The following is a 72,089-nucleotide window of genomic DNA, read 5'->3' on the forward strand; positions in this document are numbered from 1 at the left end:
TCTTTAAAGAAATTGTGAATGGGAGTTCAATCATGATTTGGCTCTCTGTTTGTCTGTTATTGGTGTATAAGAATGCTTGTGATTTTTGTACATTGATTTTGTATCCTGAGACTTTGCTGAAGTTGCTTATCAGCTTAAGGAGATTTTGGGCTGAGATGATGGGGTTTTCTAAATATACAATCATGTCATCTGCAAACAGGGACAATTTCACTTCCTCTTTTCCTAATTGAATACCCTTTATTTCTTTCTCCTGCCTGATTGCCCTGGGCAGAACTTCCAACACTATGTTGAATAGGAGTGGTGAGAGAGGGCATCCCTGTCTTGTGCCAGTTTTCAAAGGGAATACTTCCAGTTTTTGCCCATTCAGTATGATATTGGCTGTGGGTTTGTCATAATTAGCTCTTATCATTTGCAGATACATCCCATCAATACCTAATTTATTGAGAGTTTTTAGCATGAAGGACTGTTGAATTTTGTCAAAGGCCTTTTCTGCATCTATTGAGATAATCACGTGGTTTTTGTCATTGGTTCTGTTTATATGCTGGATTGCATTTATTGATTTGCATATGTTGAACCAGCCTTGCATCCAAGGGATGAAGCCCCCTTGATGATGGTGGATGAGTTTTTGATGTGCTGCTGGATTTGGTTTGCCAGTATTTTATTGAGGATTTTTGCATCGATGTTCATCAGGGATATTGGTCTAAAATTCTCTGTTTTTGTTGTGTCTCTGCCAGGCTTTGGTATCAGGATGATGCTAGCCTCATAAAATGAGTTAGGGAGGGTACCCTCTTTTTCTATTGATTGGAATAGTTTCAGAAGGAATGGTACGAGCTCCTCCTTGTAACTCTGGTAGAATTTGGCTGTGAATCCGTCTTGTCCTGGACTTTTTTTGGTTTGTAAGCTATTAATTATTGCCAGAATTTCAGAGCCTGTTATTGGTCTATTCAGGGATTCAACTTCTTCCTGGTTTAGTCTTGGGAGGGTGTATGTGTCAAGGAATTTATCCATTTCTTTCTGGATTTTCTAGTTTATTTGCGTAGAGGTGTTTTTAGTATTCTCTGATGGTAGTTTGCATTTCTGTGGGATCACTGGTGATATTCCCTTTATCATTTTTTATTGCATCTATTTGATTCTTCTCTCCTTTCTTCTTTATTAGCCTTGCTAGTGATCTATCAATTTTGTTGATCTTTTCAAAAAACCAGGTCCTGGATTCATTAATTTTTTGAAGGGTTTTTTGTGTCTCTATTTCCTTCAGTTCTGCTCTGATTTTAGTTATTTCTTGCCTTCTGCTAGCTTTTGAATGTGATTGCTCTTGCTTCTCTAGTTCTTTTAATTGTGATGTTAGGGTGTCAATTTTAGGTCTTCCCTGCTTTCTTTTATGGGCATTTAGTGTTATAAATTTCCCTCTACAGACTGCTTTAAATGTGCCCCAGAGATTCTGGTATGTTGTGTCTTTGTTCTCATTGGTTTCAAAGAACATCTTTATTTCTGCCTTCATTTCATCATGTACCCAGTAGTCCTTCAGGAGCAGGTTGTTCAGTTTCCATGTAGTTGAGCAGCCTTGAGTGAGTTTCTTAATCTTGAGATCTAGTTTGATTGCACTGTGGCCTGAGAGACAGTTTGTTATAATTTCTATTCTTTTGCATTTGCTGAGGAGTGCTTTACTTCCAACTGTGGTCAATTTTGGAATAGGTGTGGTGTGGTGCTGAGAAGAATTTATATTCTGTTGATTTGTGGTGGAGAGTTCTGTAGATGTCTATTAGGTCTGCTTGGTGCAGAGCTGATTTGAATTCCTGGATATCCTTTTTAACTTTCTGTCTCATTGATCTGTCTAATGTTGACAGTGGGGTGTTAAAGTCTCCCATTACTATTGTGTGGCAGTCCAAGTCTCTTTGTAGGTCTCTCAGGACTTGCTTTATGAATCTGGGTGCTCCTGCATTGGGTGCATATATATTTAGGATAGTTAGCTCTTCTTGTTGAATTGATCCCTTTACCATTATGTAATGGCCTTCTTTGTCTCTTTTGATCTTTGTTGGTTTAATGTTTGTTTTGTCAGAGACTAGGATTGCAACTCCTGCTTTTTTTTTTTTTGCTTTCCATTTGCTGGGTAGACCTTCCTCCATCCCTTTATTTTGAGCCTATTTCTGTCTCTGCACGTGAGATGGGTCTCCTGAATACAGTACACTGATGAGTCTTGACTCTTTATCCAATTTGCCAGTCTGTGTCTTTTAATTGGAGCTAAATGTAATTTAGCCCATTTACATTTAAGGTTAATATTGTTATGTATGAATTTGATTCTGTTATTATAATATTAGCTGCTTATTTTGCTCATTGGTTGATGCAGTGTCTTCCTGGTATCGATGGTCTTTACAATTTGGCATGTTTTTGTAGTGGCTGGTACTGGTTGTTCCTTTCCATGGTTAGAGCTTCCTTCAGGAGCTCTTGTAAGGCAGGCCTGGTGGTGATAAAATCTCTCAGCATTTGTTTGTCTGTAAAGTATTTTATTTCTCCATCATTTATGAAGTTTAGTTTGGCTGGATATGAAATTCTAGGTTGAAAATTATCTTCTTTAAGAATGTTGAATATTGGCCCCACTCTCTTCTGGCTTGTAGAGTTTCTGCTGAGAGATCCACTGTTAGTCCGAAGGGCTTCCCTTTGTGGATAACTCGATCTTTCTCTCTGGCTGCCCTTAACGGTTTTTCCCTCATTTCAACTTTGGTGGATCTGACAATTATGTGTCTTGGAGTTGCTCTTCTCGAGGAGTATATTTGTGGCTTTCTCTGTATTTCCTGAATTTGAATGTTGTCCTGCCTTGCTCGGTTGGGGAAGTTCTCCTGGATGATATCCTGAAGAGTGTTTTCCAACTTGGTTCCATTCTCCCTGTCACTTGCAGGTACACCAATCAGACATAGATTTGGTCTTTTCACATAGTCCCATATTTCTTGGAGGCTTTGTTCATTTCTTTTTACTCTTTTTTCTCTAAACTTCTCTTCTTGCTTCATTTCATTCATTTGATCTTCCATCACTGATACCCTTTCTTCCATTTGATCAAATCAGCTACTGAAGCTTGTGCATTCATCACGTAGTTCTTGTGCCATGGTTTTCAGCTCCATCAGGTCATTTAAGGACTTCTCTACACTGTTTTTTCTAGTTAGCCATTCTTCTACTCTTTTTTCAAGGTTTTTAGCTACTTTGCATTGGGTTGTAACATCCTCCTTTAGCTTGGAGAAGTTTGTTATTACTGATCATCTGAAGTCTTCTTCTCTCAACTCGTCAAAGTCATTCTCCATCCAGCTTTGCTCCATTGCTGGCGAGGAGCTGCGTTCCTTTGGAGGAGAAGAGGCGCTCTGATTTTTAGAATTTTCAGTTTTTCTTCTCTGGTTTCTCCCCGTGTTTGTCATTTTATCTACCTTTGGTCTTTGGTGATGGTGACGTACAGATGGGGTTTTGGTGTGGATGTCCTTTCTGTTAGTTTTCCTTCTAACAGTCAGGACCCTCAGCTGCAGGTCTGTTGGAGTTTGCTGGAGGTCCATTCCAGAACCTACTTGCCTGGGTATAACCAGCAGAGGCTGCATAACAACAAATGTTGCTGCCTAACCCTTCCTCCAGAAGCTTCATCTCAGAGCGCACCCAGCCTTATGAGGTGTCAGTCAGCCCCCTACTGGGGGGTGCCTCCCAGTTAGGCTACCCAGGGGTCAGGGACCCATTTGAGGAAGCAGTCTGTCCATTCTCAGATCTCAAACTCTGTGCTGGGAGAAGTTGTCAGACAGGGATGTTTAAGACTGAAGTTTCTGCTGCCTTTTGTTCAGCTATGCCCTGCTCCTAGTGGTGGAGTCTACAGAAGCAGGCAGACCTCCTTGAGCTGCGGTGGGCTCCACCCAGTTCGAGCTTCCTGGTGGCTTTGTTTACCTACTCAAGCCTCAGCAATGGCGGATGCCCCTCCCCCAGCCTCGCTGCTGTCTTGCAGTTCCATCTCAGACTGCTGTGCTAGCAGTGAGGGAGGCTCCGTGGGCATGGGACCCTCCGAGCTAGGCGTGGGATATGATCTCCTGGTGTGCCGTTTGCTAAGGCTGTTGGAAAAGCACAGTATTAGGGTGGGAGTGTCCCGATTTTCCAGGTGCCATCTGTCATGGCTTCCCTTTGCTAGGAAAGAGAATTCCCCGACCCCTTGTGCTTCCTGGGTGAGGCGATGTGCCGCCCTACTCCGTGGGCTGCACCCACTTGTCTGGCAAGCCCTAGTTAGATGAACCCAGTACCTCAGTTGGAAATGCAGAAATCACCAGTCTTCTGCATCATTCATGCTGGGAGCTGCAGACTGGATCTGTTCCTATTTGGCTATCTTGGCACCACCCCCCGCCAGGTTGGTCTTGATCTCCTGACCTGTGATCTGCCTGCCTCAGCCTCCCAAAGTGCTGGTATTACAGGCATGAGCCACCGCACCTGGCCTGATGTGCTAATTTTTTTTCTTCATCATCCCAGAGCTGGCAAATAATTGACACTCAATAAATATTCATTAAATAAATTAATTGGGCTGTCACAATTACTTGCTTTGTTTTTGTAGGAGATGCTAGAACAGCTTTTTCCTGCCATTTCTATGAATGTCTAAACATATAAATACATCAGTGGTTAGGGAGACTGTAGTGATGTATTGGTCATTCTATTAATTCAGGTCTACACATATTTCTTCATCAAAACAAGGCATTAAAAACAACTAAACTTTAGAGTTAGATCACTTGAGGAATTGCAGTTTACCACTTTCTTATAAATCCCTGTTCATAGTCCCTCAGTGCCTAATGTGCTACCAATAGGCATGCAAATAAGTCGGATGACCTTGCACCCCCAGGGTACTGCTTATCAAGAGTTCAAAAAGTTGGCCGGGGACAGTGGCTTACGCCTATAATCTCAGCACTTCGGGAGGCTGAGGCGGGTGAATCACCTGAGGTCGGGAGTTTGAGACCAACCCGACCAACGTGGAGAAATCCTGTCTCTACTAAAAATACAAAATTAGCTGGGCATGGTGGCAGGTGCCTGTAACTCCAGCTACTTGGGAGGCTGAGGCAGGAGAATCACTTGAACCTGGGAGGCAGAGGCTGCGGTGAGCTGAGATCACACCATTGCACTCCAGCCTGGGCAACAAGGTCAAAACTCAGTCTCGAAAAAAAAAGAGTTCCAAAAGTTTTGGTGAGATCACTTCCCTGCTATTGGCTGCAAATATTATAGTATAAATTTGTTTTTGAAAACTTGTTAACAATTGTTGAGAATTTCAAAGATAAAACTGCCATGGAGGTTAGGCAGTCTCCTGAAAAACCACTGAAGAGCCACAGCGTGCCTGCATCAGTTCTGCCCCAGACTTCCTTCATCATCTTAGGTACCTCCCTCACCCTGTAAAATTGGGGAGTGGCTTGAGCTCCATAAAGGACACCATCTACCAACCACGGTGCCACTTCTTTTTTTTTTTTTCTAGAAATGGAGTTTCACTATTGTTGCCCAGGCACCCAGGCTGGAGTGAAATGGCATGATCTTGGCTCACTGCAACCTCTGCCTCTTGGGTTCAAACAATTCTCCTGCCTCAGCCTCCAGAGTAGCTGGGATTACAGGTGCCTGCCACCACGCCCAGCTAATTTTTGAATTTTTGGTAGTGATGGGGTTTCACCATGTTGGCCAGGCTAGTCTCTAACTTCTGACCTCAGGTGATCCACCTACCTCAGCCTCCCAAAGTGTTGGGATTACAAGCATGAGCCACTGCACCCAGCCCACTTCTTTAAGCTCCAGTATTCATTCACATCAAATCAATAATTCCACAATAAGATGATATGAGGCCGTCTCTTTTAAAGTCTCTAGCAGAATTTTTTGAAGTAAATTGTGGTGGGATCCTTTAATGTTTTTCTGTGTGAAATATTTATCCCAGCTTCTAGGAATACATGCGATATTATTCCACAGAGTACATCTTTCAGAATATTATTTCTGATTCTTGTTACTTAAGTGTTCAATTTCCTTTAAACAGCCCCTTCCAGTGAGAGATATTCAACACTCAGAATCTTTACTCTCATAATGCATTTCATGATCTAAAAAACAACTTACATGGTATAAATACAGACATATAGATCAAAGAAGATATACAATAGCCAATAAGCATATGAAAAGATGCTGAACATCATTAGTTAACCAGTAAATGAAATTAAACCACAATGAGATTCCATTACACAACCCACTAAAATGGCTGATAATACGAAGCCCTGATGAGGATGTGAAGGAACTAGAACTCTCATATGTTGTCAGTGGAAATGAAAAATGATACAGCCACTTTAGAAAACAGGAGGGCAGCATACTGTTAAAAGTTAAACATAGACTTAGTATATAACACAGCAATCCCACTCCTGTGTATGTCCTAATGTCAAAAAATAAAACATGTATCTACACAGAGACTTCCAATAAAATGGTTATAGCAGCTATATTCATAATAATCCCAAACTGGAAAAAACCCACGTGCCTATCACTAGGTGAACTGAAAACAAATTGCCATTCTAAGTGATGGCACTCTGCTCTATTACAACCATGGGGTGCTTACATGATTGACAAAACCCACTGAATTGCACACTCGAAACTGGTGGATTTTATTACATGTAGAGTAGACCTCCATTTAGCTGATTTTAAAAACTTTCTTACAAACAAAAAAAATGACTTTTGTTTCTTTGTTACCTCAGGATTGACTGGGGCTCAAGGAAGCAGGGGCAGCTTTTGAGGTGTGGCATGAACAACTAAAAGTCTGTATGCTTGGTACCAGACTGGGGATCCAGCCCAAGCACCATTAGCTTGGGTTCCTAAATTCTTTAAGTATCTCCCAAAGGCCTTACTTAAAATAACTCTTCCTACAGTCCCTGGTTCATCAATTACTCCTAGCTGTCATCTGCTCTTTGACCTCCAAGGCTCAGTGACCTTGCCTCAGCGCAGTTCCAGCTGAGGGCCTTGGACGGCTGTCTGCCCTCTCTGGCCCCAGTGATGTCTCTCCATAGTGTGCGTGTCAGTGTCTATACAGTGTGTGTTAATGGCTTTCTTGACACGAGGTTTCCCCTTCCAGCATTTCCCAGAGGGAAAGTGTTCTGCAGGTGAACACTCCAACATCTACTGGTCAGCACGGCCCAGGGACATCTGATTTATTACAAAAAGCTGATGAAAGAAACTCAGTGAGCTAAAGATGATAATTTTTAATTTTTTTTTGAGAAAAGGAAAAAATAAGTGATGCCAGCACACACTTCCCATTCCCCCCCACCCCACCTTTTTTTTTTTTTTTTTTTTTTTTTTTTTTTTTTTTTTTTGAGATGGAGTCTCACTCTGTCACCCAGGCTGGAGTGCAGTGGTGTGATCTCAGCTCACTGCAACCTCCGCCTCCCGGGTTCAAGTGATTCTCCTACTTATACCCTCCTGAGTAGCTGGGATTACAGGCACCTGCCACCACACAGGGCTAATTTTTGTATTTTTAGTAGAGATGGGGACACTTCCCATTCTTAAAGCCTCCTTTCAGTGGACTCAGGCCCATCTCTACTCCTGTTTATCACTGCCAGGAAACTCCCATTCAGTCTTCCTTCCTGGCAGCTGTTTCTCACCCTCAGCCACAGCCACCTTCCTCCTGTGTCATTCCCGAAGGCAATCCATTTGCCGTGCTGATGTCCTCCCAGCCACTCTACTTCCCCATCACGAAACCAAAGGTCCCTAGGAAAGACCCCAGGAATTCAATCAGGTGAGCTCCCTCGTTGCTCCGTTCACCTCCTCCAAAGGGTCAGTGAGTCCCAGGATGGAGGAAAGGGAAAATCAGATGAGGTCATGCATTCCAAAGTCCAAAATGCATGTTATCCCTATTCATTAAACATATGAAACCCACTTGATGGACGTTAGGGATAGCTGTTCTGCTTCGAGATTCTCAATTTTTCCACATGTTTGTGCCCAGACCCACACAACAAGCCAGCCAGCCTCAGCCAGATTCCCGAGGTCTGGGCACCCATGGGGAGGACAGGTTCCCTACGGCTGTCACAGGTGAGCACTGAGCCAGATGGAGCCCAGAAGGTGGGGAGGAGCAGGACTGAAGTTGAGCGCCACCTCGGCCTCGTGGCCTCAGTCCCCTTCTCTGTAAATCCAGTGAATGGAGGGAAAGCCACAAGGCCCACCTCTGCTCCCAGAATGAACTCCTGATGTGACAATGAACACTCTGGCCCTGTTCCTCCTTCCCAACTCTCCTTCACAATCCCTTTATCAGCCGTCTACACTCCATTCATATCCTCTTATTCCCTGAAGAAACCATGGGCTTCCACACACAGTGCATTTTCTCACTTCTAATCTGTCTCCAACTGAAACTCTACAGATCCTTCAAGATCCATCCAAATGCTACCTCCTTGGTGAGCCCACTCACTCTTGGCTCCCATCATGTCTCCATAAGAAATACAACTTTCACCTTGCCCTTTTTATAGTTTACTGTTTTAAGTTCCCTGAGGGTAAGGCCTGTGTCTTCTCTATTTCTGTATTTCCACTCTGCTGGACCCAGCACTGCTCACACCTGGCCCATGGTGGCTGTGCTGAATTTCATCTCTTTGACCCTTTTCTGCTCCAGTAATTATATTTTAATTCTATCAGGCAGATTAACAAAAATTTGCAATATCTCAGAGATGGAGACACCTCCACTGCATCCTGGTTCTGATTGAGTTCCTGAGCTCCGCAGCCCTTTCCTTGTTCCTTTCTGGGTGCTTTCTGCTTTCTGCTTCCAACCTCATCTGATAGTTATTTGTGGCCTTGGTTTGAATGAAAGACCACCATGCTGCATTCTCCCTGGGGGCCACGCAATGTGCCCTGCATCTTTTTGTAGCCCCTGAGGAATGAGAAAGCATGCTATATCTTCCAGGCCTTCGTAAATGAAGGCCCCATTAAAAGATCCAGGGCCCCATTCCCCGCCCAAGGGTCCTGTGTCTGGCATCCTTAATCCCCCATTCCCATCTTAAAATAAAATATCTAAACCTGAAATTCTAGTAGTCTAAGATTCTATGTTTTGTGGGGTAGGGGGAGATTATGCAAGTTAAAAGACAGCATTATTTTACACAAATTACACCCACACCAGTCTAGCCCCAAATAACATTATTTACCTTATCCGGGCCAGGACCCTCAAAGTGCCCTAGTGGTTCCCTCTTCCTGGACACTGTTACCATCCTTTAAAGTCACCTCTTCCATGAAAGATGAGGCCCACTTCTTCTGCTTGATTATTCTATCCTTTGAATTTCCGTGAGCACTTTTATCCTGTGTAGGGTCTGTGAGATAAGGAGGAGGATCAATATATATGGTATATGTGGCCACTGGATGGAACCAGTTCCCGGGGGAAGTCCAACGTCCTGGGTCCCAGATGAAACTTCTGTATGTAGTCAGACTACAACTGGGACATGTGAAGGAAGTATAGCTTTTATTTGGTCTAATCTGAACTAATGGGGTCTTCCTCTTCCATCATGCTTTTGCAGGAAAATCTGTTTCAACTTGTCATGCTTTGACAGCTTGAGTGAAGAATTTTCCTAGGTATATCTCATCTTTGCCAAATGGAAGGAGCTTTGTCTACTTCTAGAAGAGCTTAGGAAGGTACAATTATCATAATAGGTGGAGAGTTTGGTGATGCTGTATAACTCCTCCAAGGAACTGCAGCATTATTCAAAGTTTCTTCCACCCATTCATTCATTCAAGCACACACTCAAAATGATTCCCATTTTGTCATTTTCTGTGGCGCATGGATGGCGCCTGCTGGTTCACAACTTCTAGGGGCAGGATTGAGGATGCCGTCTTCAAACAGCTCCTCAGATTCTGTTGCATGGCCAAGTTTGGAAACCACTATCTGAGTATTGTTTCCAAAGACCATTTATGGTGATATTGGTGATCTGCGGAGAGGGGCAGCTGGTGGTATGCTGGTAAATGTTTATCAATAGTTCTCCCAGGAACCAGCCCTGCTGTGAAGCATTTTCCATTGCTGTGGCACAAATGCTCCCACCACGACTGATTTCAGGCTACCCACCCATTGAACATATAGTGGGGAGAGAGGCACACCACTGGCTCTGGCAAGTGGCTGCATCCTGGCTCCCGCATACCCTGGGGAGTGTTCAAGGAGTCCCTCTGAGATTCCCCTACTTGTGACATATAAGGGAAGAAGTCATCCTGGAAGCTAACCTGAAGCCAAAAGAGTCAATGGAAGAGCCAGTTACAGATGATGGCTCCAAGATTGAGGAACAACATCTGTGGTTTGTAATCTCCCTTTTTTCTATTTAATATGCTATTATCATCTTGATGTCTCCTTAATGTAATGTTGTTTATATATACAGATAATATAAATAACAGTAGCTTAAAGAAGACTGGGATGTATGTTTACCTTAGGCAAAAGAAGTCCAGTAAAGGGCAGTCCATAATGGGTTTGGCAGCTGGTCAGAGACCCATTCTCCCTCTGTCCTTCCTTACAGCCATCCCTAGCATGGGTGTTTTTTTGCCCTTTGTAGTCACAGGATGGCTGCTGGAGCTCCAGCCATCCTACCCCTGTTCCAGGAAGAAAGAAAGGAAACATTAAAGGGCAGAAGGAGATTTCCTAGAAGTTTCACCCAAGATCTTCCATTTAATTTTCTTTTAAAAACTGTCACAGGACCACACAGCATTGTGGCTGGAAAACGTAGCTCTTTAGTAGGACACATTGCTTTCTTGAATTAAATCTGGGTTTGATTGATAAGGAAGAAAGGGAAAATGATTATTAAGTTGCTCTTTCTCAATCCCAGTCATAAGATACTAGTTCAGAAGAGAAGACAATGACCACCAATAGCCAGAAGAAGAAAAGGACTCAATACCCAGGACTCAGTTTACTCCTCAGCATGTACCAGCATGCCCTGGTGATGAGTTAGTGGCCAAGCACCTGGGAGAAACTACCGGTGCCTTATGAGCTCCTGCAGGCGCCATGCCTGCTGAGCAATTTCCATCCAGTTACTCTGTCCCGCATCTCATCCATCAGGTTTGAAAATCCAAATATCTCCACCTCACCCCCTTTAGAACAACAAGGCATTGTACAATTGGAGGCTATTTGAATGAAATAGTTTTATTTTTTATTTTTAAAGCATTTGATTTGTCGATTTTTTTAAATGACCTACAAAAGGAGCATGACTTAAAGTGAAAGGGATCTCTCCCCTTTGGCTCTAGATAGATTTATTTCACACTGGCTCCAAACAGGTCAGAGGCTATCAGGTAGAGACAGAAGCAGCACAGAGCACTGGCAAGGGATGCTGCCCCTGGAAGAAGCCAGCAGCTCTCATGCCTGCAGGATCTGGCAGGGCTGCTTTCCTGAAGAGAGTGAGGACAGCACAGACCTGGGGCAGAGAAACCTTTGGTCTGACCCCCTGTCCAATTGGAGAAGGGTATTCATCCCTGAAGCCCTCTTCTGTAAATGGAGATGACAATTCCACCTGGTAGAATTAAATTACACAATATATAAAAATTGCTTCTGCAGAACAGAGTGCATAGGGAATTTGTGAAAGGTCTTCTTATAATGATTGAATGATGGAGACTGAGTTGACAAAGGAAATGCAGGGGTCAGTCATGTCCGCGAGGTCTTTTGTGCACGCTATTTTCCGCCCCTGTAGAGAAGCAACATTTATATTGACTTGTTTGGGGTCCAGATGATGCCATGAAGAAAGACATCCTTATGTTGGTCAAGAAAAGATCACTAAAAGGATGTTTTCTTTGACTAACCTTGTTTCCCTAATCTAATTAAAGCAATTGAGTTATTTAGTCATTATACTCCCTCTGTATTCTGATTAGGCCTTGGGGACAATGAATGGATAGAGGGAGATCCTTTCCTTTTTTTTTCCTCTTCCCATGCTTGTGGAGCTGGAGCTGTCAGGAGGTAGGAGGGTGTCTCTGGAGGAGGTAGAGCACTCTACCAGGGCCATCTAGGGCTGGGAGCACTACCCTAGACTCACCCTGGCCAGCCCATGCCTGTGAGTGTCCTCACACAGGCCCTCTGTTTCCTGCCTCGTGTTCTCATCTGGGCTCTCCTCTCATAGCTGGACAAACACTTCCTCTGGGGAAAGCAATCCCCACTCCCCAAGCTTTACTCAGATGGAAAACCCTACTGTACCCCCAACCGATTCCATCCATCTTCAGACTGAAGAGTTGCTATTTGTGAACCAGCCAGAACAGGGGATTGGGACGGGTAATTGGGGCCATTTCCTTCACTAATTGCAGCACTCAAATACATAGTCCTTGTTTCCTCATGAGTGTAATACATTGAAATGGGCAAGTAGGCAGAGAAGGAGGTAAAACAAGGCTCTGGGGTGTGTGTTGTGGGTGTATGTACAGTGGGAGCACTGAGCATTTGTCTCTGTGGGTTCTGAGCAGCTTCCTGGATCCATCCATCATCGATTAGTTGATGGTGAGTCCCAGGTGGAGTGAGGGGCAAGGCATCATCAATCTGTCCTGTTCCCCATACTTTCATAATCCCTTGTCTAGAGGGAAAGTTCAATCTTTTTCCTCTTTAAATTATATCTGCATATTTACTAATAGATTATATGTTCACTTGGTTCAACATTTCAAAGGCGCCAGAGTATACAGTGAAAAACTTCTTCCTCACCTTAATTCCCAATGACCTTAATTATTCCCAGTTCCCTCCGAAGAAACACGCAGTATTACAAGTTTCCTTTTTTTTTTTTTTTGAGACAGAGTCTTGCTCTGTCACCCAGGCTAGAGTGCAGTGGCACAATCTCGGCTAACTACAACCTCCACCTCCCAGGCTCATGCAATTCTCTGGCCTCAGCCTCCCAAGTAGCTGGGATTACCACCTAATCCATGCCTGGCTAATTTTTGTATTTTTAGTTGAGACAGGGTTTCACCATGTTGGCCAGGCTGGTCTCACACTCCTGACCTCAGGCGATCCTCCTATCTCTGCCTCCCAAAGTCCTGGGATTACAGGTGTGATCTCGCATACCCGGCCTCCTGGGCATTCTTTCAGGTATATTTACATATTTTTTCTCACTTGTTAGTCACTATGGCATTGTAGTTTTAGGGTAATTGCAAGCAGGTGCTTGCTGGAGCCAGGGTGAGTCCCTGACGCCTCCCTGTCCCTCGCTCTTGGTGCCACCTTAAGGGCTGCATGGGGACTGTCATTTCCAGGTCAGTAACATGATGGGCTTAGCCAAGCCCTCCAGCTCAGGATCTCTCACTGGCCACAATCAGGGGGAAGCCAGAGAAGCATCCACTGCATGCTAACTCAAGTAGCAGTCTGTAGGTTGCAGGTTGCCAAGGGCTGCTGGCCATAGACATCAGTTTCTTGCCACTTGGGCCTCTTCACAGGGCCACCCTCAGAGTGAGCAGGGACACAGTCAAGAGAGAGCAAGACGGAAGTCACAGTTTGTATCCTGGTCTTAGAAGTGACATCCCTCACCTTTACATGAGGGTGTCAACTCCAAAAGGCCAGGGTCATTGGAGGCCACTCTAGAGTGTCCCACAGTAGTTCTTAAAGAATGTATTTTAATGCTTGTGTAGTGTTCCATGCAACCATCATTATTTAACCACATCTTCATTGATTGGCATTTAGTTTTTATTATAAAAATTCTTTAATAAACATCATTTCACAAATATCTATGATATCTGTGGGAAAAATTCCAGGTATTAAAATAATTTTTTTTTGAGACAGAATCTTGTTTTGTTTCCAAGACCGGTCTTGAACTATTAAGTTTAAGTACTCCTTCTGCCTCTGCCTCTCGAGTAGCTGGAATGACAGGTGTGTGCATCGCCGGCCCTCGTATATAGGTGAAGTTTTTGATTCCCTCTTTTCCCTCATGTCCACCCAATCCATCAGGACATCCCATGCTTCTAGCCCCAGAGTGAGTCTCCAGGGCCTGCTCCTCAGTAAGACTCAGGAAGGTGTGGAGCCCGGTCCGCCTCCACCTCGCTTTCCACACCCCGTCACCAACTCTCTGAGATACACACCTGTCTGCAGCGTCCTCACACAGGCCCTCTGTTTCCTGCCTCGTGTTCTCATCTGGGCTCTCCTTTCATAGCTGGACAAACACTAACTTATGCATCACCACCTCCAGGAAGCCTGCGTGGATTTGCTGGGCTACATTTCCCCATCAGGGTCCCATGATATCCCGTGCAGGGCTATATCCTCAACACGGATGCTGTTTCAGAATGACTGCTGGCCTGTCTGTCCCTGTCTCCCCGTAGCCCGAGAGCTCCCTGCGGACAGAGGTCTCCCCTGTTTCTCTGAAGCTCTAGTGCCTCAAGTGGGTGCCTCGTGCAAGGTCACTGCACTCTGATGGTCAATACCTGAAGAATGGATTAAATATACCCCAGTGGCAGTCATTTAAAGTAGAATTTTCTGTCATATTTGGGATAAATAAAAGGAACAGTCAGTTCTGAATGTTATGCCCCCACCTGCTGTGAAGTGTAATTTTATTCCTGGAGTTTGCCCCCTTGGGTTCCACATCCTTTTTGGACAGTGTTGGGGCACAGATGTGGCCACCTGAGAGCTGCTGAACTTTCATCCTTTCCAGGTACGCCGCCAGCAGCCTTGTTTCAGTGAGACCCTTGAGGGGCCTTCGTCCCTAGGCTAAGTCACAGAGTCCATGGCTGGCTCTTCTCTGGACCTGGATAACCCGGCCTTCCCCAAGGCCCCTCCAAGGGCTGTCCCCCCATGGCCAGCTGCGGGGGACAGAAACGCAGGTTGCCTCTGCAGCCATCACAGCCTGTCTCCCCCGGAATAAAGAGACTGATGGTGACCTCCTTGAACCAAAATTCTAAGGGTCAACATAGTGACGAGTGGTAGGAAAGGTGTGGACTGAATTCCATTTAGGTGGGTTTGGGATTGACCCTCCTAACTCTGTCCACCCTTGCTATGTGACACTGAGCAAGTTGCTCAACGTCTCTAAGCCACTGTTTCTTTATTTGTAGAACAGGCATCAAAGAAACCTGCCCCAGGGGACTGCTGAGGTGATTCAGTGAATAATGATCCTGGAAATGCCTGGTGTGGTGTCCAGGAAAGGAGAGCCCAGCCCAGCCCCCGCCGCCTCACAGAGCCTTAGTCCCTCAGAACACTGTTCCACCCCTTCAGAGCACACTGTCCAGGTTGTGATTTTATACTCACTGGAGTTAGCCCCGTTCTCAGCCCCCAGTATCTAGTTGCCATACTGGACCATGAGCTCTGAGAGCTGGGACCATTTTGAGCACAGTTTTGATCACTGCTTAACCACAGGGCACTCAACAAATATATGTGGACTTGACAAATGCTGGTTCCCTTCCCTTGATGGCCTTGACTCTTTTCCTTTCCCATCCAAACATCGCGTGCTGGCTATAGAACAATCACACTTCACAGACACCGAGGATTTTCTACCTGCTATTGTTTCAGGTACCTCAAACATATCATAGCGAGCCTCCACAGAGCCCTGGAGGAGGCCCTATTGCTCCCACCACACTAAGGAGAAAACTGGGAGCTTAAGTAAATTGCCTTAAATCACTCTATTTGTAAGTAGGAAAGCCAGGATCCCTGGCCTATTCCAGCCAGAGATCAAGCTTCATTTCCTCTGTAGCTGGTTTCATGGGGTTGGGGGAGTCCAAAATGGGGCTGTGCTGCTCGGGGCAGGCAGGAGCTGGTCAGCCTTGTTCAGGTCACACAGAGCCCAGAGCTGTTGAGCATCACCAGGGTCCCCCAACTAGGGGCTGCCCTAGAGAAAGGAAAGTAGCCTTGAGGCTTCGTCTGATCATCATCACCGTTCTTCACAGGCAGGTGCCCATCCCGGGCTGGTCCTCCCAAAGGGGGCTTAACCCAGCAATTTCCTGGACATAAGCAACATAAACAACTAGAGTACCCCCTCTAATTTCCCAGCCAAGCAATCAGCAGAGCTGCAGGAGCAGTAGCCGAGGTGAGTGCCAGGCCCCAGGACTCCCCTTCCTGGCTGGCAGCAGTTGCAAGCAGGTGCTTGCTGGAGCCAGAGTAGGTCCCTGACCCTTCCCTGTCCCTCACTGTTGGTGCCACCTGAAAGGCTGCGTGAGGACTGTCATTCCCAGCCAGGGCAGCCAGCACCCTTGCAGATTAGATGCTTAAAAGCCAGCCTGGCCAGGGTTGTGTGCAGCAGGAATATGTGGGAAGTCCCCATTTCCAACTCAGCTCCAGCAACTCACATTACTGTCGACAGAGCACAGTTAGTAATTTTGCATTCATTGTGTGCCAAGGAAGACTGCTCTGGGCAGTGGCTCTGCTTGGCATGAACTTCAGCGTTGGAAACATTTATTCATACTTTGGTTCATTCATTGAATGCTTTTCACTATCTGTGTGGTCTCAGACACCTTACCTAATTGCTTCAAGTTTCTTCACCTATAAAAGGAAAATATTAAAGGTACCAACCACATAGGGTTGTAAAATTGTGACGCTTGTAAAGTACTTAGCACAATGGCTGGCACATTGTCAGTGCTTGGGAAATCTTTCTGATTATTGAGCACTTGCTGACCACCTCTGTGTGCCAGGGCCTGCAGATGCCAGGAAAACAGAAGGAGAGAGATCAGACCCTGCTTTTAATGAGTTCACTCAGCAACTGCAGAGACAGATGTGAAAGCCCCTTATTTTACTAAAGTAATAAGTGCTGCAAGGGATCATGGAGGAAGGAGGAACAAGCTGCCTGTGGTACAGGAGCTAGAAAAAAATTATTTAGGCAGATAGTGAGGGTAAGAGAGTCCTCGGTAAGATTTCCTTTTAATAGAAAGCAGCCCCAAATAATTTCTTTCCTAACAAAAAAGCAGCCTGAAAAATCAAGCTGCAAGTATAGATAAGCAAGCTAAAAGCTTGCATAGGTAAATGCTGGCAGCTGTGCCAATATAACACAGATACCTGGAAGTCAGGTATATTCAACACGAAAGTTCCCTCTTCCCTTCTCTGTCGCCACGTGTGCAGTAAAAAGCAGGCAACATGGCGCTGGTCTCATAGAAACCCCATCTGCGTAGTAAAAGATTAGGGCAGAATGGCCAGCTTCTTTGCGCATTATGCAAACGGCACACCTGGTCTGACCAGTCTTTCCTGCCCTGTGTAAATCAGACACCGCCTCCTTAAGCTTGTCTATAAAACCCCGTGCATTTCACCATGGAATAGGAAGATCCACTTAGGAGCCCCCCTCTCTCTCCAGGAGAGAGATCTTTTCTCTTTTCTCTTTCTTTAGCCTATTAAACTTCTGCTCTTAAACTCACTCCTTGTGTGTCCGCATCCTCGATTTCCTTAGTGTGAGGCAGTGAACCTCGGGTATTACACCAGACAAAGGATGCTGCTTCACCTGGAAATGTCAGAAAGCCCCCAGAGACAGTGACACTGCAGCTGAGACCCCAAAGGGGGCACCTGGAGAATGGAGCTCAGACAGGAGAGGCTGTACCCAGCCCCCACCCTGGCTTGGCAAGGGGAAAGGAGGGCATGAGACAGCAGCCAGAACTGAATGGAGGCAGGGAAAGCAAGGCTTTTCACTGAGACAAGATCAAGGGAATGAGCCTGGTGGATCCCAGAAGTCACTGAGCAAGAGCATAGGTCCAGGATGGAAGAGCAGAAAACTCAAGAAGAACACCGAAGTGATCTCACATCACCACCTGAGGCAGGGGCTTGTCTGTGGCAGGGGATGCCTGCTTTCCAGTGCGCCATGTAAGCACACAGCCACCTTAAAAGGACCAGAGATGGATTAGGCCAGCGGGGACAGAGGTAAGAATGAGAGGCAAATGAACTCCTGAAAATCAGCAGCCACGATGGAAAAGTGGGCAAAGGATAGGGACACGTAATTTATAAAAGATTCCCCCATATCAAACAAGCATATCAAGAGATGCCCAAATTATAGTAAACAGAAATATACTGTACATTAAGGCAATAATGAAATATTATTTTAAAACCACTCAACTGAAAAAATTTAGAAACCTGCATATACGCAAGTGTTGATGAGGATGGGAGGGAATAAAGGAAGTGCCACGTTGGTCTTCAAGAGAGAATGTAGCTGCACTTCCGCAGCAGAATAAACATATGCCAAATCAAGCACATGTTTATTCTGTGACACAGTTGTTCTACTCCTGGGAATAGTTCTCAAAGAAATTCTCACCTACATCCATAAGTGGCATATACAAATTTATGCCCTCCAGCTTTGTTTGTACTGGTGGCAGTTCAAAAGCAATCCAGAAGAATGAATGCATAAAGTGGTTTTAATCCACAATTTGGAGAACTACAAAGCAATAAAAATGGTTAAATGAGTCATACAAAGAGCAAAAGGAATGTGTCTCAAAACACAGTGTTGAGAGAAATGGTTAAAAAAAACCAGAATGTAATATATAAAACACTATATATAGGCATTAAAAGACACACAATACAAATAAAAAACTCAGCAAGACATATTTTGCAAGACCCAAATGAAAGATACATATTATACATTATTGCCTTTGGGAAGAAGGGAAGTGGGAGTGGTCTACGGAAATAGAAGAGATAAAATTGATCATTAGAAAGATGGGATCTTACATGGAGCAAAGATCATATTGAGGAATATGAGTAACTCAACCTCTTGTACCTGAAGTAAAAAGCAAAAGCTAAAAACCATGGTGTGCTTGGGAGCCTTTGCTGGTGTTGGGTGCCCGACCACAGGGTGGGTGGGAAGCTGTAGGATGAGGCTGTGGGTGACAATCAAAGGAAGGGTGGTCACTAGGGGCCACATTCCTGACATTGTTAAATGATGCAGTCAGAGGTGGAGAATGGACAGGCGCGGGGAAACCAGTTACAGTGCCATTGCCATTACTGAGGTCAGGGGTTGGCAAGCTTCTGGCAAGAGCTAGAGAGCAAGTATTTGGCCTGAAGACAGTGGCCTGGGGGTACAGGGTGGTGGGATCTGGGTCTGGTTGGTGGCAACTGGAAGAGAAGAAATGGGGCCAGATATGAAAGTTGCCAAGGGGATAGAATTGACCAGACTTGATTCCCAGGTTTTGGGGAACTAGGATGGTGAGTGGGACCATCAACCAGGACAGAAAATCTGGAAGGAGGGGGAGTGAGTTTGAGGGCAAGAGTTCATTTCTAGACTTGTTGAATGTGAATGCTTATGCAGCATTGAAGAAACGTCTAGTGATGGACATCCAGTGTCCAGCTCTGGAGACCAGAGGAAAAGGTAAGCTTCAAACGCAGATTAGGGCAAGTGGCAGGCATGGCTGGTTGTCCACTGGTATTTGTTCACCACTTCCTCCATCCCAGCCAGGATATCTCTGTACCTGAGGGGAGCCTGCTCCACTCCCAGCTGGAAGGGCCCTGGTTGATTGAGCTGTTCCATTCCCCCTGCCATGGTCATTGGTTTGGGATTGGGCATATGATCCAAGAAATCCAATCAAGGTGAGCCTCAGGACTCCTACGCAATATCCATATTTTACCAGCTTAATACCTCGTGTGTGTGTGTGTGTGTTGTGAAAGGAAAATAAATCTCAGGACCCCCCGAAATCACTAAGCCAAAGGGAAAAGCTAAGCTAGGAACTAAGTCAGGCAAACCTGCCTCCCATTTTAGTCCTAAATAAGATAGCTACAAAATATTTTTTTTTAAAGCTACATTCTTCCATCACGATTTGCCCACAAGGAAATTCCTTGTAGATCGCAAGGTCTTTACCTGAAAACAGTTCTGTTGACTTCCAGCCTGGCAATGTGAATTGACAGTTTATGTTCACAGGTGTGGGACAAAGGACAGGCAGAACTCAAAGTCATCCCTCTGCTCACCTGAGACAAATGCATATCTAATTGCTTCCTATGCCTTATTGCTTTTGTAAAAATGCAGATTCACTGAGTCAGATTAAGGCATAAGTGACTATTATTCTTCCCCCTCACATGTAAATTGTGTATTCAGTGAAAGGCTGATCAAAGACCTCAAAGAATGCAACCTTTTGTTTCTTGTCCGCCTATGACCTAGAAGTCCCCACTTTGAGTTGTCCCGCCTTTCTGCACAGAACCAATGTACATCTGATAATATTGGTTGATATCTCATGTCCCCCTCAAATGTAGGAAAACAAGCTGTGCACCCACTACCTAGGGCATCTGTCGTCAGGACCTCGTGAGGCTGTGTTATGGGCACACCTTTAACCTTGGCAAAACAAAACAAAACAAAACAAAACAAAAAAAAACCTTTCTAAATTGATTGAGACCTCTCTCAGTTACTTTTGGGTTTATTGTGTGTGTGTGGTGTGTGGTTTGGTTCTATGCAATTTTATCATGTGTAGATTTGTGTACTCACCGCAGCAATCATTTATCAGTATTATTTCTTGGTCTATATGTTCAGTAATGGTGTCTTAGGGGCATCTATAATAGATGCTTAAGGCCATGGATTTGGATAAGATTTCTCAGAAGAAGGTGCAGAGAGAGAAAAGGAGAAGGCCTGGGGTGGAATGCCAGACAGAAGAGGGGCTTTGCTGTGACGCGTGGTAGAAGCTTCCTGGAGAAGGGTCTGTGAAGGTAAAAGACCCCAGAGCCATGTGGTCTGGGGCCTGCCCTGCTCTGCTCTTGGCAGCCTCTGACCTGGGCTTTCCAGACAGGTCTATTTTCAAATACTCTGCTCATAGGTCCCATAAGCCGTTATCCCTAAAATGCCAACATTTAGGTGCCTGAGCTACACTTCCTAGAAAGCAGTTTGCCTCTGGGATGCTTTGTCCCTTCATATGAACTAAATTTGGGCTGGAAAAATGGAGCTATAGTTGCAGAATATGTCAGTCAGTAAGATTTAACAACTGTAGCTAAAGCTTGCTGAAGGGACCCTGAAGTTACTTCTGCATATCTAAACACTGGGGACTTTTGCACCCCCCAGCACAGGGCCTGGCACATTAGCGACACTCCGTTGTGGAGCTCGGTTGTTTGGGGTCAAATTCTACAATTTTGGCATCTTTTTTCCCACAAGAGAGCAGAGCGCATAGCTGCGTGGAATCTCCTGCTAGCCTTAGCAAGTTAACTCCTAGGAAAGTAGGGAGGACGCTTTTCCCCAAGGGAGAGAGAGCTGCCCTACTTCTTGAGTAAAAATTTCATGCTCCACATATTTTTGTTCAGTCATGTGAGCATGAATTCTTCAGTCTGTGAATTCTGAAGTTGGAGGATTCTGACAATCACAGCCCTAGACACACAGTGGAAAACGCTCCCGTCCTTCGCTGGGCAGAGGCAGCTCCTGAAATAATGCAGCAGCGCCCCCTGGTGGTAGATCTCAGTGCTGCATCCCGCGGAAGGCCAATACCCTACTTATGAGAGGTCCTGCTTGGTTAACCCACCCTCAGTCCTGGTCACTTTCCAAAGGCACCTGGCTTACCAGCCTCAGAGGCTCCTAGCTCCATCCTGTCAGCCTGCCCAGAGAGAGCCTGGTGTGACTGAAGGAAGTGTGGACCTGGGAGATAGGGACCGACTGACACTGCTCCCTGATGTTTGTGCATCAGGGGCTGTGCTGGATGATGCGAACCGGGCATCCGAGAGCGCGTGCGCTGGGCAGGAGGCAGCGCCAAAACCGTAACACTCAGAGCTAGAGACTCCGGCCTGGGGTCCTGGCTCTGTCCCGTATCAGCTACGAAACCTAGGGCAAGCTACTTAATCTCTCAGAGGCTCAGCTTTTTCATGAGCAAACAAGACAACAGGGCTAATGATTAGTCGTTGGCTTAAAATACAGACTGCGTGTGAAATTGTAGGTATATAATAGATTCACTAAATGGGAGGTAATTACACTTATTAATGTCATAACAACTGGTCAAAGAAGAGAGTACTGGGAATTGGGGCGTGGGACGTGATCAGAAAAGGCTTCAAAAATCAGGAGACATTTCGCCTGGGTTTTGAAGGAGGAGTAGGAGTTTTCCAATCAAAGGGGGAAGGGCATTCCGGATGGGTGAACTGTGTGTACAAAGGCATGGAAGCAAGAGGTGCTATGGTGCATGTGGGAAATTGTGAAGTGTTTGGTTTAAGCCTGAGGTGGGGGAAGTGAATCAGCTGGAGCTGAAACAGGACAGGTGAGCTGGGATCACTCTGGGAGTAGGTTGCAGGGATCTGTATTTGATAAGGAGATTCCCAAAAGATTCTGAGGCTGACTTCTCAAAGGCCTAAAGTCTAGAAACTATCACTGTACCTGACATCCTGCACAATTCTCTCTAATCCGCACCACCACCTGGCAAGACAGAAGCTATTGTCTTTAATTTACCCAGCAGACAGCAGAGACTCAGAGAGGTGAAGTGACTTGTGCAGGATCATACAGCGAATGTGAACCAAGATCCAATGCCCGGTCAGCTTGACATCAAACCCCATCCACACAATGAGTGCTCAGTAAAAGCCAGCCATGACTCTATGTGCTGGTGCTCTTTAGGGCTGGGCAGCCAGGTGTGCTGATGTCCTGTTGCCCTGACATCCATGCTGTTAGAATTTCAGGGACAATGGGGCAGGGCCAGGGAAGCACAGCCTGTGGGCCAGATTCTGACGACAGGTACACACAGATTAGAGAACTTTTCCTGGTTAGAATTGCTCATTGGAGGAAGAAAGTCCTGATCTTCTCAGGCATTTACAAAAGATAGTTTTGTGGGTGTGTGTATAATTTTCTTTAAATTTAAAACAATCTCAAACTTACAGAAAAGCTTCAATTGCAGCACAAATAATGTATGTTTCCTGAACCATCTGAGGGTGAGTTATCAACACTTGCTCTCCAATGCATCATCACCCCCAATACTCCAGTGTATTTCCTGCAAATAAGGACCTTCTTCTACATGGTCAGTCCGAACAACCTTCAGTCACAACTGAGAAGGTCACGTGGTGTATCACTGCCGCTCAATCTCCCCATGCCCAGTGATTTCTTCACGGTCAGTGCATCCAGTTCATGTTGGCATGCGGCATTTGGTTGTCACATGTCCTAGTCTCCAGTCTGAGGCTGTGCTCAGTCTTTATTTGAGTCTCATAACCTTGACACTTTCGAAGATGAAGGACCAGTTATCTTGTGGACTGTCCCTTCACTTGAGTGTGTGCTGATCCCTTGGGATTTGATGGCAGGAACATGGCAGAAGCGTTATTCCACTGCACTTGATTTCAGTTTGCCCTGTGTAAGCATTCTTTTTTTTCGTTTCTGTTTTTTCTTTTTTCTTTTTTTTTTTGAGACAGAATCTCACTCTGTCACCTAAGCTGGAATGTAGTGGCACAATCATGGCTCACTGCAGCCTTAACCTCCTGGGCTCAAGTGATCCTCCTGCCTCAGCCTCCTGAGGAGCTGGGACCACAGATGCACCACTATCACACCCAGCTATTTTTATTTTAGAGGTGGGGTCTTGCTGTGATGCTAAGGCCCACCTTGAATGGTAATGTTCACTTTGATTATTCGTTTAAAGTGGAGTCTTCCAGAGTTCTCTGTAAAGTTACTCTTTTCCTCTTGTAATAAATAAATATTTTGTGAGGTGGTATATTGAGACTGAATATTCCATTTCTCATCAGACATTCAATTTATTCATTTTTTTCACTGTAGACTTGTGGTTTCTTATTTAAGTCAATGGGTTCTAATCCATTACTCTCATGATTTATTTGATCCTCAAATTGTCTCAGATTTGGCAAACAGGGAGTCCCTTGAAGCTGGCTTCTGTGTCCTTCTGACATGCTCCCTTGTTCTTTAAGTGTTCACTTGCTTTCTGGTTCAGCAAGGTATCTTGATATCCTGGGTTCAGGCCAGGTATGGTAGCTCATGCCTATAATCCCAACGCTTTGGGAGGCTGAGATGTGAGGCCAAGATTTCAAGACCAGCCTGGGCAACATAAAAATACCTTGTCTTTACAACAACAACAACAACAAAAATGGGCAGACATGGGGGCATGCACCTGCAGTCCTAGCTACTCAGGAGGCTGAGGTGGGAGAATCACTTGAGCCCAATAATTCAGGCCGCAGTGAGCTATGATTGCACCACTGCACTCCAGCCTTGGTAACAGAGAAGGACCTTGTCTCAAATAAGCAAAAACAAAAACAAAACAAACAAACAAAAAACCCTGAGTTCAACTTGTGCTTTCACTATCCCATCCCTGGAGTCAGCCATTTCTTCAAGGAGCCCCAGTTTCTTTCGTGGAGAATAGAATATGTGGGTGTGGGCTGTGCTCATTGCTACTGGGGGAGTTGCTGTTCCCAGACCCCCTCAGTGAAATGTGTGTCTGTGTAAGTGTAGATAAATACACATATATGTGTATGTATATGTAGACATACACATTTACAGGTATATTTCTATATGTAGCTATACATTCATATATTTAGATCAAACATTTACTTATTTGATCAAGCCCCCTTTATGTTACCAATCTGTCTGCTAGATGACTTTTGCACTTTCAGAGTACTATGGATGTTAATGCTTTTCAAAACCACCCAGTCTAACCTCTTTATTTTACAGATTAGGGATCTGAGACCCGCAGTATGGCAGTGACAAGATCCAAGTCTTGGGACACCCAGCCAGGAGGAAAGAATTTGAGGGAGAGGTGGGAAATATGCGAGGCTGAACTGACCTTCAAGAACAAGAAGGCTGTGTTCAAACAGATGGAGTTTGTCTTCTGGGAGAGGAATGGGCTTATCCAGGATGATCCCAAAGGCTGATTGAGGACCAGTGAGAGGACATCCTGAGAAAGCAGATGCCAGCTTTAGGCAAGGAAGGACTTCGTAACAAGCAGAGAGACCATGTTGGAAACAAGCAGCTATGCAAGGTGTGGGCTCGCTGTCTGACTCCCTGTGGGTGTGCTGCCTTGGGAGAGGCTCCTGCTTAGCGAGGTTGGTGGAACCTGGGTGCTCCAGCTCCTTTCCAGCTCTGACCCCCAAGATCAGCCCACCCCTGCCCCAGCCGATCACCCTGAGGATCTGGAGGCTCCTTGGTCTTTACACAGCCTGGTTCCCTGGCTTGATTCTTTGAAAACTCTCTTCAAGTCCGGGTTCTCCAGCCGCCAGCTGTCTCTCCTGAGTCCTGACACCATATCTCTGGACCCTCTGGAGCCTCCCCTCCCTTGGCTTACTGATCCCACCACCCTCTCTCTCCATCCTTCGAGAGACATTCTCCCTCATCCTGGGTCATCATCCCCTTTAGAGGCACTGCCTGGCCACGAGGTTGGATATGGGGGGTGAGCATGGGATTGGGGCCAGCCTCCCATGAAAACTGCAGAAGTACAAAGCCAGATGCCCAGAAAGTTCTCCTGCCCTTCCTGAGGTCACTCAGACTTGTACACCTTTGGGGTTGAGCCTTCCCCGCTTTAGGGTTGAGGACTCCTTGACTTATTGAGGGTCCTAGTCCTTTGGAGTCCATCTATGGAGTTGTAAATGAACTGCTGGGGATGTCTGAGAACCCTGTGACCCTGGGTACTTCATTCAGCGTCCCATCCCCGATATGGCTCAGATTCATCTTGACCTCTGAGTGCTCGTGGCCAGGCTCTGCCAGGTGGCCAGGAGGTGGTGCTGCTGGGTCAGAACTTGCATGCTTACATGTAAATGAAGCTCAGAAAGGCCTTGCATGTAGGGCAAAAGGGAGGGCTAGGGACTGAGAACTAGAGGCTGTGTGGTCCACTAGAAACATTCTGCCTGTGCATTATAAGCACAAACAGGCATACATACCAGCAAATGTGTGTGTGCACACACACATATCCATACCAGTACACACACATACACCATACATACTAGTAAATGGATATATGTACACACATAACACATATATCTCTCTATATATACGTGCATACATACCTGTATATGTATACACACATATATGCATGATAGTATACACACATATACTGGTATATATACACACACATACAAACCAGTATATATGTCTAAAATAGATGTAATACATATATACACACATACGGAGCAGTACATTGTACACGCTATATGTTAAGTGTGAACATATGTATGCACACAGCCTACATGCATATCTGTGTGTATGCACAAATGCATGAGTTGGCACATACCTGTGTGCAAATATATGCAGTCATATATGGAGTTGGCGCCACTGACTTCTGCCTATGAGGCTCAGGAAGCCAGGCTCATGCAGGCTGATCCAGATCTCCATTCTCCTTGCAAATATTTTTTGGATCACAGGTGGGCAGGATCTTGGCCTTACTTGATGCAGTGCACACCTCCAGCAGGCATCAGATGGAGTGCAGCTGAGAGCAAGATTCTCATAGCAATTACAAAGATTCACAAGAAATTGTGCCCTCCACTACACAGCTGTAATTTACATGCTTTCAAACTTGATATGGAATGACTGTGGTTTCCCCTGAAAGAAGCATCACTGACCTCTGCACAGGAGAAACAAGGTGGGCACTGAGGGAAGGGCTTTGAAACTGAGAGGCGAGCCTGGCTCCCACCCCAGCCTCGCTGGAGATCTTGAATGTGGGTTTCTGAACACAGCGTGGGGCTGTGACTGGGCGTCCCTAAGAAGAGTGGTCAGCATGCTGTGCCCCATCACCAGGGGGCTAGACGTTGTGGGTCCAGCTGAGGCAGAGAGGAGCTGGGAAGATAAGACGGGCCAGCTCCTGGCCTGGCAGCTGAGGCCTGAAGGCTGCCTGGCCATGAATTTGGGGGACCATGTCAGGCCTGTAGGCCACCTTTCCTAACAGAGACACCCTGTGGCAGTGGCCACTGCAACAGACCCTCAGAAGAGGTGCTGTGACTAGGATTTGACCCTTTGGACTTGGAAAGCATCCATTGGGCTGGGGGGCTCTTGGAGTTATTTAGAAGGAGGACCCCGAGATTCCCTTGAAAGAGATGATGTAATCCCAAATGCCAGAGAATGTGACCTCATTTTATGCTCCAAGTAGCTGACATTGGAATTGGGTTATAAATGCATTTTTGCCTTTCCTGAACAAAGCAGTTTTTGCTTCCCAGATGTGTGTGTGTGTGTGTGTGTGTGTGTGTGTGTATGTGTGTGAAGGCCCACTGGTCCAGGTGAGTGTTACATGGCCACATCTTTAAAGCATATTCCAGCAGGGTAAGCTTGTTCCCCAAGGCCATGTGGGGTTGTGCAGTGACTGACTGGTCCTATACAGCCTGGAGAGTGCTGAAGGAGAAATAGCTGTTGGGGGGTCTTATTTCAGGTCTGCTTTCTTCAGGCCATGCCTTGTTTCTGTTGGGTTAGGGGAAGTTGCTAGGCAAATGTGAGCATGTAGTGCACCTGCCAAACACTGACATGACCACACGTGAGTGTCATGGCTTCTCTAGGCACACGGAGGTCCTGAGCACACCCAGCCTGAGGGCCCAGGTGCATCCTGAGAGTCGAGGACAGATGTGGCAGGGGTAGGGTGTCAGGCCTGTTTTAATCAGAGAAGCGACTGCCTGCCACAGTTGATGTTAAGCTCCTGAAACATCGTGCAAGCTACTTGCTCGGCCTTCTGACTCACGATTGAAATAAATGCTGCAATCCTGCTACAAAGAAGTTCATGTCCTGACTGTGCTGGAACATTCCTCATCCTTGCTGGCTGTGATTGTTAAAGATGCAGTGCAAATGGAGGCTTGACCTTTCCATTTAAAGGAGAAATAGGTGTCAGGATTGGAGGTGAGCCCATCTGAGGCAGGTGCCTTTATGTCGCCCAGGTGTCCTGCACCCCTCCTCTTGTAGACTATGCCTCTGGACGTGTGGCCTTGAGCCTGACCCCTGGAGTTTACCCCAGTGTTTGGCGAGTGGATCCCAAGAAGTACAGTATCAGAGGACAGATGGCGGGTCAGCCAGGACCTGGGATGTGGAAGCGACCACCTCCATTTTCAGGCTCTGTGTCTTTGGGCAAGTCATCAACTTCTCTGATCCCCATTCTCCATCCTTGTCAAATATGGATTCATGATCCCTGCACTTTGTCCCTGTGAGCCTGTTGTGAGGTGCACTGTGTGTGTGTGGAAGGGCTTCCTACACATCAGGTTGTATACCTGATGTGTATGGGCCGTCAGGCTCAGCACTGAGTATACAGCCTGGAGAGTGAGGCAGCTGCAAGGAGCTACTGCCACGTGGCCTTGCAGAGCCCTTTCTGGTGCCACCACTGGCGTCCACATCAGGGAATGAGTCAAGGCTCTGAGTCCCTGTCTGCAATGCCACCTCCTTGAAAGTTCCCCTTCCCCAACCATGTTCAGAGTCCTCAAAGGATGTGATATATTCAGTTCTGCTTTATGGCTTGATTTAAAACATGAGTTTTCTCCAACACAATTGCTAGATTAGGGAACAACTGGACATGACATGAGTTTCAAAGTTCACATTTGCTCTGCATGATTTTGTCCTCAGAAATACCAGATTAATACAGAGAACAGCGCCTGGCCGACCTGAGCCTAGGAATACACAAACACATGTGCGCAACCTAAGGATACACAACCCCACCAGTGCACACACCCTAGGGATACACAACCCCACCAGTGCACACACCCTAGGGATACACAAACACACCAGTGCATATACCCCAGGGATACACAACCCCACTTCTGCACACACCCTAGGGTTACACACCATACCTGGGCACAAACCCTAGGGATACACAACCACACCAGTGCACGAACCCTAAGGATACACAACCCCACTTCTGCACACATCCTAAAAATACACAACTCCACTTGTGCAAACACTCTAGGGATACACAAACCCACTTGTGCACACACCCAAGGAATATACAACCACATCCGTGCACATACCCTATGAATACATACTGCACCCACGCAAATCCTAGCATCTTCTGTCCCTCCATTCACAGCATGTGTTGGGAGTTACATCCACTAACCTCTGGGGCTAGAATGTTCCTCCTAATTCCAGATTACCCAGCTTACAACCCCAATGCCCACTTTCTCAAACAAGCCTCGTCTTTTTAAAGGAAAATCCATATTTATTTTAGTATTTATGTATTTCTTAAACATTTAACATGTAAAACTGTGCTATCATTTTTATTAGGTTCTAATCTTTTTTAAAAAATGTGTTGCTGATGAAGCACCTAACTCTATTTCTCTCATAGCCCTGTGGGACATATCACATGATTTTGCAGAGCATAATGATTTTTTGGGATGTCTGTGTCACAGCATTGCAGAAATATTTGAATTCATGGTCTGGCCATGGGTCTCTGCTGTGGCCCGAGCTGTGGGTAGGGATGCCCAGGTGTCAGGAGCATGCCTTAGGTAGCACTAGCTGTGCAAACCTTTACGCACACACCTGTTGCTTCCTGATGATTTCTCTGGAGAAGCAATGGCAGTTCACTTACACCACGTGCAGATGCTCTTCTGATTTAGGCTGGCTCATTCACTGAATCTTCACAACAACCCTAGAAGGTTGGTACTAATAATATCTTTATTTTACAGATGAGAAAACCAAGTCACAAACAAGTTGGGAAACTTGCTGTAGGTCACATAACCAGGCATTGAAGGGTCCAGGCTTTCAGCTTCCCTCCCTGACTGTGCTGCCTCCCTCTGTACCTGGATGGGAAGGCTTTTTTTGCAAAGGACCAAATAGTATTTTTAGCTTTATGGGCCATGTGGTCTCTATTGCAGACGTCCTTGTAGCACAAAAGCAGCTATAGGCCCTCCACAAACGCATGGGCAAGGCTGTGTGAGAACACAGTTTTATTTATGGACACCAAACTTTGAATACTTTATCATTTTTATGCATCACGGAATGCTATTCTTTTGGTTTTTTTTCAACAATTAAAAGATCGTAAAAATCATTCCTGCTTGTGTACCATACAAAAATAGGTGGTAAGCTGGATTTGGTCTATGGGTCATAGTTTTCCCATACAGAGTGAGGATTGCTTTAGAGTGAGAGAATTGCTTGCTTTAGAGTGAGAGAATTGGTCAAAAGGTCCCAGCGTTTCAATGACTCTTGAAGTGTTCTGGAAATGAAACCATCAGGCTTGTACTCATTTATATTATTAGCAGGATTTTAGTGTTCTAGTTTCACAACAATTTTATGCTAATTATTTTTAATGCTTGTTAATGTATCAGTTATGATATATAGCCCTTCCCTCTTTGTTTTATTGGACTGGCATATGTGCAGAGTTATAAAGTCAAATAGTTACTACACTTCTAACAAAAACAGCCATCTCTGCCTTTTACCTTTGCACCTGATTCCCACTCTTCAGAGGTAAGCATTTTAACCTCTTTTACAGTGCTGGTATTCCCCTCCCTGCCTATATTTCTTTTTTTCCTTCTTTTGAGACAGGGTCTTGCTCTGTCACCTAGGCTGGAGTGCAATGGCACAATCACGGCTCACTGCAGCATCAAACTCCCAGGTTCAAGTGATCCTCCTACCTCAGCCTCCTGAGTAGCTGGAACCACAGGTGTGTGCTACCATGCCTAGCTAATTAAAAAAAAATTAGATATGAGGTCTCACTATATTGCCCAGGCTGGTCTCGAACTTATGTTTATTTTATTGTGGTAGAATATATACAGCAAACTATACCATATTAATCATTTTAGATGTGCAATTCAGTGGCATTAATTATATTCACAATGTACAAACATCATCACATCTACTTGCAAAACTTTTCTATCATTTCATACAGAAACTCTGTACCCGTTAAGCAATAACTCTCATCTCCCTCACCTCCCCAACTCTGGTAACTTATAGCCTGCTTCTCATCTCTGTGAACACTGCCTATTCTAGGTACCTCATGGAGGTGGAATCCTGTAGTATTTGCCCTTTTATCCCTGTCTTATTTGACTTAGTATCATGTTTTACAAGTTCATCTATGTTGTTGCGTGTGTCAGAGTTTTGTTCCTTTTTGTAGCTGAGTGCTCTTCCACTGTATGGACGTGCCACACTTCATGTATCCATTCATCGGTTGATAGGCCAGCCCAGTGTCAATGGGGGAGGAAACTCCATGGGACTATGAACTCACTAGGATGTGGGGCTCACTGGGAACTATTCTGGGGGATGGCTGCCAAGTGGATAATGTGTTCAAAGCCAGGCTCTACTAGAATTCAACCTTCACAAGGTCAAGCTCCCAGTCTGTATTTTTACGTCACTTCCCAGCACAGGCCCAGACACAAAGCAGATGTGCAGTGGAGTGTAAAAGAGGCAGCCGACTCACTGGGGAGCTTCAGAGGGTGATGGCCCAAATTGCTGGGGCCTAAGAATCTCCCGGAATGAAGGAACAGTAGAAAGAACTGGGTAAGTTTGACTTGAGTGACAGTTTGACTGTTGGGACAAGGTGGCTATGTGACCAAAGTCAGAATAGCATAAATGTGCAGATGGAAGGGAACCCAGAGACCACTCAGTCCAACACCCTTGTTATGTTTCAGGTAAAGGGGGTCACTCATTTCCTGGGGCGGCTGTAACAAACTGCCACTCACTGGGTGGCTTAAAACACTTGAAATGTGTTCTCTCACATCTCTGCAGGCCAGAAGCCTGAGATCACGGTAATGGCAGAGTAGGTTTCTTCCACAGGCCATGAGGGGTAATCTAGTCCAGCCCTCTCTCCTGGCTTCTGGTGGTCTGCTGGCCATCTTCAATGTTCCTGGGCCTCCGGAAACATTACTCTAGTCTCTGCCTCCATTGCCACGTGGTGTGTCTCTCTCTCTCTAATTTTTTTTTTCTTTTTTTTTTTTTTAAGATAGGGCCTCACTCTGTTGCCCGGGCTAGAGTCCAAAGGCATGATCATAGCTCACTGCAGCCTTGACCTCCCACACTCAAGTGATCCTTTTATCTCGATTCCCAAGTAGCTGGGACTACAGGCATGCACCACCACACCCAGATAATTTTTGTACTTTTTATAGAGATGGGGTTTTGCCATGTTGCCCAGATGAGTCTCAAACTCCTGGACTCAAGCAATCCTCCCACCTCAGCCTCCCAAAGTGCTGGGATTTTAGGCATGAGCCACCGCACTCAGCCTCTTTGTCTAATCTCATAAGGACACCAGAAATACTAGATTAAGGACCCACACAGCTCCAGTATGACCTCATCTTGATTTAACTAATTACATCTGCAACAACCCCATACTTTCAAAATAAGCTCGCATTCTGAGGTACTGGGGGTAGGATTTCAAGATATGTTTTTGGGGAAACACAGTTCAAGCCATAAGAGACTGAGAATATGCTCTGTTTAAATCTCACAGCTAATTCATTGGATCTTTGGAAGACCCAAGGCTCATTTCTGTCTGCCTCTATTTCTAATTAATATCAAGTTGTCTTTCTTACTCGTGAAATTCTAGGAGCATCTGGCTTGTCTGCCGTTCTTGTGTCCCTGTTATTCAGAAAAATAAGGTTTACATGACAGATGGAAAGAAAGATCAGGCCGGGCGTCGTGGCTCACATCTGTAATCCCAGCATTTTGGGAGACTGAGGCGGGCAGATCATAAGTTCAGGAGTTTGAGACCAGCCTGGCCAACACGGTGAAACCCCATTTCTACTAGAAGCATAAAAATTATCCGGGCATTGTGGTGCATGCCTGTAATCCCAGATACTCAGGAGGCTGAGGCAGGAGAATTGCTTGAACCCAGAAGCTGGAGGTTTCAGTGAACCGAGATCGTGCCACGGCACACCAGCCTGGGCGACAGGGCGAGACTCCATCTCAAAAAAAAAAAAAAAAAAAGAAAGATCAGCTGGTTGTCAGTGTAGTGTGTTGTTTTCTGCAAGACAGTCACAGGTATTACAAACTGGGGAGAAAACGGTTGCATAAGAAAAATACAGCTCTGACACCCCGGCCAAAGAGCCCTCCAGCTTTAAGTAGACATTTCCACTTCTCCGTGTCCAGGGGAGCATCAATGGACCTGTGTATCACTGCAGCTGAACCTTGGCAAGGGAGACTGGGTTTCTCAGGCAGAGAAGGTGGCTGCAGTGTAAGCCAAGAGATTGCAAATCTGCAAAATCGGAAATGCTGAAGGATGCTGGATCAGCCAGCCCGGAGAGATACATGTCCACCTGGCACATGACTGGATGTGGGGTCAGGGCAAGCTCACAGCCTGGCCAGGAGAGTTTGCTTTTGTTGGAACCAGAGAGCAGAATTGCTCAGATACATCTGCTTTGCGCTAGGCATTTGTGTGACAGGGATAAGGGGCAGGCTGACTCCAGGGATGTGTGACTTGTGCAGTCACAGCCACACAGGTCCCCATACGTGGAAGGGCCCTGAGCTTGCTTTGATGCTCTGCTGTCACAATCTTCATGATATTTGAACAAAGGGCCTGCATTTTTATTTTGTACTTGGCCTTGCAAATTACGTAGTAGGTCCCGAGAAAGCGTCTGTCTCAGTTTGTTGTCCTCATCACTTGATTATTTGTGAGGCGATTTGTGCCTCAGACAGCCTTAAGCCTGATGTCTTAGAGAATCCATAGCCAGATAAAAAAGACATGAGGCTGGAGGTCATGACCCCTTAGGCTTGAATTTCAATGTTGCCAGTGACTATAATAGCTACAAGATCTTGGGCAGGGCATTTAGCCTCTCTGGGCCTCAGGTTCTTTATCTGCAAAATGGACATGCTAATAACTGTCCTGCCTACCTCAAATAATTGCTATGAGAGTTACTCCTTTAGAACAAGGACTGAACTTCTTTCTTTTGTACCTGTGTGAAATTCAGCCCAGCACCAATGCGAGAATAAACTAATACTTGTTGATTATTAATAGTGCATACTTGTTGATTATTTGCAACATGAAATAATGGGGGAAACCTCTTAGGCAAAGCCTCAGAAATGATAGACTGGCACTAGGTTTTCCATAACATACTGGTATCTTGTGCAAATTTGCCATCTGGACTCTGCTGCTCTGAGGTTTTCTACAAGAAGGAGGCAGAGCCTGCTCACTTTGGGATGTGCCCTTGAATATTGCCCTTTGTGGATGCATGGAATGCTGAGATGAATGTTCTACACAGGCACTCGCCCCTTGACAGCCAAGTTTTAACTATCCAGCTCGTCTCCTTGGGTTATGCCATGTTTATCATAGCAACAACTAACTTTTTGGTGCAAGCCATGTAGAAGAGTTCATTTAATTCTCACTACAACCCGATTATTACCCCCTGAATTTTACAGATGCGAGTTTGTCTTAGGTGACCTGCCCCCATCTCACAGCTGAGAGGTGGCAGAGTCAGGCTGGAACTCAGATCCGTCTGGCACCACAGTCTCAGTCCTGTCACCTGTGCTGGACATGCCTTATGTGCAGTGTGCTCCCTGAGGTGGGCTCTCTGTGGGTTTTGGTCACTCAGCAAGATTGCTTAAGATGGCCAGTTTTGTGTTTTAGCCTCCCACAAGTCTCAAGGCTTCCTAAAGTGAGCTGTGCTAGAGAGACTGCAGGTAGCTGTGCAATATCCTTAGAGAGTCTAGGAAGCTTCATCATTTGCTTATTTATTTGGGAAACAGCTTGATTGAGATATAATTCACAAACCATACAATTAACTAATTTAAAGTGTACAATTTAATGCTTTTTACTATATTTGGACTTGTGCAACTATTACCACAATTTTATTTTTTAAATTAAATTAAATTTAATTTAATTTATTTTGAGACAGAGTCTCACTCTGTCACCCAGGCTGGAGTACAGTGGTGTGATCTCGGCTCACTGCAACCTCCACTTCCTGGGTTCAAACGATTCTCGTGCCTCTGTCTCCTGAGTACCTGGAATTACAGGTGCATGCCACCAAACCTGGCGAATTTTTGTATTTTTAGTAGAGGTGGGTTTTTGCCATGTTGGTTAGGCTGCTCTCGAACTCCTGACCTCAAGTAATCCACCCATCTCGGCCTTCTAAAGTGCTGGGATTACAAGTGTGAGCCACTGCGCCCTGCCCACAATTCATTTTAGAACATTTTCATTGCCCCAAAAGAAACCTCATACCCTCTAGTAATCCCACGCCATTCCCGTCATTGTGTAGTCATCAATCTACTTTTTATCTGCATGGATTTGCCAATTCAGGATCCTTCATATAAATGGGTCATAAAACATGGGGTCTTTTGTATCTGGCTTCTTTTAGTTAACATAAAGTTTTAAGGTTTATCTGTGTCGCAGCATGTATCAGCACTTATTTTTTAAGGCTGAATTATATTCCATTGCACGGATAGGCCACATTTTGTTGAGCCATTCACCAGTCAATGGACATGAGTTGTTTCCACCTTGGTGCTATCATGAATCATGCTGCTATGAACATTCGTGTACAGGTTTTTGTGTGGACATGTGTTTTCAATTATTCATTTTTATATCATTGTTTTCTAGAAGCCAAACATGGTGATAGAGACTCTCCTCAAGGACACTGAGTAAACCAGAAACCTGCTTGGGCTCACGTGCAGCGCAGAGTGTGTGCGTGTGTGTACATGAGCTCGTGTGTGTGCAGGTGCGTTTGTGTGTGTGCATGTATGTGAGTGCATGTGTGTGTGTGTGCAGAGGACAGGTGTATGTCTTTCTGTATGCCTGGCTAGGTGAGAGCGGAGAGAGGGTGCTAGTCAGGAGAACAGCTGGAGAGGCACTCATGACAGAAGGTAACTCTTGGAGGAAAGAGTGATGAATTGTTGACCCCTCCTCCTCCTCTCCTGCTCCTTTTTGCTGAGCTAGCAAAAGATACAGGAGAGGAGAATTTAAAGCAATTTAAGCTCAGGCCTCAGCTTGGCCCAGTGTGACTTGGTAAGTAAATGTGGAATCACCCATCAGTGGGTCAGCCAACATGGACAGCCTTCCTATTGCCCCATGGCCCTATTCCAGCAGTAGCCTGCAATGCCCCCTGAATCTATAGAGTGTAATGCTGCTGCCTTACACCTCATGTGGAGACCTAGGACAATGTAACTCTTCCATCTTTCACTGTCCATCATGTTTCAGGATGACAGACATCTCTGGCTCTTATGGGAGTGATCTTAATTTGGCCAAAATCATTTGGATTCTTCAAATGCAGTTTGGCAGAGTGGAAAGGGGAAAGCTATAAGTTGGGATAGACATGATTCAAGCCCTGGACTAGTTACTTATTAGGTGCATGACCTTCAGCAGGCCCCTTACCCTCTGTATTAGTCCATTCTCACACTGCTATGAAGAAATATCTTAGACTGGGCAATTTATAAAGAAAAGAGGTTTAATTGGCTATCAGATCTGCAGGCTGTACAGGAGGCATGGCAGTGTCAGCTTCAGGGGAGGCCTCAGGGAGCTTACAGTCATGATGGCAGCAAAGAAGGAGCCAGCAGTTCACATGTCCGGAGCAGGAGGAGGAGAAAGAGGAGGGAGGTGCTGCACACTTTTAAAAAACCAGATCTCAGGATAAATCACTCACCATCATGAGAACGGTACTAAGGGGAGGGTACTAAACCACTCATGAAGGATCCACCCCCATGATCCAATCACCTCCCACCAGGCTTGATATGGTTTGGATTTGTGTCTCTCTCCGAATCTCATTTTGAATTGCAATCCCCAGTGTTGGAGGAGGGGGCATGGTGGGAGGTCATTGATTCATGGGGGTGGATTTCCCTTTTGCTGTTCTCATGATAGTGAGTGAGTTGTCATATGATCTGGTTGTTTAAAAGTGTGTGGCACCTCCCCCTTCTCTCTCTTTCTCCTCTGGCCACATAAGATGTACCTGCTTCCCCTTCATCTTTTGCCATAATTGAAGTTTTTCCAAGGCCTCCCCAGCCATGCTTTCTGCACAGCCTGTGGAACTGTGAGTCAATTAAACCTCTTTTCTTTATAAATTGCCCAATCTCAGGTAGTTTTTTTATAACAATAGGAGAATAAACTAATACAGAAAATTGGTACCTAGGAGTGGGACATTGCTATAAAGATAGCTGAAAATGTGGAAGCAACTTTGGAACTGTGTAATGGGCAGAAACTGGAACAGTTTGGAGGCCTCAGAAGAAGAAAGGGAGATGAGAGAAAATTTGGAACTTCCTAGAAACTTGTTAAATTGCCATGACCAAAGTGTTGACAATAATATGCACAATGATGCCCAGGCTGAGGAGGTCTCAGATGAAGATGAGGAACTTATTGGGAAGTGGATCCAAGGTCACTTTTGTTATGCATGAGTAAAGAGATAATCTGAAACTGGAACTTGTATTTGAAAGGAAAGCAGAGTGTGAATGTTTGAAAAATTTGCAGCCTGACCATGTGGTAGAAAAGAAAAACCTGTTTTCTCTGGAGTAATTCAAGCTGGCTGCAGAAATTTACATGAGTAAAGAGGAACCAAATGTTGATAGCCAAGTTAATGGGGAAAATGCCCCAAAGGCATTTCATGCAACTTCGAGGCAGCCTTTCCCATGGCAGATCTGGAGGCCTAGGAAAGCGAAATGGTTTTGGGGGCCAGGCCCAGGGTCCCACTGCTCTGTGCAGCTTTGGGACTTGGTGCCCTGCATCATGGCTGCTCCAGCTCCAGCCGTGGCTAAAAAGCCCAAGGTACAGCTCAGCCTGTCACTTCAGAGGGTGCAAGCCATAAGCCTTGGCAGCTTTCATGTGGTGTTAAGCTTGTGGGTGTCCTAAGTGTCAGAGTTGAGGCTTGGGAGCCTCTGCCCAGATTTCAGAAGGTGTATGAAAACACCTGTATATCCAGGAAGAACTCTGCTACAAGGGGCAGAACCCTCGTGGAGATCCTCTACTAGGGCAACGGGGAGGGGAAATGTTGGGTTGGAGCCCACACACAGAAACCCCAAAGGTGCACTGCCTAGTAGAACTGTGAGAAGAGGGCCACCATCCTCCAGACCCCAGAATTGTAGATCCATCAGCAGCTTCCACCATCCACCTGGAAAAGATGCAGGCACTAAACACCAGGACTTGAGAGCAGCTGCAAGGGCTGTACCCTACAGAGCCACAGGACCAGAGCTGCCCAAGACCTTCAGAGCCCACCCCTTGCATCAGTGTGGCCTGGATGTGAGATATAGAGTCAAAGGAAATTATTTAGGAGCTTTAAGGTGTAATGACTGCCCTGCCAGGTTTTGAACTTGCATGGGGCCTGTAGCCCCTTTATTTTGGCCAATTTCTTCCTTTTGGAATGAGAGTATTTAGCCAATGCTTGTACCCCCATTGTAGCTTGGAAGTAACTAACTGGTTTTGAGTTTACAGTCTCATAGGCAGAAGGAACTTTCCTTGCCTCAGATGAAACTTTGAATTTGGACTTTTGAGTTAATGCTGGGATGAGTTAAGACTTTGGGGGACTGTTGGGAAGGCATGATTATATTTTGAAATGTGAGAAGGACATGAGATTTGGGAGGGGCCAGAGGTGGAATGATATGGTTCGGATTTGAGTCCTTGCCCAAATCTCATGTCAAATTGTAAGCCCGTGTGTCAGTGGAGACACCTTGTGGGAGGTGATTAGATCATGGGGGCAGATTTCCCCCTTGCTGTTTTCCTGATAGTGAGTGAGTTATCATGAGATCTGGTTGTTTTAAAGTGTGTAGCACCTCCCCCTGCTCCCTCTTCCTCCTTCTCTGGCTATGTAAGACGTGCCTGCTTCCCTGCCCTTGTAAGTTTTCTGAGGCCTCTCCAGCCATGCTTCATGTACAGCCTGTGGAATGGTGAGTCAATTAAACTTTTTTCTTTATAAATTACCAAGTCTCAGGCAGTTCTTTATAGCAACATGAGAACGGGTTAATATAAGGCCCCACCTCCAATAATGGCGATTACAATTCGACATGAGATTTGAGTGGGGACAGAAATCCAAACTATATCATCCTCTCTACGCCTAATTGTTTTTGTCAAATAAGGATAATGATTCTTACTTGGTGGGGTTGTTGAGTGCACCAGAGGACAAGCACTAAGTGGCTGTAGGGTTGACAGTCAATGAATGGTCACTGGTTATGTAGAAGATTGCTGAGTGACCTGCTTAAGACACACCTGACTCTCTTCAGTCAGTCTCATCTGACCAGTGGATAGAAGGCAGGAAATGAGGAGGCTTATTCTGCTGTCACATGGATGCATCTCTTCCACAAATCACCCTTCTGCTACATCTCCATAAACTCGTGCGTCTCCAGGGGACTCTGAATTTTAACCTGATGAGTTTTAGTAAGTTTTATTGTATGTCTGAGCCACAGTCACGTCTTTACAAATATTTATCCACAACATACTAATCTATTTTCTAGGCCTGCCTCTCTGATTGGTGTAGAGAAGGGAAAGTATTTGATAGTTGTATATGAGGCCACCACTCTTCATAGACATATCTGAGATTGGCTCAAGGGTCTACAGATGTGAATTTTATTTTTGATCTTGCTGCTGCTATTTCACTGTGTAAACTTAGGAAAGTCACACAACCTTTGATTCATAGTTTCCTTTCATTGGAAAATAAGGGAGTTAAATTAAGTCATTTTAAGACCCCTCACCAGCCCTAACGCTCTAGAAGAATGCACTATGACATGCAGGAGTAAGGTGTCCTCTTGCTGCACATGCACACATCTGTTTTCCTCCCACAGAGGGTGGGGATACACATGGTTTTCTCTACACATAGTATGAGATGTCATGGTCAACACCAGGAGAGGCAAGAGGCATTTTGTTCAGAACAGGGCTAAGTGTGGAACAAGGTCACAGGGCTGGGAAACCTTTTTTCCTTCATATTAGCAGAGTATAAGTGGCTATGTCACTTCCTTTGTTTTTAATTTTTATTAAGGAAATTTTAAACATATACAAATATGGAGAGAACAGTACAATGAATGTCAAATACTCACTACCCAACTTGAACAGTTATTAACATTTTTCCAACTTGTCTCTTGTCCATCTTGTCTTCCGTCTATCCTCCTCTTCCAACACATTTTATTTTTATTCCGTTTTATTTCCTTTTATTTTATTGTATGGCAAATCTCAGGCACTTTATCAGTTCACCTATAATTCAGGATTTATCTCCAATAAAAGTACGTTACATAATATATGTCTGTTATATAATATATACTTTATATAACAAAATAAACCCAGTATATATACATTATATAATGTTACATATATTACATAACTCTAATGTCATTTTTACACCTAACAAATTTAACAGTGTTATTTATATGTGGTCCATATTCAGACTTCATTGGGGGCATTTTTAAAACTGTCCAAATTGTAAAGAATTGGTTGGCCTATCAAATCATTCATTCATTCATTCATTCATTCATCTATTCAACTGACACTATGACATCCTTAATGTGGCCAGGTCTCATAGGAGCTTACTGTTGCATAGGGCAGACAAACAAGTTCACAAATGAAAAATAGTGGGATAAATGCAGAGTAGTTTGTTACAAAGTGTGACTATGTCACAAAGAAGGTCACAATCAATTCTGCAGGAGGTAGGAGGGTAATAGAGGAGTTCATGCAGGATAAGGATCTTGGGTTGAATTTTGAAGGCTGACTAGGTGTTGGCTGCAGGCTATAGAGGAAGGATGCACCACAGAGAAAGTGTGGGACACATGCCAGCACTTTGTACCAGGAAATATCATCAGGAAATATCTCCTTAACTAATAGGAGTGCCAGGTGCTCTTCTGGGTCAGTGAACAAAAAAGACAAAAGTCCCTAACCTGGTTGAGCTTATATTCTTGTGGGGGAGGACTAACAATAATAAATGAATATATACAGCATGTCAAAAATAAGGGCTACGCAAAAGAAAAACACAACAAAAAAAGGGAAATGTGATTAGGAGTGCTAGGGTTAGGGCGGTTCACAAGTTGACATAGGATGGTTGTCATGGCAAGGTGGTCGGAAATGGCCAAATGCTCACAGTTCCCTGTTTTCTTCTTTTGCACACGAGAAGATCATGTTGCTCAGCCTTTTCTGCAGTTAGACTTGGACAATCTGACTGGGTTCTGGTCAATAGAAAATAGTTGGAAGTGATGCATGCCACTTCCAGGCCTGGTCATCATGCCCTGAGTAGCCATCCATGTTCTTTCTCCTTTTTCCACCATGACTTTGGCAGTCATGTGCTGGAAATGAGATGAAAGAGCCCATATCCTTGAGTCACCAATTAAAAACTGCATTAAAAGATCCTGAGTGTGAAACTAATATACATACTGAAGTTGCTGTCTACTCTCCTACCAATACCTTGTCCACTCTATGACCCACTTTCTACCTTTTCTTCTACTTTGTGTGTGTGTTTAAGGAGTTAGTGTGTTTAATATATAAAGAACTCATAAAAATCAACTAGAAAAATATTAACTCTGTAAGAAAAAATGAGCAAAGGACTTACAAAGTAAAGCTACTTATAGAAGTAAATAAATAAAAAAACTCTATGTTCTACAGTTTCAAGTGAATAGAATCATAGAAGCCAAAAATAAGCATATAGAAAAATTAAGACTTTATTATGAATAAAATGCTACTTTATTGTGAATAAAATGCTAAATATCCTTTATTTTGTAATCTGGCTATGTCTTTTTTTTTTCTTTTTTTTTGAGACAGAGTCTCATTCTGTTGCCCAGGCTGGGGGTGCAGTGGCGCAATCTCGGCTCACTGCAAGCTCCACCTCCCGGGTTTACGCCATTCTCCTGCCTCAGCCTCCTGAGTAGCTGGGACTACAGGCGCCTGCCACCACGCCCGCCTAATTTTTTTGTATTTTTACTAGAGACGCGGTTTCACTGTGTTAGCCAGGATGGTCTTGATTTCCTGACCTCGTGGTCCGCCCGCCTCAGCCTCCCAAAGTGCTGGGATTACAGGCGTGAGCCACCACACCCGACCCAATCTGGCTCTGTCTTTAAAATTAATATGTGCAGTGTTGCTGAGGACATCGTGAAATGGTTTTTACACACTGCTGACAAAAGCATACATTGGTACAACCTTTCTGGGAGACAATTTAGCAATATTTTATATTTTTTCAGAGCCTTAAAAATGTCTCTCCCAGGTACAGTGGCTCATGCCTGTAATCTTAGTGCTTTAGGAGGCCACAGTGGGGGGATCATTTGAACCCAAGAATTTGAGATCAGTTTGGACAACATGATGATCCCTGTCTCTTCAAAGAAAAAGAACTCAGCCAGGCATGGCAGCCTGCACCTGTAGTCCCAACTACTCAGGAGGCTGAGATAGGAGGATCAGTTGAGCCCAGGAATTTGAGGTTGCAGTGATCTATGATCATGCCACTGCACTCCAGACTGGGCAACAGAGCAAGGCCTTATCTCAACAAACAAACAAACAACAACAAAACCTGTTTCTGCCTTTGACCTCATTGATAACACTTTCAGGAATTTAAATCAGCAGAGGTGCATTCAACAACCTATGCATATAATAAAAGATTTTCAAAACTTTCTTAAGAACTGGAAATATCTTTATACTTTTGCTGAGATAAAAGAAATTCATTTTTCCAGTGTGCATGTGTTATTTTATAATTAATAACTCATTAAAAGTCTTTAAAAGACTCTTCTCTTTTTTTTCTATGTGTTGTGTAGCTTCTTCTCAGATCCAGGAAAGGAGCTATCCAGGATGAGGATAGGCTGAGGAAAGACAGGCCACGGCCTTGCTTCTGTGCCAGCTCTCATGGGCCAGGCAGAGTATCCCAGGACACCCGCCTCCACAACAAGCTCCATCCTTTATCAACAATTCAGTACCTGATTAACAAATCTGTACCCCAGGAGGTTATGCCAAGCCCAGCTTATTCCAGAGACCACAACAATAAATCCAAGTCACTGCTAATGTCATTTGTAAGCTGCGGGATTAAAACAGAGACGCAATCAATTAATTAAAATTAGCCCTTTATTGAAACTATAAGCATCTTGCTTCCTAAGATTCTAGACCAAATAAGTGACCACCAATTCTAATCTTATAGAATGAAAGAGTTTGCCGTGTTTAATGTAATGAAATTTTTTCACTCTGAAATAAGATTAATTCAAAATGGTCTTAGCCTAAAAAAATTCTCTTTATTCGCCAGGAAGAAAACACCTCTTATTACCTATGTTACATTTGTCAAGTTACACTAGCAATCTGAGTCTTAGTTTCCATATTTGTAAAATGGAAAAAAATAATGTATCCCCCATGTGGCTATTGTGAAGATAAAATGAGACACATGCCAAGTGCCTAATACAGGGCCTGGAATATGGAAGTACCCAGCAAATATTCCATCTCTCCATTGGGCAAGGCAGTACTGAACAGTACCAAAAGCAGTATTAAAGGTGGGAGGAAGAAAGTAAGACTTGAAGCAGTCATACACAACAGAATTCCAAAGTTATAACCAAAAGGGGTTAGGTATGTTTTACAGAAAATGTTTAAGAAGGATAAGTGAAAAGTATTGTGTAGATATATTTGTGTATGATATGCTTCTGTAACAGATACAATCTGAATATGAAATCAGGATTCCTGGGCTCCGGGAATCAGGGTTTTGATTTTTTCTAAGAAAGATTGGTTTCTTCTGCTCCAGAATTTCATACATATTAAATCTTATAGCCAGGCACTATAGCTCACACCTATAATCTCAGCACTTTGGGAGGCCAAGGCAGGAGGATCCCTTGAGTCTAGGAGTTAGAGACCAGCCTGGGCAACATACTCAGACCCTGTCTCTAAGAAAAATTATTCAGATGTGGTGGTGCACACCTGTAGTGAGGAGGTGGAGGTGGGAGAATGCCTTGAGCCCAGGAGGTTGAGGCTGCTGTAAACTGTGATTGTGCCACGGCACTCCAGTCTGGGTGACAGAGAGAGACCCTGTCTTAAAAAAAATCAGTATGAAATCTCTTGCATAAGCCATCTTTTACCCAGCATAGTGATTTTGCAATTTATTCATGTTATTGCATGCACCAGTGAATTTTTCTTTTTTGTTGCTGAGAAGCATTTTATTGCATGAATATACCACAATTTATTTATCTACTAATGGACATCTGAGCTTCTTTGAGAATTTGCAAGTTATAAAGAAAACGGCTACTAATGTTTTTGTTGAAGTCTTTTTGTGAACTAGAATATCTCTTTCTACTTTAATGAATGAGTCATCTTACCTTTAAATTGTCATCACTTCCACATCTTTCATTGCTAGTGATGCTGTGCATTTTCTTCCTCTGATAATAGAATAATTATCAGAATAATTCCTCTGATAATAGAATAATCCCATTTCTTGAATACTCACTATAGTGACAGGCTGTCTAATTTGTCCTCATAAGATTTCTGCAAAGTAGATATAATCATACCCATTTTACAAATGAAGAAATAAGTGCAGGCTCATTAAGCAGTTGGGTCTGTGGACTCTGAATTACTAGTGAAGTTGGGGCCTCTAGGTCACACTGTGGCTCTCTTGGGCTGTGACAATGGATTCTGAGAAAACCACCTGGACTTGTCCTTTGCTTATGTCCTGGAGAGGCATCTAGACCTACACATTATGCATTTTTACCAATTTTAATTATTTTGGCTACAAGTTCCTTGCAGTTAGATTTGTGATGTATTTTTCTCAACACACTGCATATGGGCCCCTCCGAAATGATGACAGGCCATGGCACGTGGAGACAGCCCACCCTAATGAAAGAACCAGGAGAGAAGGGATGCAATCCTCTATAAGCCTGCCTACATATAAGACCCCATGTCAAATGTTAAACCATGCACCTGACTCTCTCAAGTTGCCTGCTTGGCCATCTTCCAAGTGTACTTTAATTTCTTTCATTCCTGCCCTAAAACATTTTAATGAACTTTCATTTCTGCTCTAAAACTTGCCTCAGTCTCTCACTCTGCCTTATGCCCCTTGGTCAAATTCTTTCTTCTGAGGAGGCAAGCGTTGGGGTTGCTGCAGACCCCTATGGATTCATTGCTGCTAACATACATTTTGGCTGCATGACAGATACATTTCCTGGCAGTAAGATATATCTATGCCTCACCTTTTCTGGTTGCAGGCGTTCAACCCCTGTAGAGAGTTTCCTTCTCTCCTTTCGCTCTCCTGCTTACTAACCAACTCTAAAAATTATTTCTCTTGGCCGCACCACCTCTGCTCCCGCTGGCTGATGTCTCAGCTTACCCTCACCGGTGACTTGCAGGGGCAGGAAGAACCCTGGAGTCGACACCAAGTAGATCTGAGACACTACTGGCTTTTCTGGACAGGAGTGGTAGAGCTAAAGCCTAATACCATGCAATATCTGGGGTTTCCTCTGCTTTTGCAACTAAAATTGGCTCTTTCCCAAAAACTTGCACTGCCTATTCTTCTGTTCTCTCTGTGTGTATTCTAAAATGCCCTTGCACACTTACCAGACCATCTGCCTCAGGGGCAACTCTGCCTCCTTTGCTTTCATTTTGAATGCCCTGTGACTTCTTAAACACACACTTTCTGTTGTTTGCGTAACTGTGGCTCTTGCTGCATTTGCTTGACAGCAAAGACATGGGCTGCATTGCTGATATCCCCTGAGATTTATACGTGTTTCTATCCTGCCAGCTTGGAAGACCTGTCTGATGGCACATTGCCAGAACAGACGCTAATCACAACCCCAGCTCTCCTATTGCGTCATCACTTACCACACATTTTTCATTCTTGTTATGCTCCAGGGCTAAATTGTTTGGTGGCTTTTGAAGCAGTTTGTCCGCCTGCATAGGGCCTTAAACAGTAGCCTTTTAAGGACCCCATCTACTTGCTTTTTTTTTTTGAGGTAGTACCTCTTTGAGAGGAAAAGAAATTCTTTGCCATTTGCAGGTTCTTACCCTAAGCCCCAAGTCCTCCAGTGGTTACTACTTTATGTCAGGAGGGCAAATAAATGTTACCCTCTTGAGTCCAAAGGCTGCTGTCTTGGGGAGCACAGAAAGGCTTTCTGTGAGTATTCCTCTCACTTCCTTCCATTTCCTATTTTAGCCTTCATTTCTCTAATCAATTCCGTGCCCTTCTTAATATACATCCAGACCTTACAGTCCTATTCAAAGGGAAGGAAGTCCAGCCCCTTTGGAGCAGTTAGCTAAAAAGCAGGCTTCTCATCTACTTGAAGAACATGGGAAATGGAAATCTGAGAAAAGAGATAATTATTTTGTTGCTCAAGTGCTCTGAGTGACGGTCATTCTAAGGTCCTAGAGACAAGGATGGAGCCTGGCCCAAGGCCACAGGCACAAGAGACCCATAAGACAGAGATGAAGGTTTGTCCCAGGCTAACACATGACCATTAGAGCAGAGATGAAGGCAAGGTGAGGAGTACAAAATAAGACTGGTTTATTCCGGAACCCCAAGGATAAAGAGGGACCCGCCTTGTTCACTCCAGTAGGTTTTCTGTCCTCAGGTGTGTAATCATGATGAGATTGTACCAAGGTTAAGGGTACATGGTAAGACCAGTTCATTCCAGAAGGCTAAGGATGAATTTGGGACACCCCATTTGGGATAATAGACCAGTAAGAGGGGAGGCCTTCTTTTTCCTTTTTCCTTTATTTCTCCTTTATTCTCTCTTTGCAGGCAGGTAATTCGATCTCCATACCACAGGCCATGCCCCTCGGATGCATCCTTAAGGACTGGGAAAAGTCTGATCACCTAAACAAAAGCTAGGTTTCCTTGGTAATACAGTTTGGCCTAAAAATGAACTGGGAGAAAATTATAAAAGTCAACCTTAAAATCCAGGGTTCTTAGGAAGAAAATCCTCAAATTACCCTCCTGAGTCTTTTATAACCAAGATCAGAAAAAAAAGGACAGGGCTAAGGAAAAAATAAATGCAGGGAGAAGAGGCAGTTTCAACTATTGGCTTCTCTGCCAGTCCAACAGCCTCCTCCAGGTTGACCTAAGGACACTCCTCCAGGTAACTGCAATCAGTACAGGAAGCCAGGCCACTGGAAGGCAAACTGCCTAATGGGATAAATAGGAAGAAGCCCTGCATGGAATGCCCCCTCTGCCACAAGCTCAGCCACAGGAAACATGACTGCTCTGAGGGCTGAAGCGCCCTTGGGACAGAAACCCAATCCCTGATGGTTTTGAGCTGAAGGGACCCTCTGCTCCGGCTGGCTCCCAGATCAGACATGGTCATCAATAGGACAAAGCCAAGGGCAACTCGAAGTGGCAAGTAAAATTGTGAATTTATCTTTTGCTTTTAAGAGCTGCTTACTCTGCTAATTTCCTTCTCTAAGCAATTCTCCTCCAAATCCTGCCCAATAGTGGAGGCAAGTAGCACCCTCTCCCTCCAAAAGAAAAGATTCACACCCCTTTGGGGCAAAAATATACTTTCCAAGATGGGTGCCTGCTCAATATTCACCCAATCTCTAAATTTCATCTTTCCCTCTAATAGTCCTATTTCTTCTAGGAAAGCAACCTAAATCTTTAAGCAATAACTTTAATTTGGATAATCTTACCTCAGTGGTTTAAAATAACCCACACTCATTCAAATGTGCCCTAGCAATAACTCTAGCCAAGCAATCTCTTGGGGGGGGGATAACTTCTATGGCATGCAGACAACCTCTTTACTTGCTCCCTCTTCACAGGACTCACACAGCAACATGCAGTACAAACCATAACTTCCTAACAGAAGGAAAATGACTTTTGTCTAGTTCAAAGGTTATAAAGGTAAAGGTATTTCTGGGAATAAAGAGTATAAAGAAAAGATATTTTATATGAAAAAGGATCTTGTACAGTAAATTTTTGTCCTACAGTAAAATAACTGGTTGTTTAAAAATGGATGTTTAGGACAAGTCAGAAAGTCCAAGCATGTCATAGATGGTCTGGGTAAGTTATAAAAACTCATGAAAGGGAATTTATAAAAGAAATTTTATACAATTTTAAAGATTATGAGATGTACTAAATGCTTCATAAGCTGTTACTGTGACTCTTAACTGTAAAACTTGTGTGCTTTTAAGCTATATAAGGCTGGAGACATACAGAGTTACTCATGACAACTAGCTATGCTAAAAAGTGTCAGAGACTGTCTGCATTTCTGTCTGGTGTCCTAGGGTCCACATTTAGTACATAATTAAAATAACTTACCAGGTTTTTCACCAAAAGTAAAAGTTAAAGTTGCTAAGAGTTAACAGTGTAACTGTATTTGAGACTACTGGAAAAACAGTTTTACGTGCAAGGTGTGTAAGGAAAGTAGAATGTGCTTTTGGTAAAAGATTACAAGAAAGCATGAAAATGTGGGTTTTTTTTTTTTTGCTTAGTTTAGATGGTTAAAGGATTGTTTTAAGTAAGACAGAATAAATCCGAAGTTTTGAGTACGTTATGAAAGGTTTGTGAAGGATTAATGTTGTAAAAGAAATTCTGTTTGTAAACCTATTGGCTAAAGTTAAAGGGGTATTATTCAGTTTATCCATACATTGAACATTGGAAAAAAACACAACACTGTTTTCTTATAACATTGTACTTCACTTAACCAATAATTGTAAAGAGTTATAAAAGGTTTATGAGAATCTTACCTTATGGTTGAAGTGATTAAGATTGAATAGATTTGTCTATAAGGTTTTATAAAGAATTGGGTTTAATATCAATAGTATAGATGTGTTATTGATATGTGTTCCAAAATTACGTAAAACTCCAATTATTATGATATGTATCACTATTAATTATCAGTAATATTTGTAAGTGTCATGTTAAACTATTGTGTGCCACAGAAGTAACAAAGTTTCTTGTTAATTTTGTCTTTGACTGTGGCTGCCCTAAGACAATTTGTTTTCCACAGAAAAATGTTGTCTTATTTTGATTCTCTTTAAACAGTAGTTTTATAATTGGCTATAAAACTTTGACAGGTACTTTGGCTACAGGTTTCTGATAACTTTGGAGATTGTTACATCAAAATGAAGATGAAAGAAGTTTCAAGACTCTCTTGGAAAACGAATGTTCATAAATTTTGAGCAAAATAGGAATTAATTAACCAAAGTAAATCTTTTTTAATTTCTTGCTTAAAGCATTTCTTCTTTGTTTTGTTTTTTGAAGTTAAGAAAACTTTTATTTTGAGCTATGTACAGCATTTAACAATTGAGTATTCCTGTAAATAATATTTAGAGCATATTTGTTTCACTCTACCTGATTTATCTAGAATTTGGAAACTATTTGTGAGTATTCTTAACTTATTACAATATTGTTATTTGCACAAGTACAATAAGAATCTGTTTTCTTTTGTAACAGGACACAATTGGATAAACTGGTTATTTTACCAAGACTTTGACTGGAATGGCCTGCTTTCCTTTAAGGAATCAAATTTGACTTCTAAAGCCCATAAAAGTCCCTTGGGAAAATTGGCCCCATTCATTGTCTACATAGTCCCTGTATAGGGTTTCTCACCTGTAGTAAGTAAAGAATGTCACTTTCTGACAGGTCCAGGACCTCAAGTTATCTTGGGACCTCAAAAAAAGAGGAATTTACCCAATTCATACAGGTATTTGATGGCACAAACCCATGGCTGGGCTTAAGGCTCTAGAAAGTCTTGTCTGAGATACCTTATGAAAGGATGTTTCATCAAAGCCAATTTAAAAAGGAGTATATATATATGCAAATAATTATTCTTGCTGTTCTTTTTGCAAATAATCAGGCCACATATAATAAGACTAGAGCTTATTATGTAGAGAAATCAGTCCTATCATAACTTGTTTTTAATGAAAATAAGAACTGGAGAGAAAAACAATTATGTTAAAAAACTATGGTACACCTGTTACTAGATTCTAGTCTTAACAGTTGTTTTTAATTTTGTTCTGCAATTTAGACTACCCCTGTTTAATCCTGTGAACAAACCAGCGATCTCTGGCTGCAGCTCAGAAGAAACAAGAGGAATGTGCTATCAAATTCCAGATGATCCTTAGTAAGGGATACCATTCTCTCAATATTCAAGAGTCACCCTTCTACAGGGGACCCTTAGACTGCCCATCAGTGGGACATGACAGAGGTGAAATCCTGCTCCTGTCTCACTTGGACCTGACCAGATACTGCTTTCAACAACCTATGGAGCCACTTTTCCCTGACAGCTAGCAAGAGGCCAAGACCCACAAAACAACCACCACCATGCCTTTGTCAACAGGAAACAGTTACAGAAGACTGAACTTCATCCATTGTCTTAAAGAATTGGACTGTTGTTCTCTTGAGAAGGGAGATGTTACAGTAGGTAGCTAGTTAAACACAAGCAGGGTAGGAGAGACTCCCCTGGCAACCCACCACCAGGAATGTCAGGCAATCACCAGGTGATGGTGAGGTGGTTGTTACACTGTCTCTCTAACACAATAATTGGTCACAGCAAGCACCAGGAAAAGGCAGTCTTCCAATAGATAGAAACACCTGAAGCTGGTGATCAGCAGCTTCCCAATAAGGTCTCAGAAGTTGGGAGAGTGGGCTTAAGTATGCACACTAAGAGGAAAAGTGGTGGAGTTTAACTGGTATATGATCTTTCTTTGAGAACATTTGACTGGTAAGAGAGGAATGCCTCAAGTGAGCCTGTATACAACTACAGTAAACACACTGTGCATGTGGCCCCTATCAAATGCTGAGAGACCACTGCATATGTGAACAGCCCACTCTGAGGGAAGAATCAGAGGAGAAGAGATACAACCCTTCAGAAAGGTGCCCCCAACGTCAAAGGTTAAACCACTCTCTTGACTCTCTGAAGTTGCCTGCTTCACCCTCTTCAAAGTATACTTTACTTCCTTTCATTCCTGCCCTAATATTTTTAAATAAACTTTCACTCCTGCTCTAAAACTTGCCTCAGTCTCCCTCTCTTTCTCTCTCTTTCTGTCTCTCTCTCTCTGCCTTATGCTGCTTGGTTGAATTTTTTTTTTTTTTTTTTTTTTTTTTTGAGGAGGCAAGAATTGAGGTTGCTGCAGACCCGTATGGACCTGTCACTACTAAAGCTAAGTGAAGGAGTCATGGTACAAACTCAGGCCATCTGGCCCCAGAGCCAGTGCACACTTTGCCATTGTGCTAATGTCTTTCATTTTTCTTATTTAACTGGTCTAAGTGCCTACTTTGGTTCTCATTCTATCAGGTAGCAGGAGGTCTACCTCAAACAAGTCTAGCCTTCTTCTCAGCCTCCCTGGGTCCTCTAGCCCTCCTTTCCCTGTGTTATGGCTCAATCCCAAGAAACTTGCCAAGGACCAGGCCCTGTGGGATTGGGGGTGTGTTTAGGGAGAGGGGGATGAATGTGTGTTGGAGGGGTTGTCCATGCTGTGTTGAGGGATTCTCTACTCCTGCAGCCTCGGTCACAGGTCTCTGCAGGCCCCTGCAGTGGCATCCTTGCCCTTGACTATAATATGGCTGGGTTCTGGCAGAAGAGTTTAGCTCCCTGCACCCTTCTTGGGTACTCTGTGAAGGCTTCCCTCTTCTCCTGTCTCCCCTGGTGTTCTGGAAGATTCCACCCTTGCTGCCTCATCCTGTGCACAACCACATCTGGTCCCCTGGCCTGTCATTGAGCTGGGCAAAGGGGATGCTATTTTGCTACCTTCTCGGGAATTACACAGGGATAGGTCTTTGTTCACCTCTGTTGTAGGATTCTTTAATCATATTTGGAATTTCTAGCATGATTCTCCCTGAACATCCTTTAAAATCAGCCTTAAATTCAATGTTTTGGGCAAAGAAAATGTAAGTTTGTGATCTCTTGGGCCTGCCATTGGCCGAAATAAGCCATTCTTTGCCACAGTGGAGCTACAGACTTCTCTTGCTCCCAGCTGTTTCCTGGCTCTTGGAGGGTGGAAAGGCCCCGAGGCTTTTGCACACTCTGAGGCAGAGAGGTCTGAGGAAGGCGGCTCAGGCTGCAGAACTTCCGGAGGCCTGTGGGGTGGCCCCTCTGGAACTGGGCACTCATGAGAATTACAGCCAGAACTCAGGGCTCCAGGAACCTGGTCTGAGCCAGATAACAAGTCACCTCTTATTTAGGTACAGAGGGGACCCCGGAGGTCATCAGGGTGGATGCCTGGAGACCAGGGGGAGAGAACATTGCCCAGTAATTGTGAATCCAAGGCTCCACCTTCTTCACAAGCAGCACATATTCTAGAATCTAGTGGGATCTCAGGCCTGATAGGATGCGCCCTAGTCCTGGAACATTTAAGTTGTTGTAGTGAAAGGTAGGTCAAATCAGAGACATGACTTAGGGATGGGTGAACTACTGCACAATAAGGCAAATCCCCTGCTTCCCACCCTATCTGAGAGTGTTGTCCTGCAGCCACTGACCCCAGGTCTCCAGCTCACACCCAGTCTGTGTTCTTTGCAGGAGGGACAGCTGCAGAGCTCTCTGCTCCTGGAAGCCAAGGGCAAGATTATCGAGACCACAGGGCTGGGCCTTTGGCACTTGAGAGGTTCCAAGCACCCACACCTGAACTGCTGACCAGAGTGACTAGAAAGCATAGAGACTCCTTTTGCATACAGGTCACCATCAGGTTACCTTCTGCACCAGTCTGGCTCCTCTATGGTCCCCCATACAACCAGACTCATTCCTTTGCTCATGCCATTTCCCCTTCAATGAATGCCCTCCCACTAGAAGAAGTCTAATGGACTACAGGTACACAAGAGGTGGTGAAATGATAACCCTGTGGCTTACAATGCTATTTGCTGTTATAGGCATGGCCTTACTTCCCTAGCTGCATTATATGTCACATTTTTTTTTTTTTTGAGATGGAGTCTCACTCTGCCAACCAATCTGGAGTGCAGTGGCACAATCTCAGCTTACTGCAACCTCCGCCTCCTGAGTTCAAGTGATTCTCCTGCCTCAGCCTCCCAAGTAGCTGGGATTACAGGTACCTGCAATCATGCCTGGCTAATTTTTGTATTGTTAGTAGAGGCGGAGTTTCACCACGTTGGCCAGGCTGGTCTCAAACTCCTGACCTCAAGAGATCATCCTGCCTCAGCCTCCCAAAGTGCTGGGACTACAGATGTGACTCACCACTCCCAGCCAGATCACATTTTAAAGTAACAAGATGAACACATCTGAAGCTACCATTTAGCCTGAAAGCTAGGGCCTTAGCAATGGCTGACATTGGCTGTGTGCTCCACTCCATCCCACCTGATCCCTGTCTTCTCCGAGGTAGTCAACACCCTGAATCCCATGTACTTTCTTTCTGTGTTTTCCTTTTTCTTTTCTTTTGAGACAGGGCCTTGCACTGTTGCCCTGGCTGTAGCGCAGTGATGTGAACACAGCTTACTGCAGCCTCAACTTCCTGGGCTCAGTCAATCCTCTTGGTTCAGCCTCTTGAGTAGCTAGGACTACAGGTGCATGACACCATGCCTGGCTAATTTTTGTATTTTTTATAGAAACAGGGTTTCACCATTTTGCCCAGGCCAGTCTTGAACTCCTGGGCTCATGTAATCTGCCTGCCTTGGCCTCCCAAAGTGCTGGGATTACAGGCGTAGGCCACTGCACCTCTCCTATTTTCCTTTTCTGTCCTCTCATCTTACCTATTCCTTGGAGTCCTAAGATGTGTATATTACATTTTAACTCTCTTTACCTGCTTTAAGAAGGTGTCATGCTGTTTGCAATGTTTTAGGACTTACTTTTCTTACTTAATAATAAGTTGATATGCATTGTCCATACTGTTAGGGATCACTGCAGTTCCTCTCTTTTGACTACTGAATGGCACTCCATTGTAGGAACACCCCTCAGTTTGCTTATCCATTCTTCCATCAGTAGGCATTTGAACAGTACTACTGTAAACATTTTTGTGAAAAAGTTTTTCTAAGGTATACATCTACGAGTGGAATTGCTGGGTCATTGTGTATGAGACTGTTCCTCTGAAGGCTGTTTAGCTATTTTCCTGAGCGGTTGATTCCTTTATACTCCCACAGCCAACAGGTAGACAAGCTATGCACCACCTCTTCCCCAGCACTCGGCATGGTCAGCCTTTTCCATTTGTGTCACTGGAGTGGTGGGAAAATGGCATCTAACTGTGTCCTGTGCCATTTCCTGCTCATCTGTGCCTCAAGGCCCAATTCATGAATGACTTTGCCCGAGAAGCCCTCCTTGACCAGCACACATGTCCCAATCTCTGTTTTGACAGCCACTTACTCTTTGATGTTTTCTGCTACCTCCCAACGGGGTTCTTCACCTCTTTACATCAGAGGATATCACATTTATTTTCTAACTCTTGTATCAGGTGCAAGGGCAGTGTGTTGTACGTAGTAGATCCTTCAATCAATTATTTCTGTTTGAATAAAGCAGAATTCTTGTTTACACAGATGAAGGAAGTCAAACACCATCTGTGAGACATGCAGCAGGGTCCCAAAGGTACCGTGGATAGGAAGCTGGGCAACGAGTTCATGATTGCAGGTTGGAGCTGGCCAGGTGAGACCCTAGTTAGCCACTCTCTGAAGGTCTCACAGTGGCAGCTACTTGGAGGAGTGTGAGTTCATCCAGCAGGCTTGAAGCCAGGCCTCTGGGGGCTGAGACCTGTCATGGGTCAGCTGATGTTTCTTCTGGGAGGGATAGACTTCGCCTTCTGTCAGGAAGAAATCAAATCACCAGCTCATTATGAGGCCTGCTCCAGTCAGAACACTGTCTTCAGATTCAGCGCCTGCATGTTGGAAGCTGTCAGCCAGGAGCATGGGGTGGGGCAGGATTCCAGTGAGTTCCAGTCTATGACTACAGGTACTTGGCACTACTCCATGTGCCAAGACACTCCATGTGCCAAGACACCCTATGTGCCATGTGCCAGGCCAGGCAGGGGCTGTGGTGGCCTGCCTGGTGGGGTGCCCAGGGACTTGGGCAGGGGTGCAGGGACAATACCACTTATCAAAGCCTGCCTGGAGAGGGTTTTGTTTCTCTGAAGAAAGTTGGCAGCTACAGGGAGGCAAAGACTAGGCCAGGATGACCAAGTCCCACCATGCCGCCCGTCTTTGCTTAATGGGAGGGTTTTTGCCAAGGGCCTCTGCATTCCACTGGGGGCCAAGGGAGCTGCCTCACTGTAGCCTCAGACCAGAGGATGTGACAGAAAACAGGAGAGGAGTGGGGAGGGGACTTTTCAGATTTTGCTTCTCAAACACAGACTTCTCCGTGTGAGTCACTGACCGGGATTCTGCCCTGGTTTTTGTTTCCCTGCCATCTCCCTACAACCCAGGGAAGCACTAACAAGCCTCCTGCTCACCACTGTTTCAGGCTTCTGCTCTTGATCTAAGCAGTGATCCCTTCCATTGCCATGGGCTTTCGCATTTTTAAGGAATGTTCCCATCCATTGTGCCATTTGATCTTCCTCATGTGTGCTCGTCACAAGCTTCTTTATGGAATCCCCATTTGTGCTAGTTCTATGTGGGTTCAGTTTTGAGCTCTGACCCAATTCTGCTCGGGTCCATCCCTCTTCCTATCCTGAGTCCTTGCATCCTGGCAAGCTAGCCTTAGGGGTGCTCAGACTGTTTTTGATATGGAGTGAAGGGACCTCATGTCCCACCAATGTGGAAGATGCTGAATTTATTACACACACAGTGAATACCTGTTATGCCATTATCTGCATTTAGCTTAGTCCATCTATTCTAGGTGCTCCTGAATTCTGCTGTTCACTTAAGGAATACTGAAGGTATCATGTGAGAGGATGCTAAGGATACAGAGACCTAATGCATGGTCTTACCCTCAGTGGGGAGAGACTTATATCCAGCCACTGCAAAGGCGGTCATGAAAGGTATGGGCTCAGTGGCCTCTAAGCAAAACATCTGTCCTTGGGAGGGAGGCCAGCCTAGCTCTGCTGTTTACCAGCAATGTGACATTGGCCAAGCAGCCTATCCTTCTTGCATGCTTCTCTGTAAAGGGTCACACAAGAGCTATCATTTACCCCCTGCCTGCAGGGTTTCAGCTGCTTCATGGTCATTAGTACAGTTAATTCTCACAACACACTGAGGCCAGCATTATTTCCATTTAACAGATGAGAAAACTGAAGCTCCAACAAGCAAGTAGCTTGCCCAGTTCACCCAGTAAATGGTAGAATACAGAATCAAATCCACCAATGTTTGGCTTCTAAACTCAAGATCTTTTCATTCCTAGATTCTGCCTCATAGGCCTGTTGTGAAGATTAAGATTTTTAATGCAAAATATCCAGAACAAAGCCTAGATTGCGGCAGGGTCCTGGTGAGAAGTAGCTACTGTGATCTTAAGAGGATTTGTCCTCCCTTCACTCATTGCTGCCCCATGGCACCATGCACCTCTCACATAAAAGATAGGGGCCTATATTCCCCTTGTAGTAATTAATCCATGTGCCAATGTGTTTATAGAAAGTAGCTCATGCTGTGTCTTTCATTTCTAAGGATCCAGTCATGTTTAGCAAGCAGGCTCCCAGATGCAAGGCCAGGTTCTTTCAGCTAAACAAAGGGGAAGAAATTATCCGGGAATTCTTACAAAGAAAGCAATTACTCCCGTCTGACATACATCAGTTACTGCTGCCCAAACTGGGCTTTTTTGTCTAAATTACCTGAGTGATGTGTCTGCATCGACTCAGGTGCATTTGTTTATTTTTCTTATTGGCTCTTTCACCAAGTAGGCGTTCATCAGCCATCACTCCTCATCCCACACATGCAGGGCAGCAGGAAGGCGAGGGGTCAAGCCTGAGCTGGGCTGGGCAGCTTCGGTTCCCCTGTAAGTGCACACAGTTGTCTGGGGAAAAGGGGAAAGTTCTAGAGCCCCTCCCCACCCACAAAACTTCTGTGATTGTGCCAGTGGTGAGTTCTCTTTCTTTTCTTTTCCTGAAGTCTTTCTCCTCGCTGTAGTCCCTCTGTCTTCTGTTGTGACCACCCCAGGTGCCCATGTGGTTCTGGTGAGCCATCAGCTAATCCCTCCTGGGCATTATCTAGCCTGGGCATTTCAGTAACTATGATGCTGCTTACATTTCTGCCAACACTTGGCTTTCACATCCATTATCTCATCTAATCTTCACACCAGTGCTTTGAGACAGGCATCAGCATTGCCATTTTAGATAGGAAAAAAAAAACTGAGAAAGAAAGAGAACGTGTTTATCCAGGTCACCAGGCCAGTGAAGGCAGAGCCAGTACCAAAACAAGGGAGGAAACTCAGCACTAGGCTTCCTGGCTCCTGGGCAAGGTCTCCTTTCATGACCACACTCTATATTGTTCAAAAAAGCATCCAAGACCCATAAAGGAGTGAATATTTAGTGGAGAAATTTCTGGCCCCCATGAGAAGTAATGGGGGAGTTGCTTTTGAATGTGTGAGGCATTTGAGAAGCTTGTCAAAGTATACCTCTCAGGCAGCTGCCTTCTCATGGAGTGGAACTGGATGGCAGTACAGGTCTAGTGTCGCCACCTCCCCAAACAAGATGCCATCTCTCTATAGGGCTTTGGAATCTCAGCAGTAATTGGAGATGCAGATAGAGAACCACAGGAGCTGGTTACACCCCCTGACAACAGCAATCGTGTTTGACATCTTCCAGGGCAGAGATGCCATGTTGAGATAGAAGCAGTGGCAGCTAGAACCTGGATAGTTAGAGCCAGCCAAACCCCTTTTGACAAAGATCTTAAAGGTCTTTGCAAACACTAATTAATTCTCCCCACCCAGTGAAGAGAGAGAAACTTGCTTTCCAAGCACATCAAGGGAAGGCTTAGGTGACAAGGTGATAGCCTCACTCCTCACCCCACAGGAAGCTTGCTCCCCTTCACCTCCAAGAGCCACACACCAAGGGGAGACCGAATCATCCAGCAGAGCCTCCTGGCCTTGAGTAATGACATCTGGCTGCTGCTCTGGTCCAAATCTTCCACACTCAGAAGAGCTTTCACTCCCAGCTCACCCAGCTCACCCTTTGTAAAGAGACCTTGGAGATAAATGTAGGTTTGGGCTTCTTCTCCCCCTGCCCCTTCCCTTTTATTTGTTTCCTTCTGTAATTATTGATGGAGAATTTACAACATCCACTCACCTGGGTGCTGGAAATGACCAGGGCTTGTTGATGTAATGAAATTCGTGTGGTTTTATTTTAAATGAATTTCTCATGGTCATTTTTGTGTCTCTAAGATAATGATCTTCTTTTCTATGCCCCTCACATCAGTCTTCTCCAAAACTGAAAACTCTGGAATTGCAACAAATGCACTTTGTAAACTGTAAAGTGTCACATGGATGTCAGTTCTGATTGATATCTTCCTGCTCCTTAGCAGAACTGCTTCTCAATTCTTTGTGCTGTATATCCATGAAATTCTGTGATAGTTTAAGACACCATAAAACAGTATGCTAAAGTAAAAGAAAGAAAGAAATATGAAATTACATCACTAAAGGTAAAGTATTTAAAACATTGCTATCTGTGCAGTGCTAAATGACTAGCTGCCTGGAAGAGTTCTTGTGACACTCCTGAATTGAAGCTTAAGTGACGTGTCATTTGTTCACTCCTTCTACAAGTGTTTGTGGAATGTTCCAAAGGGCAGGGCCAAGTCAGGCCCTAAGGTAGAGTGGTTAGACCCAGAGCAGGCCTCTCAGCCTCAGTGGACAAAGATTTACATGTGGTCCAGGTTACATCAAGGAGAGGACAGACACTGTGTTTCTCTGATACAGCTTGTCTTCCCTTTCCCTGTTTTCCAAATTAGCCTATCTGCCTCTCATGATTTTTTCCACCTCGTTCCAATGAGTTCAAATGTGCTGAAATCTCAGTCTCAGCTTCTAATTTTTAGGACCTGATGTTTTTCAATAATAAGCCGAAAGACTCTTTCAGATTTCAATACCTTAGTGAAAAAAAAAAAAAAAAGCCAAGACCAAACAATTCCTAAAATGGCAAACCAATTCTCCTCAATCTCGCAAAGGGTCTAATGGGCAGTTCACTTTTTTTTCTGAGATGGAGTCTCACTCTGTGGCGGAGGCTGGAGTGTAGTGGTGCGATCTTAGCTCACTGCAGGCTTTTCTTCCCAGGTTCAAGCGATTCTCCTGACTCAATCTCCTGAGTAGCTGGGATTACAGGTGTGCGTCACCACGCCCAGCTAATTTTTGTATTTTTAGTAGAGATGGGCTTTCACCATGTTGAACAGGCTGGTCTTGAACTCCTGATCTCAGATGATCCGCTCACCTCGGCCTCCCAAAGTGCTGAGAGTACAGGCATGAGCCACTGCATCTGACCTACATCTTTGCTTTTAAACACCCAGTTGCTATGCAGACGTGAAACCTGACACCCTTCAGCTTGGCTCCCTCAGGCCCAGGTGCCTCGGACACCCACATGACAGAGGATCTTCTCCATTTCTGCACAGCTTGAAGTCAGAGATCAGAACTGCTCGGCCCTCTCCCCTTACCCTGGGCTCCCCTTTCTGCCCTGTTCCAGAGTTTCCTGTCCTTGGACCTCAAAAGGCAGCCACCTGGCCCCTCAGCCCCACACATGACTCTGACCTTCATGCCCTCCTTGGTCACAGTCCCCATCTCCATCTGGGGTGAGCTGCCCTGATGAATGCTCTTGCCTGGTGAGTGGCTCACCCAGCCATGCATCACCCCATGTCTCCCTGCCTGGCCAGTGGTACTAGCTAAGACCTGCCTGCTTTTCTCACAGTTCTCTCTGCTCAGTGCTGTTCTGCTTCCTGGGGGCAGCATTGCTCTCCTCCATGAGTGCTCATTCTTGGTCTGATCTCCCTGGAAAATAGAGTGATGGCCTCCACCCATAACCACTGAATTCCACCTTTGTTTCCGATTGCCCTGGCCGGTTACTCCCAGAAGCTTTCCCAAAAGAACAGTGCATCAAAGGGGATTTACAAAACAGTGTCAGGGTTGATTATACAAATTGGGTCTTTCTTGTCATATTCAACTAAAACAAAGTCAAGAGGCCCGGGGGGAAACACTCAGGGCACATAGCATTGCTTAAAGGATACAATTCTCTGTGCTCCTGGCTGCTGAAACTGCCTGCTGTTAACCTCAAACCAGTTTTCTCTAACAACCACTGAAATAATCTGCTGAAATCTGACACCATCACTTACCAATCAGTGTTTGCTGGTGCCCCCAAAACTTTACTAGTGCCAATGAACTTTCTGTCAAAACAATTTGTAACATTTACCTTTTTTATGAAACCTCCAAACTTCTCTGCCCTTTGGACATACGGAAGACCATGTGGTCTGTGTGTATGCCCTGAACTGCAATTCTTGCTTCCCAAATAAAACGTTTTTAACTTACAGATTTGTGTTGGTAGTTTATTTAACTTCAACAACAGTAATGTCTTTCTGTAGCATTAGTGACATGCCAGTGAAAGATTAGTGTCTGCATGTTTTTACAGCATCCTTTCAGTTATATATATAATATTATAATTATATATTATAATATTGTTATACAGTATATATTGTATATAGTATATATAATATATTATATAATATATACTATATGTGTATAATATATGATATATTATATAATATATATTATATGGGTATAATATATAATATAATGTATCATATATTATACATTATATTACATTATATTATAATCTTATACTAGATTATATATTATAATGTTATAACATTATATATTATATATGTTATATATAAACAATAATATATATTATAATGTTATAACATTATAATATATAATCTAGTATAATATAATATAATGTATAATGATATATTATATCATACATTATAAAGCATATTATGTTATATAATCTAGTATATTATATATTATATATATAATTGAAAGGATATATATACATATATACATATATACACATATACATATATACATATATACACATATACACATATATACATATATACACATATATACACATATATATACATATATACATATATACATATATACATATATACACATATATACACATATATACATATATACATATATACATATATACATATATACATATATACATATATACATATACATATATACACATATACACATATATACATATATACATATATACACACATACACATATACACATATACACATATATACATATATACATATATACGTATATACACATATACATATATACATATATATACATATGTGTGTATATATATATACACACATATATATATATATAAAAAAAGGGAGAGAGGCAGGATCTTGCTCTGTCATCCAAGCTGAAATGCAGTGGCATGGAGTGCAGTTCACAGCAGCCTTGGCCTCCTATGCTAGGGTGATTCTCCCACCTCAGCCTCCAAAAGTAGCTAGGACTACAGGTGCATACTATCAAATCTGGCTAATTTTTGTATTTTTGGTAGAGATGGGGTTTCGCTATATCACCCAGTTTGGCTGCTCTTGAACTCCTGGGCTCAAGAGGTCCTCCCACCTTGATTTCCCAAAGTGCTGATATTAGGGGCGTGAGCTATCACACCTGGTGGCAATATTTGTTAGCATTTATTGATGCTTACTCTGCATCAGACAGAGAAATATTTTACCTGGATGATATCATGTAAGTCTCACAATAACCCTTTTGAGGGAGATTTGATTATTATCTTCTCTTTATATATGAGAAAACAGAGGCATAAAGAGGTTTGGTAAATTACCCAGAATCACAGAGCCTGCAAGTGCGTACTCTAGCTTTGGCCTGGGGAGTTCAGCCCGCACCATGCTGTGGACCACCATCTCATTCTGCTTCATTTCCAGTACTCCTTCTCTCCTGGAAGTAAATTTGTTGGGCCCTGTCTTCATGGCACCCTCTACAGGGGCAATTCATTGAGGTCACTGAAGCTTTACCACACAGGAAGAACCAGTGGAGAGTACAAGGAGGTAGCCCTGTCCTAGGAAACTTAATGGGGGGCTGGGGAAGGGAAGGCGGCTTGGGAGCCCTTCAGTTTTTCTGCATCAGTGACTGTCTTTTCTGTTCTCTCTTCTGTGGGCTAGTGACAATTAGATTCTCCGAAAAGGGAAAGGGAGGAGCTTGAACCAGGATCCTGTCTCATCCCTGACATCTAGCACCTGTGAAGCATTAGAAAATCACATCTTCTCTCTGGATCTCCATTTTCTCACCTGCAAAACAGGCATGATAATTTGTACATGAATACAATGGCTCACTGTAAGCGTAAATGAGATGAACAGTGGAAAAGCACCTAGTAGACTGTAATGTACTGCATGAATGTCATGAGAAACATTCTTTGTTATTGGGTGATTAATATTGAGGATACTGTTTAAAATGTGATCTCATGGGTACCTCTGCCCTTGGTGTTTCTTTATATAACTTGGCCCAGTTAGGTAGCTGCAAGTAGGCCAGGGTGTGCTCGTTATCACAGCAAAGAGGAGTAGCAGAACAGGATAGAGGAAAAACAGAGGAAGGTATTTTTGGCTTTTTTAGTTTTCAAAAGTCTAGGCCCCTTTATTGGGAACCTTCTGGGTTAAAGAAAATGGTCTGTATCTTGTTCAAACTGAATGCTTAAGATCTGTGCATTTTCTTATGTATAAATGACACTTAAAAATGCAAATCAAAACAAAATAAGTCCAGGTTCTTAGAGGAACAGGAAAGACTCAGGGCATGCACCACGTATTTGGCAGAAAACGTGGGAGGAGACGATATGGCTAAGCGCAAGGCTTTCTTGCCTCCTCCCGGGCAAGCGGTTGGAGAGAGAATCAAGAGTTAAGTGTGGTGTTCAGGTGGACAGGTTCTGGAGACAACAGGACAAGCAGCCCATTCCCCAGGCTGTGAGCCTCAGGGAGGCCACAAATCCTAAATAAGCTTGCAGCCTCCAACATTCAGAAGTCATGGCTTCTAGGAGAAGAAATGGTATGACGTGACCAGTTGGACTGGACATTTGTTCACCTCCCATTACACAAGAGATGTTGAATCATGTTCATGGGTCCAAGAGAGGACACAGATCAGGAGAAGGCCTTGTGGACAAATTGTGTGGATGCTTGGTCACAGGCCAGCTGGGACAGTGGAAGTTTCTGTTAATAACACAAGTTGAAACTAGTGTGTAAAGATGAGAGGTCCCCTTTCCCAAAGCCTCAGAACCATGTAAGTCTTGCCATCATTACCCTGTCCCTGGAACTTACTGGAATCCCAGAGGAAAGAGGGGAAGGGAACTCCAATATGACCGAGATTAGTTGTTAATGGCCCAGGAGAGTTAGAGGTAGTAATATACAAAAATAATGTCATTTATTTTGCATAGTTGTGGTTTAAAAAAATTTTTTTTATTTGAAACAGAGTCTTGCTCTGCCACCCAACCTGGAGTGCAGTGGCACGGTCACAGCTAACTGTGGCCTTGACCTCCTGGGCTCAAGCAATCCTCCCACAGCCTCCCAAGTAGGTAAGACTACAGGTGCCCACCACCATGCCCAGCATGTTTTTTTAAAATTATTTTTAGTAGAGACATGGTCTTACTATGTTGCCCAGGCTGGTCTTCAACTCCTAAGCTCAAGCAATCCTCCCACCTCAGTTTGCCAAAGTGCTAGGATTATAAGCATGGGTTACTGCACCTGGACAGCGTAGTCATGTCTGATTTCTGAGAGTTGCACCACTTCATTAAATTTTGTTTAATTATATTTTCAAATCATGTAATCTACAGAGAGTGTCTCTGCAATGTCCCAAAAGTGCTCTCAGAACACTACACAGCTTAATTCAATTAAAACAGAAATCTGCATGCTACAGAAAGTGTTCTGAGTTAAGAAAGAGGTGTTTCCATTAAGTATGCTTGCCATCTAAAAGTCTTGGTAGTGACATTCCACATTTCTTTTTGACACTTGCTTCAGCTCAACACAACGTTTTTACAATCTAGGACCATGGGGACTGTATAATATTCTCCAAGGTTTTCTTAATTAATGGAGTATCTTGGAACATTTGCTTAATCTACAGCAACGTCCTTTCTTTTTCTATCCCAAGCCTCTCCCAGAACTGTTGCTGAAGCTGTCTTCCCAATGGAGGGCTGATGACAGAAGATGCCTGCTGGCTGTCCACTGCAACTCTGTATCCAGAGTGAAATTGAGGCTTGCTAGAAAGATTTTAAAGGCTTTTTTTAAAAGATAAGAAGGCATCGTTAACAACTTTATGCCAGTACATTTTGGTAATATGTATAAATTCCTAGAAAAACAAGAGTTACCAAAACAGACACAATAATAAATAGAAAATCTAAATAATTAATGCATCATTTAAAAATCTTCCCATAAAGATTACCCCAGACCCAGATGACTTCTCAGGTGAATACTACCAAACATTTAGAAAAGAAATGGCATCAATTTTACATAAGTCTTGCAGAAAACAGAAAAAAAAACCACTCCTCAAGATTTTAATGCTGCCAGAAAAACCTGATTTCAAAATTTGATAAGAACCTTATAAGATTTATAGTTCTCCTTGAAGAGGTCCTTCACGTTCCTTGTAAGTTGGATTCCTAAGTATTTTATTCTCTTTGAAGAAATTGTGAATGGGAGTTCACTCATGATTTGGCTCTCTGTTTGTCTGTTATTGGTGTATAAGAATGCTTGTGATTTTTGCACATTGATTTTGTATCCTGAGACTTTGGTGAAGTTGTTTATCAGCTTAAGGAGATTTTGGGCTGAGACAATGGGGTTTTCTAGATATACAATCATGTCATCTGCAAACAGGGACAATTTGATTTCCTTTTTTCCTAATTGAATACCCTTTATTTCCTTCTCCTGCCTAATTGCCCTGGCCAGAACTTCCAACACTATGTTGAATAGGAGTGGTGAGAAAGGGCATCCCTGTCTTGTGTCAGTTTTCAAAGGGAATGCTTCCAGTTTTTGCCCATTCAGTATGATATTGGCTGTGGGTTTGTCATAGATAGCTGTTATTATTTTGAGATACGTCCCATCAATTCCTAATTTATTGAGAGATTTTAGCATGAAGAGTTGTTGAATTTTGTCAAAGGCCTTTTCTGCATCTATTGAGATAATCATGTGGTTTTTGTCTTTGGTTCTGTTTATATGCTGGATTACCTTTATTGATTTGCATATGTTGAACCAGCCGTGCATCCCTGGGATGAAGCCCACTTGATCATGGTGGATAAGCTTTTTGATGTGCTGCTGGATTCGGTTTGCTAGTATTTTATTGAGGATTTTTGCATCAATGTTCATCAGGGATATTGGTCTAAAATTCTCTTTTTTGGTTGTGTCTCTGCCCGGCTTTTGTATCAGGATGATGCTGGCCTCATAAAATGAGTTAGGGAGGATTCCTTCTTTTTGTATTGACTGGAATAGTTTCAGAAGAAATGGTACCAGTTTCTCCTTGCACCTCTGGTAGAATGTGGCTGTGAATCCATCTGGTCCTGGACTCTTTTTGGTTGGTAAACTATTGATTATTGCCACAATTTCAGCTCCTGTTATTGGTGTATTCAGAGATTCAACTTCTTCCTGGTTTAGTCTTGGGAGGGTGTATGTGTTGAGGAATTTATCCATTTCTTCTAGATTTTCTAGTTTATTTGCATAGAGGTGTTTGTAGTATTCTCTGATGGTAGTTTGTATTTCTGTGGGATCGGTGGTATAAACCACTGCTCAGTGAAATAAAAGAGGATACAAACAAATGGAAGAACATTCCATGCTCATGGATAGGAAGAATCAATATTGTGAAGATGGCCATACTGCCCAAGGTAATTTACAGATTTAATGCCATCCCCATCAAGCTACCAATGACTTTCTTCACAGAATTGGAAAAAACTACTTTAAAGTTCATATGGAACCAAAAAAGAGCCCGCATCACCAAGTCAATCCTAAGCCAAAAGAACAAAGTTGGAGGCATCACATTACCCTACTTCAAACTATACTACAAGGCTACAGTAACCAAAACAGCATGGTACTGGTACCAAAACAGAGATATAGATCAATGGAACAGAATAGAGCCCTCAGAAATAATGCCGCATATCTACAACTATCTGATCTTTGATAAACCTGAGAAAAACAAGCAATGGGGAAAGGATTCACTGTTTAATAAATGGTGCTGGGAAAACTGGCTAGCCATATGTAGAAAGCTGAAACTGGATCCCTTCCTTACACCTTTTACAAAAATTAATTGAAGATGGATTAAAAACTTAAATGTTAGACCTAAAGCCATAAAAACCCTAGAAGAAAACCTAGGCATTACCATTCAGGACATAGGCATGGGAAAGGACTTCATGTCTAAAACACCAAAAGCAATGGCAACAAAAGCCAAAATTGATGAATAGGATCTAATTAAACTAAAGAGCTTCTGCACAGCAAAAGAAACTACCATCAGAGTGAACAGGCAACCTACAAAATGGGAGAAAATTTTCGCAACCTACTCATCTGACAAAGGGCTAATATCCAGAATCTCCAATGAACTCAAACAAATTTACAAGAAAAAAACAAACAACCCCATCAAACAGTTGGCAAAGGATATGAACAGACATTTCTCAAAAGAAGACATTTATGCAGCCAAAAGACACATGAAAAAATGCTCATCATCACTGGCCATCAGAGAAATGCAAATCAAAACCACAATGAGATATCATCTCACACCAGTTAGAATGGCAATCATTAAAAAGTCAGGAAACAACAGGTGCTGGAGAGGATGTGGAGAAATAGGAACACTTTTACACTGTTGGTGGGACTGTAAACTACTTCAACCATTGTGGAAGTCAGTGTGGCGATTCCTCAGGGATCTAGAACTAGAAATACCATTTGACCCAGCCATCCCATTACTGGGTATATACCCAAAGGACTATAAATCATGCTGCTATAAAGACACATGCACATGTATGTTTATTGCGGCACTATTCACAATAGCAAAGACTTGGAACCAACCCAAATGTCCAACAATGATAGACTGGATTAAGAAAATGTGGCACATATACACCATGGAATACTATGCAGCCATAAAAAAGGATGAGTTCATGTCCTTTGTAGGGACATGCATTAAATTGGAAATCATCATTCTCAGTAAACTATCTCAAGGACAAAAAACCAAACACCGCATGTCCTCACTCATAGATGGGAATTGAACAATGAGAACACATGGACACAGGAAGGGGAACATCACACTCTGGGAACTGTTGTGGGGTGGAGGGAGGGGGGAGGGATAGCATTAGGAGATATACCTAATGCTAAATGGCGAGTTAATGGATGCAGCACACCAGCATAGCACGTGTATACATATGTAACTAACCTGCACATTGTGCACATGTACCGTAAAACTTAAAGTATAATAATAAAAAAAAAGAACCTTATAAGAAAGCAAACTTAGAAGCCCATTTCATTCAAGAAGATAAATGCAAAAATCCTAAACAAAATATTAGCTAACCAAAAAAAGCATTATATGAAAAAAAAAGAATGCATCATAATCAAATTGAATTTATTCCAGGAAAGCAAAGCTGGTTTATCATTGAATAATTCTTCACCACACTAATAAAATAAAAAAGAAAATTGTACAATTATCTCAATAAATGTAGAAACTGCATGTGATAAAATGCAACACATATTCCTAAACAATTCTTAGCATATTGGTAATAGAAGAAAACTTCCTTAATAAAAAAAAAATCAGTTTTTAAAAATTCACAGCAAACATATAAAGGTTAATTTTTGTAACTTTTCCCTGTAAGAACAGAATAAGACAAAGACACTTGCTTGAATAGTGCCTTACTTCTCAATATTTTACTTAAGGTCATAGCCAATGCAAGAAGGTAAGAAAAAGAAATAAAATATATAGGGATTGTAAAGGAAGAAATAAAGCTAAAATTACGTGCATATTACATGATTTTGTGCTTAAAAAATTCCAGAGAACCTAAAGATATACTATTAGATTTAGTAAATAAATTTAACAAGGTTGTTTGAAACAGTCAATTTATAAAAATCACAATTATAAGCTATATTCAAAGGATAACACTTAAAAATCTCATAAATTTAACAAAATAGATTTTGTTAGAAATAAATCTAACAAACACGTTTAAGAGTTCTATGCTGAAAACTACAAAACATTATTAAAAATATAAAAGAAGAGCTAAATAAATGAAGAGATGTTTATGGATTAAAGGTTCATTTATCTCAAGGTGTCAGTTCTCAAATTGATCTGTTCCAATGCAATGCAAATCCAATAAAAAATTCCAGGTATTTTGAAAAGTGAAGAAGCTGATTCTAAAATTTTTGTGATAATGCAAAGGGGCTAGAATAGCCAAGCAATTTTGAAGAAGAACAAAATTGAAAGAATTTCTTAACTGGATATCAAGACTTTGGAAAGACTTCAATGTCGTATTGACACAGGAGAGACAAACAGATCATCAGAACAATGCAGAAAGTCCAGAAGACCCAAATATACATGCACACTTGATTTATGAGAAAGCACCACAGCGGAGCAGTGGGGACAGGACGGCTTTTCAATAAATGGTGATGGGTAAAAAAACAATGAAAGTTGGTGTATACAACCAACACATTTAAGAATCAATTCTGTAGGTGGTAGAAACCAGACACAAAAGGCCACATTTTGTATAACGCTAATTGTATGAAAACTCAAAAATAGGCAAAACCAAGATGTGGTGTTAGAAGTCAGGCTAATGGTTACATTTGGGGAGGAGCAACAGGTAGTCTTTGGGAGGGCCATGAGCACAGCTCCTGGGGTTACATGAGGAGTGGTTACATGAGTGTGTTCACTTTGTAACAATTCACCAAACTATTACATGAACTTAAGATATGCATTCTTATCTGTATACATGTTAGATTTTAATTTAAAGTTAAAATTTTTTTGACCTTTCTAATTTATAGCTTCATAATGTTTTATTTCTCTAGGCCTCTTTTTTTATTTTCCATTTATTTATTTATTTATTTATTTATTTATTTATAGAATGGGGATCATGTTACAGTAGGTAGGTAGTCAGGCAGACATAAGCAGTGCAGAAGAGCCTGCCCCTCACCCAACCAGGAATGTCAGGCAACCATCAGCCAATAGGCAGTTGTTAAGCCCTCTCTCTAAAATAATAATTGGTTACAGGCAGCACCAGGGAAAGGCAGTCTCCCAATAGACAGAAACACCTGAAAGTGAGGATCACCAGCTTCCAAATAACATCTCAGGAGTTGGGCAAGTGGGCTCAAGCATGTGCGCTAAGAGGCAAAGTGGTGGGGTTTAATTAGTATATAACCTTCTTCTAGGAACACTCAACTGATAAGGGAGGAGCGCCTCATGTGAGCACGTGTACAACTCCAGGAAACATACTGCGCATGCAGCCCCCCTCCCAAGGGCTAACAGGCCACTGCACATGTGGACAGCCTGACACAGGGAAGAATCGGGGAGAAGGATGCAATTCTCTGGAAGTTTGCCAATGTATAAGACCCCCAAGTCAAAGGTCAGACCATGCACTTGACTCTCAAATTGCCCACTTGGCCCTCTTCCAGGTGCACTTTACTTCCTTTTACTACTGCTTGAAAACTTTTTAATAAGCTTTCACTCCTGCTTTGAAACTTGCCTTGGTGTCTTGCTCTACCTTATGCCCCTCAGTCAAATTTCTTTTTTCTGAGGAGCAAGAATTGAGATTGCTGAAGACTCATACAGATTTACTGCTGCTAAATATTGTAATAGCCTCTGTCTTTTAGGATGTGAGAATTAAATATGATATGGTTCATAAATAAGCACTTTCTTCAGTGACTGGCCTATACCAGAGGCTTGATAAATGTTCAATGTTCTTAGGTGTTAAGGTCACTTAGATAGTTAGTGGTGGAACTGGAATTAAAACCCATCCAAACAAGGTACTTTAAAAAAAAATCACATGTCCTATATCACATGGCTGCTTATTAACATGACTTGAATGAAATGCTGGATTTAAATAGCATTTGCTATGAGTTATCATAGATAGTCTCCATTCTAAGTTTTATATTTTGCAAGAGATCAAGTGTATTCATTCCTCCCAGTTCTCAATTCCTATGATTATACTTTGGAATATGAAGTATTTTAGTGTATCTACCTCCACTAAAAATGAGAATAAGCCCTAAATATTCCAATCACCTCATTAGAAAACAGTTCAGAATTGTTGGCTCCATCCAGCCCCCAAAAGGGAGAAGAACATTCAGTTTGAATCAGATTGTAACCAAGACCTCATTAATTGGCATAAGGGAAAAAAAATTAAAAGATATATTAGCTCCCAAGAGGAATGTTTGGAAAATCACTCAAAGATGAAGCAATTGAAAAAAGAGCTGTGTGCTCATTAATTAGCACATGAACAGACTTCTGTCCAGTGAATTTGATCACAGTTGGATGTGAATCAGCGATTCCTGAATCTTAATGAAACCAGTCAGCAAGAGTTAATTACAGCTGGATCCTGGGCAACAAAAAAGACAGGGCTCAGACCAGGGTAAGAGTTTGAATTCATTTGAATTGGACCCTTCTAGATCTTAAACATGTTTTTGGAGGGCCCTGTTTAAAAGCAATTTGAGTAAAGATGTGTTATAAGATTCATGGGCCATATAACTTTTTATGACTTATCAACAAAGATTTAGAATCATTGGTAGAAAAGAGAGGATTATGTCTTAATCCTGCAGTTAGGGCACATGAAGAGTCTTTGTAGTGTACAGACACTGTCTCTTCTGGCTCAGGTTCAGGAGCCATTGCGTCATTTCTTTATTGTAAAACATGCCTTGGCTGGCTTGTTTCATATTTCTCATCTTAAGGAAAAAGTAGCAACGCTGTTATTGCTGGCAATGCCACGGCTCTTTAGGACCTGTTAGAGTTGAAACTATAGATCAACTTGCCTCTGGAGTTCTCTGATGTCATTTATTTCATGCTGGGTGCATCATTACTCGTGACACTGCATCCTCCATCATGGCCCTGGTGAATATTGGCTTCTTATGGATCCCTAAAGGTTGTCACTGTGCTTTGTTTGTGATGACTACAAATGCAAGTCTCACCTTCAGTGTGCAGGAAAATGTTTTCTGGTCATCTTGAACTTACCATCTTAGATTTTATGGTGTCATACATTCTGCAGCCATGTCTTCTCTTGATTGCCTTAGGCCATGATTGCTGCATTCCTAGAATGGCATCTCTTTCAATGCTGATCTCATCCCTGCTTTTCACAAACCCGTCTGCCATGGGAAGGCTAGGCTAGGAAAAAAGAGTGATCCTATTCACCAAAGAGGTCCATCCCTCATCTGGCATGGCTTAAGATTGACCTATGAAAACAAAATGTCACCACATGATTGGAGGCAAGAGAAAGGGGATATCAATCAGATGGGCTGCTGACATTGCGGAGCAAAGACAAAAGCCCTTGGAAGGAGGTGTTGTTCTCCCTAGATGACTGCCCAACATGTGGCACAGACCTGCAGAGAAGATAGAGTGGCCATCCTGGGTGCCAGTCACAGCAGGTGCACAGGTAAAGGACTCGACTGCCGCCTCCTGCCGTCTTTGACACTGTAGAATGGAGGCTGACAGCTTCCATGCAGTTGGAACATGGAAGGGCATGAGCCAAACCATGGGCACACAGATGTGGTTCAAGAACAAGAGCTTGCCATTGATTCTTAGTAGCCCAGAGCCCTGAACTTGTCCTTTGTCCAAATCGAGTGAGAATCAACCCAAATCAGCAGATAAGCACAGCAGAATTCTGATAGGCACCTCTTCCTGTGTGCTTTTATCGCTGCACTGTAACAACCACATGCTGTTGTAACAGATTCAGTGTGTGTTTTCCCAAGTAATTGGTGATCTCCTTAAGGTCGGAGATTGTTTCTATTTATCTTTGTATTTGTAGTCACTGCGGAGTAACGGACACATAATTGGTGTCCAATAAAATGTCTGCTGACCAATAAGTGACTTAAGGAATGTGTGATGGGCATAAGACTTTTTAGTAATAATTGTAAGAGTATTTACACAGACTCATTATCATTTATAACATCAAATTTAAAATGTTTCTTCCACAGTAAACATGATGCACCTTTCAGTTTGTCAGGCCTCTGAGCCCAAGCGAAGCCATTGTATCCCCTGTGACCTGCACCTATATGCCCAGATGGCCTGAAGTAACTGAAGAACCCAAAAGAAATGAAAATGGCCTATTCCTGCCTTAACTGATGACATTCCACCACAAAAGAAGTGAAAAGGGCTGGTCCTTGCCTTAATTGATGACATTACCTTGTGAAATTCCTTCTCCTGGCTCATCCTGGCTCAAAAAGCTCCCCCACTCCTGCCCGCCAGAGAACAACCCCCCTTTGACTCTAATTTTCCTTTACCTACCCAAATCTTATAAAAACAGCCCCACCCCTATCTCCCCTTCGCTGACTCTCTTTTTGGACTCAGCCCGCCTGCACCAAGGTGATTAAAAAGCTTTATTGCTCACAGAAAGCCTGTTTGGTGGTCTCTTCACACAGACATGAATGAAACAGCTCTCATTATCCCTATTTGAATTGTCCTGGGTTTGGGAGCTTGCTACTTAGGGCTGCAGTCCCTTCCATGGTTTCATTCTAGATATAATGTATATAACACTATGAGGACAGTGATAGCCTTAATCTTAGTGTGCAACACATTTATCATGATTGTTGGGAGACTCAACTTCTAATTTCTGGTTATCGTGAGCTATTTTTCAGGGCAAGCACTCCTAATAAAAACAACTAAAAATGTTAAGCAAGTTATTTTTTGACATCCTTTTTTAACCCA

At 43.5% G+C, this 72,089-nt stretch overlaps 1 long non-coding RNA gene across 1 annotated transcript; it reads left to right on the top strand.

The window, feature by feature from the left end:
- Window positions 1–22,528: 22,528 nt before the first annotated feature.
- LOC103891330 (uncharacterized) lies at window positions 22,529–42,532 on the top strand. The gene is made up of 7 exons (XR_010141115.1): window positions 22,529–22,842; window positions 24,399–24,769; window positions 26,081–26,298; window positions 30,162–30,279; window positions 30,975–31,112; window positions 35,134–35,217; window positions 42,228–42,532. It is a non-coding gene; the product is annotated as an uncharacterized LOC103891330 (long non-coding RNA).
- Window positions 42,533–72,089: the final 29,557 nt, after the last annotated feature.

Source organism: Pongo abelii, chromosome 7 (assembly GCF_028885655.2).
Source record: "Pongo abelii isolate AG06213 chromosome 7, NHGRI_mPonAbe1-v2.0_pri, whole genome shotgun sequence".
NCBI classification, from domain to species: Eukaryota; Metazoa; Chordata; class Mammalia; order Primates; family Hominidae; genus Pongo; species Pongo abelii.